At 45.6% G+C, this 72,089-nt stretch overlaps 2 protein-coding genes across 2 annotated transcripts in view; one reads left to right on the top strand and one right to left on the bottom strand.

The window, feature by feature from the left end:
* The first annotated feature begins 5,325 nt into the window (after nucleotides 1-5,325).
* On the top strand, nucleotides 5,326-40,911 carry camsap1b (calmodulin regulated spectrin-associated protein 1b). The gene is made up of 18 exons (XM_083645109.1): nucleotides 5,326-5,466; nucleotides 7,347-7,513; nucleotides 12,685-12,947; nucleotides 20,749-20,910; nucleotides 21,990-22,070; nucleotides 28,354-28,495; nucleotides 29,262-29,401; nucleotides 30,100-30,196; nucleotides 31,222-31,378; nucleotides 32,070-32,155; nucleotides 32,503-32,584; nucleotides 32,931-35,265; nucleotides 35,471-35,607; nucleotides 35,699-35,925; nucleotides 36,983-37,085; nucleotides 37,552-37,664; nucleotides 38,131-38,249; nucleotides 38,670-40,911. The coding sequence occupies exons 2-18, from the start codon at nucleotides 7,348-7,350 to the stop codon at nucleotides 38,967-38,969; spliced, it is 4,710 nt and encodes a 1,569-aa protein (XP_083501235.1). The 5' UTR covers nucleotides 5,326-5,466; nucleotide 7,347; the 3' UTR covers nucleotides 38,970-40,911.
* A 10,370-nt stretch (nucleotides 40,912-51,281) lies between these two features.
* Nucleotides 51,282-72,089, bottom strand: part of kcnt1b (potassium sodium-activated channel subfamily T member 1b) — a 101,523-nt gene continuing 80,715 nt past the window's right edge. Inside the window, exons 17-28 of the mRNA XM_083644173.1 lie at nucleotides 72,058-72,089; nucleotides 68,631-68,736; nucleotides 66,589-66,761; nucleotides 64,757-64,828; nucleotides 64,323-64,457; nucleotides 63,238-63,349; nucleotides 61,061-61,162; nucleotides 60,778-60,861; nucleotides 60,541-60,669; nucleotides 58,662-58,953; nucleotides 52,313-52,397; nucleotides 51,282-51,705 (exon numbers count right to left, since the gene is read on the bottom strand). The exon at nucleotides 72,058-72,089 is cut by the window's right edge and continues 182 nt beyond it. Coding sequence (XP_083500299.1) covers nucleotides 51,582-51,705; nucleotides 52,313-52,397; nucleotides 58,662-58,953; nucleotides 60,541-60,669; nucleotides 60,778-60,861; nucleotides 61,061-61,162; nucleotides 63,238-63,349; nucleotides 64,323-64,457; nucleotides 64,757-64,828; nucleotides 66,589-66,761; nucleotides 68,631-68,736; nucleotides 72,058-72,089 — 1,446 coding nt within the window. The 3' untranslated portion in view covers nucleotides 51,282-51,581. The remainder of the gene's footprint in view (nucleotides 51,706-52,312; nucleotides 52,398-58,661; nucleotides 58,954-60,540; nucleotides 60,670-60,777; nucleotides 60,862-61,060; nucleotides 61,163-63,237; nucleotides 63,350-64,322; nucleotides 64,458-64,756; nucleotides 64,829-66,588; nucleotides 66,762-68,630; nucleotides 68,737-72,057) is intronic.

Below are 72,089 nucleotides of genomic sequence, written 5' to 3' on the forward strand. Positions count from 1 at the left end.
GTGACATCACTAGGTGACAGCCAGGTGACTGTCACCTAACGGTGACGTTGGGGTTCATCTTAGACTTTAAAATGAACCCAGGGATACAAACGTCACCATTGGGGGGATCTTTGATGAGGGTCAATGTTTACAGTAACTGTAATGCAGCTTTATATACAGTAAGGACACTTGGGGCTGAGCTTTCATCAATAAAGTATGTTTTCTTTAAGAATAAATAAATCTGTAAATTTAATTTGTAAATCTGAACCCATGATACCAAATTAAGTGCTGTATATTTGTTATTTAATAAATGAAATATAATTAATGTTTACAAACATGTTTTAGCCTACATGTTTCTGCTCTGATTCTTTCATAGATTGGATAAATAATAAGTAAATAGTTAGAATAGTATCCATATTACATTTCTTCATTGCTCAACTGGGAGAAACAGCTAAACTAAACTAACTAAAACAGCTTAGTTAAGGGTTCCTTTTGTTTAAAAGGATGCTTTCTTTGGTGTGTTTTATTTTAAGATGGAAAATAAACATTTTCTTTTTAAGTGTGTGTGTGTGTGTGTGTGTGTGTGTGTGTGTGTGTGTGTGTGTGTGTGTGTGTGTGTGTGTGTGTGTGTGTGTGTGTGCGTGTGCGTGTGCGTGTGCGTGCGAGTGCGTGTGCGTGTGCGTGTGCGTGTGCGTGTGCGTGTGTGTGTGTGTGTTTTGGTGCAGTGGGTGGGGGAGCTAACCTGACGCTGCCAGATGGATGTAGGTTGGGTATTTTTACTGTCTCTGTCTCTGTTGACCTCTGAGAGGAAGAAGAATCTCAAAACATTGGGCATTATAAAATAACTCGGATGCTTCAAGATTCACACTTGTTCTACCACACTTTTACCGCTAGAGGGCATTATTGGTCAATGGCACTGGAAGAAGAAAAAACGACCTGTTTGCATTATAACACTGAAAAGGCTAGTCTAGTCCAATTTCAGAATGGACAAGTCTGTATTAAACATGCACATTTAATCCAGGCCAGCCTCCCAAAGTAATGTTTACAAGCATACAAGCATCTTGTATGTGTTCAAGAGTAAAATGAAAGTAAGGAGTGGGCTATACAGAGGTCAAAAACACTTGTTTGGTCATTTTTATTAGGTCTCAGTTTTTTTGTATTCCATAAATTTGACCTATCTCAACATGAAATGACAAACTTTTCAGCCTGGGGTCCAAGAAAAAAGTGTGCAGGGCACAAATCCAAGATGACCGCCGTTTTCCCTGAAAAATATTTTTTTTAGCCATAACTTTGTCATTTCTGTGTCTTTTTACTTGGTTGTGGTGTCTAACCCTATGTTTTGGGGGTCGAGCAATCTATCTATGCATCTAGAAATAGTTACAAACCATCAGATGTTGAGTTAATACCTTTTTTGACATTTTTTAACCTTAATTAGCATATTTCACTAAACATATGTTCAATTTCAGGGGCATTGCTTAAAACATAACAGTTTTCTCCTAGAGAAGTCCCAGGCTCCTCAAACTGCCACAGCCCAATCTGCTGCCTGATAGTATCCTGGATGTCATCAGTGCCAGGAGGTCGCTGCCAGATTTAATCTCCAGTGCCAACGCGCATCAGGTGATCATTACCCCGTTATCATCAAGGTAAAACCCAATATACCATCTTTTGATGCCTCCCTCATCCCAGATGACAGCAAGTGATTGGTTGGGCTGGAACATAAGTTCTTCCTGAGAGATCCCCTCTGCCTTTTTGGCTCCTGTCAGTGTTTCCAATCCAATATCTCCTCCTCATAAGGAAATACCACCGCTTCCTCAGCTTGGTTATCATCCCCGAGGAGCACAATTAGGTTCTCGATCATCTGTTTCTGGGATAACTTGTTGATCTTGTAAAGGTCCCTGCGGACATCAGAAAGTCCCGCTCACTCAGAGACAGATTGGTTCATAGTGCCATGAATCTCCCTCAGAAAACCACCTGGTTACCCCCGCCCCCTTCTGGTTTCTACAGATGTGGGCATTGTGCCCACTGTTCAAACGCATCAAATTCCATTGTTCATCCCCGCACAGGTAAGAAATATAACATTAAATCATTCATCGACTGCAGTTCAACCCATGTTGTCTACATCCTAAAATGTCCATGTGGTTTGGTCTATGTCGGTCAGACCAAACGCCCTCTCAAGATCAGGATTGCTGAGCACAAGGCCTGCACAGGCACAGCATGGGTCTGCAGCTACACTCAAGTTTTGGGGAATAGACCCTTCTCACGGGGGCCATTTTGTGTCGAAGAGGCAGGATAAACACAGGTGCAAGCACAACACTAATGAGGGTTTCCTTCTTCCATGATTGGAAGTTGGAAACCCTCATTAGTGTTTTGCTTGCACCTGTGTTTATCCTGCCTCTTCGACACAAAATGGCCCCCGTGAGAAGGGTCTATTGAGAAAATCTCCCCCTCACAGAGAGGGGGAGACATCATCAACAAACTGCTCAGAAGAGAGGCCTTCTGGATCTTCACCCTCTGTTGAACCACAGGGACTAAATGAAGAATTGAGCCTCTCTTGTTTTTTGTAATGCTATGTTTTCTGTAATGATATTGAATTGTTGGTGTTTGATTACATTATTTCTCAATATTGTTGCTTTTTCTATATTATTGTGGACGGAGTGCTGCTTTAATACAGCATCACCACTTCTATGTGTTATAGGTGCTGTCATCATCATGTGATTGGCTTATTGATGCATCACCTCCCACTCCCTTGTAACCAATGAGAAATCATCCTCTGGAGTGGAGGCTTTTTTAACTGTTGTAATTCTGTCTTCACGGTTTGACTCTGAAGAAGACGCTGCTCGCGTCGAAACGTCAGTTTTTGTACGTTATTACATTTGTTTGCCAGTGATTTCGTGTGCTCCAGTCATCTCTACCTTATCTGTATCACTATCATGACTCTCTGGTATTGGATATCTTGCCTCAAGTAAGTCTTCAGCTCAGGTGACTTCTTACGGACAAGTGCCTTCAGCTCAGTGACAGATGTAACAGGCCCTCCATGTTCTTTGCACTTCACAGGAAGTTGGTCAACAAAATCATTGGCCCTCACTTTCTTTTGCAGGTTCTCTCTCAACCTCTGTTTCATCGTCTCTTTCTCTTTGTCTAGCATCTAGGTGTTTGAGGACAGCAGTGGTTGACCGCTCAACTTTACTGCCATATCTGTTAGCATAAGGTCATCTTTGATCCTCTTTGCCCTGAACATCCTATTTGAGTGTTGGGCTGACTGGGAAGCAAGATATCCACACTTGGCCAAGTACCTCTCAGCATTCAGGTTGTGGGCAGGTTTTTCCGTTGGTCTGCAGTCAGTGTATAGAGAGGAGTTGCTCAGCATCAGGATCAACGTCCCAATACTCATGTTTGCACTGCAATTCTACTCTTTTCGTGACCTGGACTGCACACATCTCTCTCCAAGAAGAAGGTGATCGAGATCACTTTGTGGAGCATTGTCCTCCATTTTTACATGTGTCCACTCTACATGATAGTCATCATTAAGGCTCTGTCTTTTTGTCAGCAAGGTCACTGCAGAGCTTGGGAAGGATGTCAACCAGCAAATCCTGGCTTGCTCTCTCGACGCAGTTGAGGAAGGGCATTGTCACCATGTACATAAAATTAGCAAGTGCTTTGAATCCTGCTATTATGAAGCCATTCTCAAGGTAAATATTGCATGCTCGAACAAAAAGATTATTTAGCAGTGTCTCAGCAAGTACTGTAGCTGTTTGATGTAGGGAATGCAATCATAGACTGCACCTGCCTGGTATCCTAGCAAAACGTCTCTCTTTGTAGAGGCTAAATGATTTGTGTATCCCAGCTTCCTCTAGAATCAAGTCAAACCGTTGTGCTAGGGATGTTGTCTTCCCATCTCCCTCATGTGATTACAGTAATGTTGACTTGTGACAGCGGATGGCCTATTTCACAATAAAATCCATACATTCATACAGTATTTTGTGGTGAAATAACACAGTTAAATGTTGTGAAATGCTGGTAATAATTAACAGTGTAGGGTTGCTATTAATATTATTATGGTATGTCAAATTTAACCTGTTGTCTCGCTGTTTTTTCTATAATTTACCAATAAATATTAGGTCTATGGGCATGGTTCAAAACTGAGGTAAAGAAGGGTAAATTTGGTCAAAAGTATGTATTAACTCAACATAATGATGGTTTGTGACTATTTCTAGATGCATACATAGATTGCCTGACCCCCAAAACATAGGGTTAGACACCACAACCAAGTAAAAAGACCCCAAAATGACAAAGTTATGGCTAAAAATTAGATTGTTCAGGGAAAACGGCTGTCATCTTGAATTTGTGGCCTGCACACTTTTTTCTTGGACCTGAAGCCGAACATTTTGTCATTTCATGTTGAGATAGGGCAAATGGAATACAAAAAAACTGAGACCTAAGCAAAACAGAAAATTACCCATTTATAGCCCACTCCTAAGAAGATGATTTGGAAGACAGAACAGAAGCAGTCGGAGACCATGTTCTGGCACCTAAAATAGGCTAACACAGGAGTTTTCAAAGTCTGAGACTGTGGACCTTCCCCCAGACAAAGCTTGGGGAAAAGGCGCCCCCTTGCTCAATTCCTGGATGCCTATGGGTAGGTTCCTGGTCTTCTTATTTGTATTTTGTACTTCTATTTGATACTGGCACTTTTGTCACTTCTATGTCCATAGGTAGGCTATTTTAATTTTTAAATTAATTCAGCATTTTATTGTATTTCCTGCGCTATTGTTCCTGTTGTTTACTGCTGTTTTGTCTGTAACTTTTTTATGCGGCTGTCTTGGCTATGGTATCCCTTGTAAAAGAGATCCTTGATCTCAGTGGGACTACCCTGGTTAAAAAGGGGTTAAATAAAAATAAAATGAAACAAATAAAAATAAAATAGGTTAAATAAAAATAAAATAAAACAAATAAAAATAAAATAGGTGCTAAAAAAAAGTCACTTGTAGGCATCACTCTCAGACATTCACTGTTGGTGACAGATGTGTCTGTCTGGAAGGTAATCACGCATGCGCAGTCGTTGCCTACGAATAATTAGATTTCTATGGGCAGAGCGCGAGCGCGAACGAACACACTGGTTGTCGCTGCTTGCAAGCCTCAATGCGAACATATGTGATCTAACATGAGGCGCCGTGTAGACAGATAGAATTTGAACAGAAGAACCTCTTGACGTTGCTTTGCTTTATGTCGAGAGCCTGCCATTTTCTGCTTGGCGTTTGTATTAGCAAGACGTCTGCCGTGGAGCTGTTGTCACACAGGCCGCTTTCCTGGGAGGAGACCGCTGAGACTCGCCTCTTTACTAGCATTAGCTGGCTATGATGCGTTGCTGCTGCTGCTGCTGTATTTTTTACACAGCAGGCTATTGTATAATAGCGAGGCGAGTCTTTGGTTAATTGTTTACCACGAGGGAACAGAAGGATAACTTGGAAATACACCACCCCTTTCAAGGTAACGCTAAATGGCTAGCCAACTAGCTAGCTAACAGCTAACGTCAAGGTAACTTGGATGTGCTGATTGTTCAGGGGCCGATGAATGCATTGCTGGCCCTATAACGTTACTGTTATATTACACACTAGCCAGCTAATGGCTAGCGGCTATTAGCAGGTTAACGTTTGCTATTGCATACATGACTGCGAACGGTTAGCGTATTTAGTAGCTGTCTACATTTAGCTAAAGCTAGCTCGCTCGTTAGTTAGCTAAAACACTACTTTATTGACGTTTCTGTTGAAAGTTAAGTTAGCTCGCGCCAGGTTATCCAGCAAGACGGCTGGATAGAGCATTCCTCTCTATGCAATGGTAACGGTATTGAATGGCGGCGTGCTAACGTTACAGGTAATCTGGCGTAACAATAACTAACTTTAATTTAACTGTAATTGCCCCAATTATTGTATTATTATTATTATATGTCTAACGTCTTGGCAGCAGGTGCATGCATAACAATGTAGGGTTATCTCCTCACTCAGCATCATTTCACGGGTCGTGTGTGTATGATGCTACCCGCTATTTGGGCTCTAGGTCTTGAGAAGGCTTCAGTGACTGTCTCACAGAAAACAATTATAGGTTATTATGGAAAAATGAATCAGCTCGGAAGGGCAATTGTCAGTAAAAAAATCTCTCCGAATTTGATGTAACTTGAGCACAGTTTGGAGATGAAAGTGAAGAAGATAAACACATCTGATTGACTTGACTGCAGATACAGGGCGTGAGAAGCCTGCTTCATCCCCAACAATCCATTCACATCACGAGATATGGTCAATTTACAGTGCTCAACCCCCTTCTGAAAATAAATGTTTTTCAAGTAAATTGTTCAATGAACTGATGCAGTAATCTCTTAACTTGTGAACTAACAAGCTAGTATGGTACAGGTGTTGGATTCTACAATGTACATAGACACCCGAGTACTTGTTTCCCATATTTCGTTGTGTGGTTTGTTTTAGGTTCGCTCATGGTATGAGAGATTAATACCATTTAGCCTAATGCAAAGTTGTGAAGTGATCACGTTCATTGTTTCCTAAAGTCATGATAGAGGTGATGATCATTCCTTCCAGACAGCTGCTTTTCATACTGACCCACCAGATGTCAGCCTAAATGACCATTTAAGGAAGGGTTAAGAGCGCCACACGAGACAGTATCTTCCATCGACAAAGCACCAAATTATGGAATTTATGGTAGAAGACTCACTCCCATAGAGCATCCAGCCACCCACTTGGCAGGAAGTGCCAAGGAGAATCGCAGGTCTTATGGGCGGGCAGCTTGTAGATGTGTAATGCCTTATTAAACTATTTGGCTGCTTCCTTTACCAAACAACACATAAGATGAGATAGTCTGATAGTCTGATACTCCCCACACTGAAATATTATGTTGAATTGCTGTGCTCCACATACTCGCATTAAATTAGTCTGTGCCACTCCACTTTGAGGCTGGCCGGGTCTAGGGGTCAACATTTAATGACTGAGACAGGTCTTGGCACCAATGAGAGAGTAGTTTGTTTAAAAAAAAAAAGTCAACAGTCAGTTTGGGTGGACGCGCTTGATGGCTAAAGTTATTACTGAGTGATTGGCGCCCCCAGGATTTCGGGGGAACCAATCACACTGGCCAGGGTTCCCACAGCAGTTTGGCGCTAGAAGTGTGCGAGACCCAGAGGGAGATCTGCAGCATTCCGTAACATATTGTATCAGCGTAAGAACTCTCATGGGTCTAGGTAGCTGAGGATAGAGTACAAATGCTTTTCTCTTGCTACGACTTGTCAAATGGGAGTTGGCATGTTTAGACAGCTGGCGTGGCCATGATAATTGTCTGTTACACCGTGCTTTTCTTTCTGTTTGAAGGATGGACGTTGATTTGTGTGCTGGCGGGGACAGTGCCAGGAGAAAAGTGGACCTGGCCGGGGTTGCAGAAGGCACAATGGAAATTGTACCGTTGGAGATGTACGATTCTGCCAGAGCAAAAATAGATGCCAATCTACGGTGGCTGTTTGCCAAAGCTTATGGCATTGGTAAGTTATTTCACACAAACACGGACATGCCTCCATGCTAAGCTCATGCTACTTCTTTTAGGGACTTAAGTAATATTTATACCTCTAGCATTACAGACTTAGGAGGTGTGCCTTCGTAAGCACCAGCACTTTCACTGACCATGTGCTTTACTTGAGGATCCGTAGCGCGCGTGTGTGTGTGTGTGTGTGTGTGTGTGTGTGTGTGTGTGTGCGTGTGTGCGTGTGCGCACTGATGACATGACTTGGCAACTGAAGTCTTCCCCGCTGACTCACCAGATCCATCCATTCTTTGAAGTGGCCAGTGCGATTGAACCCAAAGCAGGCTGGTTGACTGACTGTAGTTGAGGATGAGGCTATATTTGTTACTGTACTCGGGGCATGGAACATACTGCTCTGCAGTGCTATCCATTCACACTCCCTCTCAACATGGTGTCAGCATTAGTCATTGGCCCTGTAGGCTAGACGTTCCTGTCTTGTCCAGGGGTTGAAACTGTGTTATGAATTTTGATGAGAAAGTGTGACACAATATTGTGGTTAGCTCAGCTGTAATCTTTTGGTGGCCACCAACTGAACATAGTCCACCTCCGCCAATTATTTGGTATAGATGGGCCTAATGGTCTGTTGTTCTGCTGAAAGGGTTTTGAGAATCACATCACAGTATACAGTGCTGCAGCTGTTAGTGTCATTGATTTGCAGCTGGGTGTCTCTTATCATAGCAGCTGAGTGTAAGCCTGGGCTAGCTGATGCAGAAGGCTCGCTCACCGTTGACTATTTTGCATGCCTATGCATCAGTGTAGTGCTCTGATCATATCATCCATATAAACAGAGGCTCGGCTCACATTTCCTTTGTACGCTGCACTCATCATTACACAGATTTCCCATTATTCCACTGAAACATACACGGTGAACAAAAGAAAAGACAGTAAGTTCAGTGTTCTAATGGTTATCTAGGTTAAGGATGCCCATGTTTTTTATACCCAGCATTTTGCCCTGAAAGCGGCCTGCTCTCCTGTGCATTACTTCGGCTCATATGGTTCCAGAGCTCATGCTAAAAAGCTGGCCAAGTCTAATTGGTAGCATTATGCAGTGAATGACTGATAGAAGAAAGCTTGTCTGTTGTTCTCATCTCACTCTGAGGCATGTCCTCCTCGCTGTCTGTCTGTCTTTGCAGGCCCTGGCTAACAAAGCAGACAGAAAGATGGAGCAGAGGAGTATCTGGGTACAGACAGAAATACCGTAAATTCCGGACTATAAGACGCACCGGTCTATAAGCCGCGGGACCAAAATTGACTATTTTTTTCTTCTATAAGCCGCACCGGTCTATAAGCCGCGGGTGTTTTGATGTTTAATTACCATATGAAAGGGTTCGTGCACAGAGAGGAATGTCGGGAAAGCGATGGCTGTTTGGGGAAGCTCCCATTTATTAACATTTCAACAAAACAAAACAAAAGTCAGGTCACTAATCCCCAGACAAAATCACACAACAATAGGCTATATGTGCAGCAAACCTGTAACCAGAGAAGTCAAGTCACTAATCCTCGTCTTCCTCTTCTTCCTGCGTACTGAAACCACCAAAGTCCTCATCTTCAGTGTCGGAAACGAACAGGTTCAGGGTGGCTTCGTCAACCACTCTCCTCTCTCCTTCATTGTCACTCAAAACCAACGAACTCCTCTTCATCACTGTCGGCATCGAACAGCCTCTGAAGCCTCTGACGGCCCTCAGCGGCGTCATCCTCTTCATCCCGCAGCAGTCCAGCGTTTTGGAACCCGTTGGTGATTGTGGATGTTTTCACACTCCTATAATATTCCGTGCTGAGACAGTTCCTCCTGCTGCACCGTCCAACGCCTCACCATTGACTCATCGATGCCCAGGTTACGCGCGGCTGCTCTGTTTCCCTCTTTTAATGCGAGATTGACTGCTTTCAACTTGAAAGCTGCGTCGTGTGAATTTCTGCGTACCTTCCCCATGGTAAGTGAGAGTGTTGCTTCTACTGCTCGTTCTCATGCTGTCGAGAACGAGCAAAGCTTTTTTTTGGTGAAAGAATCCTCCAGGGCGCTTCTTGTTAACAGTCCGAGTGAGTGGCAGGTCGAACGTCAAAGGCACTTCATCCATATTTATGATCTGCTCCGGTTCGATGGAATATTCCTTGATCTTCCTTTGTGTGAATTCGCCGAAGTTTGTGATTTTCTCCTGGTAGTCGGGGGAGGGAGTTGATGGCCGAGTGGCCGTTTGCTTACCGTAATTACCATATGTAAGTGGTCACGCACAGAGGGGATTGTCGGGAAAGAGATGGCTGTTTGAGGAAGCTCCCATTTACCGTATTACCGTAACATTTCAACAAAACAACATAACACAACACCACCGTTGTTTATTTTTACAGTGCACACAGTGTCCGCGGTGTGGTGAAAAGAGGGCAAGAGAGGAAATTAAAACAGAAGTGGATTTATAGTTAGAAAGAGTGCTAAAAAAGAGAGATTTTATTTGTATTTTTTTTTTCTTTTCTGAAAAAATCCATAGATAAGACGCACCGTTATATAAGCCGCAGGGGCCAAAAAACGGGAAAAAAGCCGCGGCTTATAGTCCGGAATTTACGGTAATGCACCGCAGATGAACCGGGGCGGAGATGCTGTTCAGTTAAATGAGGAGGCTACTGTAGCCCCAAAGCTTTGGCATGGAGAGGGGTGGGGGGGGGTACTCCCAGGTGCAGCAGCAATCATCTTCCCCTCATGGGAACTGAATATATTAGCTTTGCTTTTCACCACATCGCTCATATGGTGTCTAGTACAGTGTTAATGCCACGCAGTTGTTTGCTCGACTCCTGCAGTGAGTGACAGACACCAGCAGTGTCGTGTAAACAGCCCCACTGACTCGACTACGTGAGACATAAATGCGACCGTCATGTGATGCAGGGGGATTCAGGTGCGTCTGGTGTGTGTTCATCAGTGTGGCTTCTGTGTCGAGTGTTTAATCGCGCGTGTGTCTGTGTGTGTATGCAGACATGCACTCCTGTCCCACTGCCCGCTGCATGTGGCGCAGCTGCTCCCAACCTGAGCGACAGAGCCAGCCAGTTACGGAGTCGGCGAGAGTGAGCGGGCACCCGTCATGTTTGCAGGCAGATTACAGGCTCTCTGCCCTGCTTGTGCCGAGCCTGGTGTGTGGATGCTGCTAACCGAACGGATGACTGAATCCGCTCCCGTCTGGCAAAAAATATAACTGTTCTCGCTGCAAGGCCTCTTATCCACATGCTCCACCCCTTTCCCAGTTACTAAATCTTTCAGTCTGGCTCCTGGTGGTTGGGAGCGAGAAGGGGGTGAGGGGGGGGCAGCCAGCCGACCTGCCACACGGCATCAGTGTCTCCGCAGGGAAGTCAGACGTGAAGAAGACCCGCCCGGGCCGGGCCAGACGCTTTTGTTTTCTTCACCCACAATCAGTCCCAGTCCCTCCCTGATACGTTCATATGCTCCCACACACAGAGCTCTCCAGGAATGACCCGCGCTGCTGCCTGTTGTTGTTATGCATCCTAGACTAATGCTGCTGCTGTTGTTGTTGTGGTGTGAAGTGGTGTGTTGTGGTGCAGCAGTCTGTTAGGGTTGTGTTGTTGTGATGCATAATACAGCAGCATACAGGATTGATGCAGCATAATAGGCGGCAGTAGACAGGTTTGAAGCGTTCTTCTAAACATCAGCAGCACCTACTGACATTGCTCTAAAGTCTAAATTGATCTCTCTCTCTCTGCCATGATGTTATGTTTTCACAAAGGCCTGGTTTGTTGCCACCTCATGTTGCAGTAGAACCTTTGTGCTGCTTGGTGGATTGGATTCTCCATATTAGAGTTGACAGTCAGGCACCGGTTGAAGAAGAGCCCTGCCCACTTTCCTGCCTGCCTGCCTGTCTTCCTGTTGGCGCGGATGGGGGATTGCTGACGAGTGGTTCCCTTTATCCCATCAGGCAGAGCAGACACTAAGAATACAACACACAGACACACGGCGGTGGCTTATATACTGTGGTGCTACAGCTCGGGCCTAGTTCAAAAAACACATCAGTCATGGAACTAGGTTATTTCTATCGCCACACCTTTAGTTTGTGAGTGTGATTTATTTATGTATTTATTTTATTTTTAATGGCGCGGTATGAATTTGGCTTTGTGCGTGCCTGACGTTAAGTGCTTTGTCCCGTGCCCTTATATGGCTGTGGTTTCTGGTTTTGCGAGTGACTTCATCACATCCAAAGCAACAGAATCCACTGTATGGGTCATTGTTTTCTTTTCCTTGTGGCTCCAGTATTGTTGCGTTAGTGCTGGCAGGCCCACTGTCACTGTGTCACCTGAGAAGCTTGCTCTCACTGAGGAGGAATGGGCTTAGGCCACTCACTGTCTCTGTTTCCCAGTGTCCTCTTCTTGAGCCTAGGAGCTGTGGCTTCTAATCATAAATGGGCGTATTTACCCAAGTAAACTGAGGCCTGCGTAGAACAAATATTAATACATGGCGAGCACAGTGCTTTGTTGCATTCCTTTTAGCTTGACACTGGAGAAGGCGGGTATCGTGGCCTTTTTAAGAACCTGTTCAGAGACGTCGGGGGCAGATTTAGCTGGTAACCACCCTTCAACATGTCTGGATTTGGGGTTCAAATGTTCAGATTGGCGGTAGGGCGGCTGGGTTAACAAAAGAGAAAAATCCGATACAAATCTATATTCATTTGAAGGAACTGATATCGATTCATAAATCCCAATATCGATTTTTTTTTAAATATAATGCCATTTCCTGTGGATGCTTGAAGCTTTAACCCCGTAAGACTCGTGGTTTGGTTCTTAGTACAATGATATCTCGTAAACATCAATAAACATTAATAATTTGTAATGGACCAGCAAAATTGGTATTTTAACTGAAATATCGATATTAAATCATGTCAAATCAGAAATCGAATCAAATCAGGACCTTGTGTATCGGAATCGTATCCAATCGGAAAATCATTGACGATATAAAGCCCTAATTGCTGGTATTTTACATGGATCTAGGTTTATCAAGGTGCTTGTTGTTGATGACCAGGCAGCCATGTTTCCCCCTTTGCGCAGACTCGCAGTCTGAAAGCTTAACTCACACACATCCTTCTTCACAGCACATGGCAATGCCTCCCCCCCAGTTCACCCAAACTTTCACTCTCTCCCTTCCAGACCACATCCCGGAGGACCTGCGAGACCCGTTCTACACAGACCAGTACGAGCAGGAGCACATCAAGCCACCCGTCATCCGGCTGCTGCTGTCCTGCGAGCTCTACTGCCGCGTCTGCGCCCTCATCCTCAAGACGGAGCAGGCAGCGTCGCTTCAGTCCCACCTGTCTGTGGTCCAGGCTCTGTCTAGGAAGGGCATCTATGTGGTGGAGAGTGACGACACGCCCGTCACAGAGGGGGACCTGGCCTGTGTGCCCATCAAAATGGTCAGTGAATTGATCAGGGCTATGGATATAAAAGGCTGGATATAAAAGCGGTAGCCACGCCTTCTTGTATTTGCAGGATTGGATAGTGCAGGACCATGGCTGTGGTGGTAGAGCTGGGTAATGATGGCTAAATGATCACCCTGATTGTGTTTTAATAATAAAAACTAGTGGACACACCCTGGGAGTTAGACCTCCCTGGCCTGGAGCACAGTGGTCTCCAAAGCCTCCGGGACACACTCATATTCATCATAAACCACTGATGATTTCACTTATGTATAGATGATTAGGTAATTACAATTAGGATAATTAATCGGCCCTACTTACCTAGACTCAGCCCTCAGTCTTAATCCGTTTCACTCCTGTAAGACTGAGAATATTACTATTTAAATCTTTGCATAACGTTAGGTGGCGCTGTTGGAAGCCTTGCATCGGAGAACCAATCATGAGTGTTGTGGGCGGGCCTGCTTTCTGGGGGCAGTTCTCATGCAAATAATGATTGGATTTATATAGCGCTTTTCTAGACACCCAAAGCGCTTCACAGGAATCATTATTCATTCACACCATTCGTACCAGTGCAGAACCGGTGTCTCGCAAAACATCGTCGCATTTGCGGAGAAACATATTAATCACTTAGAAACAAACATAACCTGTTAATAGGACGTGTTTCATCCGGCCCCGGCGGCTAGAGGTCTTTTCCCCAGCGATAAACCTGACTCCCGAGGCTAACGTTACAGAGCCTGCTGATGACTTCACAGTAGCAAGCGAACCACTTCCGGGTAGGAAAAATTATTGTAAAATAAACCACAGCTATAAATTTTGCAGCATATCAGCTTCATGCTCTGTGTTAGGACTATGATAAATGGCATTGACGCTACCAAATAAAATTTTAATAATAAATGTAGGCGTGTCTGCTGCCGGCCGTTCTCGCCGGGCTCGAAGACACAGTTTCTGACAGTGAAATTCCCAGACGTTTGGTGGCGCAGCTCACCAAACGTCTGGGAGCCGAGACTACTACTTACCTAATTAAAAAATCAGTCTCCGTTAGGTCACCCGCACGGGTGCTCTTTACACTTCCTGAAAGATTCAGCCCGATCGCACGTAAAATGGCATAGCTGTGGGTGGCCAAACACAATTCTGCTCACACACACTCACACACAGACACTTCACATTCTTATTATATATAGGACTAGTATCGATTTCTAGGGTGGAGAGACTCTGGAGGCAAAGTTCAGTCGGAAACTGAACTTTGGTTCATGTGTAACAAAATGATTTCTTGTCTTGCATCTGATTTGTAAATAGTCTGTTGTTAAATGTGGAAAATAAATTGGTGAAATGACATCATGCAAAATGATTGTAGCCCCAGGTGGTGGTAGACTGGGCCAGGCAGCCCATGACATAACCATAGAGTCAGCCATAGAGGCTTTACAAAATGTAATAATATAGCCTATTTCTATAGAGAACACAGCACATTGTCCTTTAGAAACCTGAATAGACTGCATGTTTTGGCTCATGGCCATTGTTGGCCACACTCTATTTCTGGAGTGTGGACAAATACAAACATGTGAGATTAAAACATTAACAGGTTCATCAGTCTCTCAAGGACAGACTGAGTTGATAGTATAATACTCTTAACATTTGCTAAGAAGAAGGAAAAGGGAACGTCAATAGATAGATAGCCTGTCAGAGGGGGAGAAGGAAACCAGGGCAGAAACTACAACACACTGGCACATAACCTGCTCAATCCTGATCTCTTCCTGCTCCTGATACATTATCTCAGCACAGTGAAATCAGTGAAAGTGGCCATTGTTCGTTGTTATCTAGCCTTGGCATCTGGGCTGTGGCATTCTGGAACACTGGGATGGCTTTGATCTAATGGACCTGTCTAGTGTAACATCATGCACAGTAGAACCTTGGGAGTTAACTTGAGCTTCGCATCATACACTGACTGCATGCCAGGGACATTTAAACATGTTGTTGCAGCTCAGCTTAATGAAACGGCTTCCTGATCATCTGCTTGCACTCTTTATCTTTCTTTTCCATAGTAGGAGGAGGTGTAATTTGACTGTTACTCATGCAGGACATTTGGTGCCAAACCAGAGAGGGTTACAGTCTGAATGGGACTGCTGATGTCTTTGTTATTGTGCTATTAGCAATGGTGTTCTTAGTCTGCCTGCTGACCTTTTTGTCCAGGCTTATTTTCCACTCGACAAAGAGCACCTTTGATGTGTTTCCAGGTGCCTACTCTTTCACCTGTCCTTGGCCAAGCCCTAAAACCCCTTCTCATTTTGAACTGGCAGATTTTCAGTTGACACTAAAGCTGGTGTTATAGTGCCCTCTACTTTGTGATGTTGCCCAACAACAGCCGCTGTAACTAAACTCAAATAAGTTGGAGTTGCACAGGCACTGACGTTATTCCAGTCATTCATCTTGGTGGGGCACACTGATTGACATCAAGCACATTTGAAAATGGCACTTTCATATCAAAAAGGTTGCCGACCCCAAAGTTTACACACTTCAGAGTGTGTTTGCAAAAAGAACAGTCTGGCACTTGCACTTGCCCCGTTTGATGTCATCATCATTATGCTCAATTTGACTGTCTCTAATCGAGCCCCAGTAGCTGTGATCTGATGTAGGCAAATGGAGGGGATGTTCTGATAGAAAGGTCATGTCTCTGTTTGGCCAGGAAGGTGCAGGCTCGCTGCTCGCTTCTTTTGACTCTTCTAGAACTGTCATATGAGTGTAATCAATGCGTGTCATGTTTTCACAGGTGAGCTTTCAAACAGGCCGAAACGTCCTCAGTACGTACGCAACCACACAGCCTGCAGGTTGTGACCTGAGTCAACACAGTCACGTGACGTCACAGCCATTGAAGAAAGTAGTCTGTGTTTGAAAGTGCAGAGCAGCCCCCCCCCCTCCCACCCCCTCCTACTTTGCAATGAGATCCAATGTCTCACAATTACAGAGAGCACTTTACACAGGGCAGAGTGAACACAGGGCAGAGTGAACGCCCGCTCGCTCGCCTTCAGCCATCTTCCTACCGTTATGTTACCATGGCAACCAGCGACGATGGTGTGGAGGCAGCCTCCCCTGCAGGCAGCCTGCCTAGTAGTCAGGGATGTGCCGGTCTGCTTCCTGACAGCAGCCGCCTGACAAAATAATCCACATGGCAGGACCAGACACAAAGCCTGGAGACGGGCTGCACATCCTTTGCTGGAGCGTGCTTAGCTTATCTCTGATAGACTATTGGAGTTGAGCCTTGCTTGCTGACTTTGGCGAGGTGTTTCCATGGCAACAACCTCCATGTTCCTACCGTGTGTGTGTGAAAGGGAGACAGCTACAGTAGGCTACCTGCAGACAGTTCTGCACCTCCTGTCTGACTCTGACTGGGGCAGCAGCTGGGGCTTGTAACACCCCAACATGCTAGCCACCCTCTTGGGTCCACTTATTAGATTCAGATTGTGTGTGTATGTGTGTGTGTGTGTGTGGGGGGGGGTGGTTGTCTGTTGTGCACAGACAGCTCAGGGCAACAGCAGCCCCCCTGCTCCCTGTGGGGTTCCACACCGGCCTTGATGAAGGGCAGTGTGAGTGTGTTAGATGGGGAATGGAGGATTGGACAGCAGCACGCCATGCTGTTGCCTTTGCTATTTTGTTAATTGATTCTCCTAACTCACTCACACCTAATGTGCTAAATATGCTTCTGTCTCATTAAGTTTGCTTATTTCAGAGGCATCTGACTGTTGGTACTGCTGCTGCATCATTCTGTGGCAGATGTATTGTATTGCCGCTCAAGAGTTGCATGCATGACTGAACTTGATCAGTTTCATCTCAGTATATTTGAGCCACATGATTCTTGTGTTGAACTCTGCGGATAGTTTTAAGCAACATAAATGCATTACAGATTAAGCGTGGTGGCCTGGAAAGGAACCAGTGAATCAAACGCGCAGGCCCTGTTGTGTCTTTGACCTACTGACTGTCTGTTCACACTCGTCATCATGGGTCCTGTCCACACAGCGCTCCCGGCAAACTGGTTCCACTTGTCTTGTGGCACTGTGTGAAAACCACCAAATGATCTGCTGCTTGCAACAGATAATGTACAAAATGTTGGTTTGCATTATGGCAGGCTTGAAAAATGCATTTCACACAAGTAAATAATTGATTTGAGCTCGGTAGAATCTGTATTTGTGTGTGGGGAGGCAAAGTAAGCATTGGCATTGGGCCAACTGAGTAATAGCTTTGGGATCAATGCACTGTCCTGTCTGACAACACTGACCTCTGAAATAGGCTGTGATACTCCGTCCATACTGCATTACTTTGTGTATTATAAATCAGCAGGTCAATATACACATAGAAATACTCTTAACACAATTCTAACTCATTGATGTACTGTAATGGCAACCGCAAGGCCTAATTATTTACATGAAGGCAAACAATAAGCATAATAAATTAGTTTTACCATCAGTTGTGGATATATGCTTTCCATGCTCTCTGGCCTTAATGTCACATCTCGGCAACTCTGTCATATTAGCCTTTTTTTTTTTTGCATGATTTGTGCTCAAACACATAATGAAGATATTTCTAATATTTAAAATATTTCTGTCTACTTTGCATAATGGCTTTTGAAAGCAGCATAAAACATTACTTTGTGGTCTGGTATTACTGGATCAAAGAGTTTCAAATAGCGCCCAAATGGTTGCACTCTGGAACCCTGCAAAAATACTGACTACTGAGTGAGTGGATCACTCTAGTTTCCTGTGTGCACACAGTATTCATCCTTTCCTCCCTTTTCATGTTGAAGTCTTGATGTGTTTCCCCCCCCCCGTGTCATTTACCTGAGTCCATGTTGTAGGTCTTTGCTGTGGGGAAACCTCTGAATAGCTCTCATTAGCTATGTTAACGAGCCTCAACTCTGTGCACTTCCCATCTCCAATTGGATTTAGCTAGCTAGCGTGTCACATAAAGCATGGACTGAAACAGCACCATCTACTTACATTTGTTGATGTAAATAGAACTTGAGTGTAAAAATAGAGTAAACTAAACTGTCATCTCTTCTTGCACTCGTTACAGCCAATTTGGTTTCAGATGCACGTTTTTATCACGCAGACTTTGGGAATCACGATACGATACAGATTCTTTGGAGAACGATACGATATTTGCCGATATCACAATGGCTGCCATGATACGGGTTTGATTTAATTCATGGGACGTGATCGATATGAGACGATATCTACCGTAATTTCCGCACTATAAGGCGCACCTGAGTATAAGCCGCAGCAGCAAAATTGCCTGTTTGTTACATATATAAGCCGCACCGGACTATAAGCCGCGGGTGTTTTGATGTTTAATTACCATATGTAAGGGTTCGTGCACAGAGGGGATTGTCGGGAAAGAGATGGCTGTTTGGGGAAGCTCCCATTTATTAACATTTCAACAAAACAAGTTGCATATTTGCATAACGTATTCAAGTGTTACCATTTAGTGCAATAGTAGCTACAGAACATGTACTGTGCTGTGTAAATTTAGGGGTCCTTGGCATGAAAAAGGTTGAAAACCACTGATCTACATTATAGCCTACAGTAGTACCATAACAAAAAACAAAGCTTACAGCGCTTGACGAGGCAATATCAATGGCTAAATTAAATGTGTTTTTTTTTAAGTGCAAAATAAAGTGCCTGTAACACGACAGTAAGCGCGTAAGCCTAAAGTTGCAGTAACACGGCTGCTTAAAATATACGGTAATCAGCCTACCAGAAAAGTAATTAATCCTCGTCTTCATCTTTTAGGCTAAGGTGCAGTACACGGCTGTAACCAGAAAAGTCAAGTCATTAATCCTCATCTTCGTCTTCTTCCTGCGTACTAAAACCACCAAAGTCCTCATCTTCAGTGTCGGAAACGAACAGGCTCAGGGTGGCTTCGTCAGCCACTCTCCTCTCTCCTTCGTTGTCGCTCTCAAAACCAACGAACTCCTCTTCGTCACTGTCGGAATCGAACAGCCTCTGAAGGCCCTCAGCTCTGGCGGCGGCCTCCTCTTCATCACGCAGCAGTCCAGCCTTTCGGAACCCGTTGGTGATCGTGGATGTTTTGACACTCCTCCACGCTGTCAGGATCCACTGGCAAACTTGAGCCTTCAGTCGGATCTGAACGGTGGACACACCTCTGCCGTCTGCTCTCTGTGTCAACACCCTGATGCCAAGGTTACGTGCTGCTGCTCGATTTCCTTCTTTCCTTCTTCTTCTCGCCGCCATCGTCGTAACACAGCCAGTTCTCCATCTTTTGAAGCATGATGTTAGATTACAACGAGCTAGTTGTGTGGCTTAGCCTTCCAAAATGTTGCCGTTAGTTTTTTAGAATGTAATACATAGAATTGGGAATGTTACATTCAATTTCATTCAGACTGTCTTTCAGGCTCAATCACTGCCATTTTCCCCCCGGAGCGAGGGAGGAGGGAGGGTGTTTTACTGTAGTGGCTGAGAGAGCGTAGTGGCACAGTGCTCCAATCAGGTCGCGAGGCACATTTTTTGCAACATCATCCAATCAGGGTCTCGCTCTCGTAATGTCTGTCTTGCTCTCGTTCTGCCTCATACCAACATCCATAGATTTTGGAGGTCCCCGAGCGGCCGTTAGCTGATAAAATCCATAGATAAGCCGCACCGTTATATAAGCCGCAGGGCCAAAAAACGGGGAAAAAGCAGCGGCTTATAGTCCGAAATTTACGGTAATCATATGCCCATTTAACAGAATCAGTTATATCAACTCACAAAAAAACAACTAAAATATGATTTGACAAAATGTTCTGGGCTGCAGACATTTAAATAGAAAACAATTGGTTCTTTTTCATAAATAGACCCGTTGTTCAATATATAGTACCACATTTCTCGTGTTAAAATGCAAATGTGTTTTTTATCAGTTAACTTAAAGAGCCCTTGATGACCTTTAAATTATGAACATAAGCTATGCACATCTATCCATGCTTCATCACAGTGGATTTACAAGGCGAATCTTAAAGATGAGCATATATATATATTGATATTTTCACTTTCACTGTGCGCTCCAAGTTCAAACTGTTTCAACCTTGACCTACTTAGCGCTGACCTTTCTCCGCTCGACCTCGTGGTGAGGGAAGAGAACATCGCTTACCATGTGTGAACGCAGCTTTAGTGTATGTTCAGTGTCATGCTAGTGTACTCATCAATTCAACTGCATAGAATAGGACTTCCAAAGGATTGGATAGATAGCATACAGTATTTGGCTGGTGTTGATTTCCACCATGGGTATCGAGGAGCAATATTTAGCCTGCTAGGTATCAGGTGTGAGGCCACTTGTGGGATCTCCTGCTGCGCCTCTTGATGGTATTAGCATGTGGAGAGTGGGCCTAAAGCTAGCGTGAGATCAGACTCTCCAATGTGCTGGATGAGGAGTTTAGCTTTACATAAAGCCATGGGAGGTTATTTAAAGAAGCACAATTGTTTTGTACCCTCAGGATTGTTCCATTGTAAGTAACCCCTCTGGGATTGTTGTGTAAGTTGTTGGAAGCGAACTAGCTGCTTTGTTCACCGGTCACAAAATACATTGTAAATCCCAAAAAGTTGGGACTGTTTTGCTCGGCATAGGCTGGGACCATTTGGATTGCTTGCTGGGATAATGGAAAGATTAACCTTGCTCGACCATTCATCTTGTAGTCGTCTCTGTGTATTAGATTGCAATCTGAGTTGACTTGCCTCCAGCTTTTGTCTTCATTGGATTGGAAGCTGGAAAACTGAACTGTCCTCTCTCTCTCTCTGTTTCCCCTCTCTCCTCCATCCAGAGTGCTCACATGCCCATGATCGATGCCCTGATGATGGCCTACACCGTTGAGATGATCAGCATTGAGAAGGTGGTGGCCTCTGTCAAGCGCTTCTCCACCTTCAGTGCCTCCAAGGAGCTGCCCTTTGACCTGGAGGACGCCATGGTCTTCTGGATCAACAAGGTCTAAAACACACACACCTGGACATGTGCAGCCAGCATAGATACAAGGAGAAACACAGCAGCACATACAAATAATATGAATAAACTGTAAGAAAGTTTCACTCACACATCAAGTATGCTTGTAGCCATTTGGCCCTCTGTGTACACGGGCTGCCACTACTCATCTCCTCACTCAGCATCATGTCAGGTCAATCATGTGCTGCACTGTAATTAACAGGGCAGGCTACAGTGCAGCCTCTATGCTCAGAGACAGGCCAGCAGATAGGGAGTGCTCATCTGACACACACACACACACACACATATATCCACGTACACACACTCACACTGTACACACACACACACACACATATACACGTACACACACAAGTCGGTAACATGCAGCCTCATATTACGCTTGTCTTTCAATGGGCTGCAAGCCTGAGGCGCTGAAAGCCCTGACGCAGTGTGTCCTTTAATCATTATGATGTCCCACACCCTCGCTGTCTGAGACGAGGGACAAAGTGTGTCCTGCTCCTATGTCTTTTATTCATGTACTCATTGACAAGGAGGGATTTGTCTTTTGGGGCCCACGGAGCAGGTACATTGCGAGAGGTATGGCCACACTGGGGATTGAACCAGGGCCCCTCTGGTTGAACAGATGCTCATTGCTCCATACTTCCTCTGGACTGACATCTATAGCTGAGCATAAGGGACAGCAAAACACTAGACTGGATGATTGACTTTCCCCTCAGGGTGTTTCTTCTCCAATCTCCACATTGAACTTTGTACAGGAAATGACCCTGGAACAAGGGCTGAAAGATATTGACAAAATATCTCATTACGATTATTTGACAGAATATTGCAATTATCTTTTTCCTGTCATGATTGTTTTGGAACGAAATTTGTTTAAAGAAAAGTGATTTTATAAAAAGAAAAATCAGTGAGCATTTACTGAGTTTGAGCATGATGAACAGTTTTCATCAATACTGTACACGATTCATTTTATTTTATTTTATAGTTCGTTGTTCAGCTCTACCTTGAACCATTTATGTTGAAGAGTGCCGAGTGTGAACTGTGAATATGTGCTAACTTCTTCTGCAGGTGAACATGAAGATGAGGGAGCTGACAGAACGGGAGCACAAAGTGAAGCAGCACCCCCTGGAGTCTCCCAGCCACCAGAAGGTAAGACTGGAGGCCCCACAGCATCTTCACTCCAACAAACTACAAGGCCAAACCTTTCCACCTGCAGCTCAACATGTCTTAGCTTCCTGGACCATTTTAGAAGGAATGTTTCTCCCCAACATGGCATTTTGGAGTTGTTCTGACCCTGCTCTCTTTTTCTCTCTAACCCGGAAGCATACCCTATCCTCTGTCTGTGACCTCTTGACCTATTGACCTTTATGCTCCTGTTCCTTATCTGTCCCCCCCCCCTCCCCCCTCTCTTATCCCTGCAAACTGGATAGTCTCCCTCCAAATGGTATTGGAAACTAGTCCCTGTAAGTTGGATGGTAGTCCCCCCCTGTACCCCGTTCTCTCCCCCCTTGCACGCATAGTTGTGTGTCGATGTGCGCGCACACTCTCCACCATGGCTCATTCAAGCTCATTCTCTGCTGCTTGTAGCCAGTTGTGTCAGCAAGCAGGACAAAGCTGCCTTTTGCTTTTGCTGTGCTTAACTGTAGCTTTTTTTCTTCTTGTGGCAAAAATGTCACCCTGTGGTGTAAAAACGTCTTCTGACTTTTGTGTATTTTTGGTCAAAGATATTCCTTTTTTGTACGCCATGTTTTCTCTCATTTCAAGCTCAAGTAGGCCATGTGGATTGGAGTCGCTGTGTGTGAATGCCAGGCCCTTGTTTGTCAGTGAGAATGTGAGAAAATCCATGCCTCCTCCACTCCACACCTTGTTTTGATTTTGCAATCCCATCCTTGGCCACCTCCTCGTCTCTCACTGATCTGCTGTGTCATCCCTCCTCTGCTCTCCCTCCTCCTCTCACTCTGCCTCCTCCTCTCACACTCCTCCTCTCACTCTCCCTCCTCTCACTCTGCCTCCTCCTCTCACTCTCTCTCCTCCTCTCACTCTCTCTCCTCCTCTCACTCTGCCTCCTCCTCTCACTCTGCCTCCTCCTCTCACTCTGCCTCCTCCTCTCACTCTCTCTCCTCCTCTCACACACTCCTCCTCTCAATCTCTCTCCTCCTCTCACTCTCTCTCCACCTCTCACTCTCTCCTCCTCCTCCTCTCACTCTGCCTCCTCCTCTCACTCTCTCTCCTCCTCTCACTCTGCCTCCTCCTCTCACTCTCCCTCCTCCTCTCACTCTCCCTCCTCCTCTCACACTCTCTCCTCCTCTCACTCCCTCCTCCTCTCACTCTCTCTCCTCCTCTCACTCTGCCTCCTCTCACTCTCCCTCCTCCTCTCACTCTCCCTCCTCCTCTCACTCTCTCTCCTCCTCTCACTCTATCCTCTCACTCTCTCCTCCTCTCACTCTCTCTCCTCCTCTCTCACTCTCCCTCCTCCTCTCACTCTCCCTCCTCTCTCACTCTCCCTCCTCCTCTCACTCTCCCTCCTCCTCTCACTCTCTCTCCTCCTCTCACTCTGCCTCCTCTCACTCTCCCTCCTCCTCTCACTCTCCCTCCTCCTCTCACTCTCCTCCTCTCACTCTCTCCTCCTCTCACTCTCTCCTCTCACTCTCTCCTCCTCTCACTCTCTCTCACTCTCCCTCCTCTCACTCTCCCTCCTCCTCTCACTCTCCCTCCTCTCACTCTGCCTCCTCCTCTCACTCTGCCTCCTCCTCTCACTCTCTCTCCTCCTCTCTCACTCTCCCTCCTCCTCTCACTCTCCCTCCTCCTCTCACTCTCCCTCCTCTCACTCTCCCTCCTCCTCTCACTCTCCCTCCTCTCACTCTGCCTCCTCCTCTCACTCTCCCTCCTCCTCTCACTCTCTCTCCTCCTCTCACTCTCCCTCCTCCTCTCACTCTCTCTCCTCCTCTCTCTCTCTCCCTCCTCCTCTCACTCTGCCTCCTCTCACTCTCTCCTCCTCTCACTCTGCCTCCTCTCACTCTCCCTCCTCCTCTCACTCTCTCTCCTCCTCTCACTCTCCCTCCTCCTCTCACTCTCCCTCCTCCTCACACTCTCCCTCCTCTCACTCTGCCTCCTCCTCTCACTCTCCCTCCTCCTCTCACTCTCTCTCCTCCTCCTCCTCTCACTCTCTCTCCTCCTCTCACTCTCTCCTCCTCTCACTCTCCCTCCTCCTCTCACTCTCTCTCCTCCTCTCACTCTCCCTCCTCCTCTCACTCTCCTCCTCTCACTCTCTCTCCTCCTCTCACTCTCCCTCCTCCTCTCACTCTCTCTCCTCCTCTCACTCTCCCTCCTCCTCTCACTCTCTCTCCTCCTCTCTCACTCTCCTCTGTGTCAACACCGTCTCTTCTTGACAGTATCTGCTCTCTGTGTGTGTGTGTGTCTGTCAGCCTGACGTCATGCACGAGCTGGCCCACTGCATGCTGGAGCCGGAGGAGCTCTCTGAAGCGGTACGCTGCTCCTCCTCCAAAGCCACCTTTTTATAGAGAGAAGATCTCCGCTCCTTATGTAGAACTAGAGCTTTGCAGTAGAGCTGCTTAAAGTTTGCCTGTTAGTGTCACCTACAGTACAACCCCCTGTTGGGAGTTACCTCTGTAGAATTGGACTACTTTTGTGGAATGGCCTGAAATACATGCTGTATGCTTCTCAGTGATTTAGGCCACTATCTTCTAGCTGTGTAGCTGTGTTGTGCTGCTGTTTGTAGGCCATTTCAATCTCATGCTTAGTCTTAACATACAGCCGTTGCACCAGACCTGCTTAAAGCTAGGCTGATAGCTGCGCTAAGGAGGGGCATCATTCATCAGTCGTTTGAGTAACGTTACTCTAAACAAGTTTAAATTCAAGCTTTGATCTCCTTATTTTGAATAGGTTATTGGGCTGTTAATAAAGTTTTCTTAATCCCTTACTTTTTTATTCCAAGTCTTTTGATCCATATGATCTTGCAAATGACTCACGTTTATGATCACATGGTTCATAACACGCCAATTCATTCTTCCACCTTTCTCCAAATTGGTTCAAGCTTACTCAGTTTGTATTTCCCAATCGTCCACTTAATTCCGACAATTTCTCTCTCTTATTGCCACAGGTTATACTTATTCAGTTACTTTACTTCATCAGATAATACTTATTCAGTTACTTTACTTCATCAGATAATACTTACCGTGAATTCCGGACTATAAGGCGCACCGGTGTATAAGCCGCACCTGCAGAGTTGACTGTTTTTTACATATATAAGCCGCACCGGTCTATAAGCCGCGGGTGTTTTGATGTTTAATTACCATATGTAAGGGTTCGTGCACAGAGGGGATTGTCGGAAAAGAGATGGCTGTTTGGGGAAGCTCCCATTTATTAACATTTCAACAAAACAAGTTGCATATTTGCATAACGTATTCAAGTGTTACCATTTAGTGCAATAGTAGCTACAGAACATGTAGCCTAGGTAAACCCAGCCACCACGTGACCTGCTCTCTCAGTTCCCAGTCACTATCATATATACATATATACTATATATATATATACTATATATATATATATATATATACTATATACATAGTGACTGAGAACAGGTCTGAGAGCAGGTCACGTGGGGGATGGGTTTACCCAGGCTACAGAACATGTACTGTGCTGTGTAAATTTAGGGGTCCTTGGCATGAAAAAGGTTGAAAACCACTGATCTACATTATAGCCTACAGTAGTACCATAACAAAAAACAAAGCTTACAGCGCTTGACGAGGCAATATCAATGGCTAAATTAAATGTGTTTTTTTTAAAGTGCAAAATAAAGTGCCTGTAACACGACAGTAAGCGCGTAAGCCTAAAGTTGCAGTAACACGGCTGCTTAAAATATACGGTAATCAGCCTACCAGAAAAGTCATTAATCCTCGTCTTCATCTTTTAGGCTAAGGTGCAGTACACGGCTGTAACCAGAAAAGTCAAGTCATTAATCCTCATCTTCGTCTTCTTCCTGCGTACTAAAACCACCAAAGTCCTCATCTTCAGTGTCGGAAACGAACAGGCTCAGGGTGGCTTCGTCAGCCACTCTCCTCTCTCCTTCGTTGTCGCTCTCAAAACCAACGAACTCCTCTTCGTCACTGTCGGAATCGAACAGCCTCTGAAGGCCCTCAGCTGGCGGCGTCCTCCTCTTCATCACGCAGCAGTCCAGCCTTTCGGAACCCGTTGGTGATCGTGGATGTTTTGACACTCCTCCACGCTGTCAGGATCCACTGGCAAACTTGAGCCTTCAGTCGGATCTGAACGGCACCTCGGCCGTCTGCTCTCTGTGTCAACACCCTGATGCCAAGGTTACGTGCTGCTGCTCGATTTCCTTCTTTCCTTCTTCTTCTCGCCGCCATCGTCGTAACACAGCCAGTTCTCCATCTTTTGAAGCATGATGTTAGATTACAACGAGCTAGTTGTGTGGCTTAGCCTTCCAAAATGTTGCTGTTAGTTTTTTTAGAATGTAATACATAGAATTGGGAATGTTACATTCAATTTCATTCAGACTGTCTTTCAGGCTCAATCGCTGCCTTTTTCCCCCCGGAGCGAGGGAGGAGGGAGGGTGTTTTACCGTAGTGGCTGAGAGAGCGTAGTGGCACAGTGCTCCAATCAGGTCGCGAGGCACATTTTTTGCAACATCATCCAATCAGGGTCTCGCTCTCGTAATGTCTGTCTTGCTCTCGTTCTGCCTCATACCAACATCCATAGATTTTGGAGGTTCCCGAGTGGCCGTTTGCTGAAAAAATCCATAGATAAGCCGCACCGTTATATAAGCCGCAGGGGCCAAAAAAGGCCAAAAAACGGGAAAAAAGCAGCGGCTTATAGTCCGGAATTTACGGTATTCAGTTACTTTACTTTATCAGATAATACTTATTCAGTTACTTTACTTTATCGCCACATCAACTAGACAGTTGCTAGGAAGTTGTTGCAGTGCGCTCATAAAAACATCCATCCGACCATAATACAAGAAAACACCTGGAAACAGACTAAACAAGCCAACAAACAAACAATAACTAACATCAACAAAACAAGACACGCTAAAGGTTCATGGATAATAAGTTTAGAGAGCGAAAATCAGAAATGTCCAAATGCTTAGCCGTTAACATGGTGAGCAGTGATCCCGGGAAAAGCTATTTGGCTAAAAGTGATGCAGAAGCAGTTGAGGTTTGCAGATAGCAGAAGCCTGTTAGCTTTCACATAGTGACACAGTTATCTAAGCAGGGCCTAATTCAGCCTCCTGTTCACTTCACACAAATGTTGCTCCAGATTGTTGGCCTGTATGTGCTCTGCTTTTTTAGCTGCAGTGCAGGCAGATGAGTGAACACCAAACAGCCTATATACAGTAACAGTGTCAATTCATCCATTTGATCAAATGAGTCAGTGAAATGATGCCCAGCCGTGTAGAGTATGTATCAATCAGTAATCTAACTGGGGTCATGGAGTGTGTATCAATCAATAATATAACTGGGCTCGTATAGAGTATGTATCAGTCAGTAATCTAACTGGGGTCGGTGGGTTTCTGTACCGACCACACACACACCGGCTTCCCAGAAGTGGTCCAGTGGTTCCCCAGTGTCTCTCCCAGTCAGCGTGTCCTGGTTGCCTGGTCTGACTGGGCTGTTCACGGGCCGGTGGTGGTGGTGACACAGCGTTCCCACTGAGGCCTGAGTATGGCTGACGGGTCCATTGTGTGTTCTTCATCATGTCACTGCTCCGATAGTCCCACTTCCATCTCCACTCCAGTTAACCAGGTCTTCAGGGTTCTCCTCTTCCTGAACTGTCATGCCACACCACCTTGTTGTTCAGCGGTACGGTACCATCTCATGAAATTGATCAGTTCAAGAGGAGCATTACCTGACTTCAATAGGGCACCGTTTTGTCTCAAACTCCTGGAGAGAATCGTGGGTTTAAAGTCACAGTGAAATGGCATTTTGACAGCAACTTGCTTCCTTCATTTCATATTTGTCCTGTTGAAACAGGATACTGTCTGTCTGGAGCGGGACAGAACAGAGTGATCATTCAAAAGGGTAAACCAATGGGATATCAATTAGGGGGAGAAAGGCTGCTTTATTTAGCGGGAATGTAAACAAAAAAGGCACATTTTCTCCTGAAAATAAATGGAATTTAGATATAAAACTACAAGGAAATATTGAATATTATATCATTTTTCATTTCATTGTGACTGTAAATAAGGAGAGTAGAAGCGGAAACATCCATGGATAAGTGACTAGGTCAGACATAAATCTCAGGACAAAAGAGATCTATATCTGTGTGATACCAGTCATTGCATCTCGGCTGTTTTCTAATGCAACACTTCTTGTAGTATAGTCTCTTGGTGGTGGTGCTTTTTGCTGTGGCTCATCTGCTCATTAGAGCCTCCCCCTCTCCCCCTGGTGGTTAGGTGCGGTATCGCCGGGAGCACGCCTCAGGCCGGCAACTGCCCTTCTTCCCGCTGCTGGAGGACCTGATGAGGGACGTGTGTGACGGCGCCGCGCTGCTCACCGTGGTCCACTACTACTGCCCAGACCTCATGAAGCTAGAGGGTATGCTGTGCTTACACATACACACGCACACAGACATGCACGCACACACACACACACACACGCACGCACACACACACACACACACACACACACACACACACACACACAGTCACAAATGGCTTAATTTCAGATATTATCAGTTCAATTATCAAATCCCAAATTTTATCTGCTTTTCTCCCCTCCCGTTTTCTCCCCAATTGTACTTGGCCAACTCCCCCTGCTGCCCCGACTCCCGGTGATGCTCCACCCCCTCTGCCCATCTGGGGAGAGTTCTAGACTAGCACATGCTTCCTCCGATACATGCGCAGTCGCCAGCCTCTTCTTTTCACCTGACAGCGAGGAGTTTCACCGGCAGGACGTAGCGCGCGGGGGCATCATGCTATTCCCCCAGTTCCCCCTACCCCCCCCCCCCCCCCCCGAACAGACACGCCGGCCGACCAGAGGAGGCACTAGTGCAGCGACCAGGACTCATACTCCACCTGCAGACATGGCCAATTGTGCCTGCAGGAACGTCCGACCAAGCCGGAAGTACCACTAACGGGGAATTGAACTCGGGACGGTGGAGGGGGAGGGATGGGGGGGGTGCTTTTACCTCTACACTACCCAGACAACCCCTAACGTGTTGAATGTGATATCCATGCGCGATGCTATTCTGGTCGGTTGTACATGGCTGACGCTGACGCTGTCCCAGTCCACTGTGATATTTATAGCCAGCAGCTCATAAAGTAGTGTCCTGAGCTGACCCTCCCTGTGCCTCTCTGAGCAGATATCTGCCTGAAGGAGGTGACCTCCATCGCCGACAGCCTGTACAACATCCAGCTGCTCAAAGAGTTCGCCAACGAGTATCTGAGTAAGAGCTTCTACCTGACCACAGAGGACATGCTGTACTCGCCACTTGTGCTCAAGGTAGAAGTGATGCCATTTTGATAAGCAGTTGCAAACATAACCTATGTGTGGTCTGCAAAAAACCTTCACATGGTGGGAATTTGACATTATCTTTTCTTTTTTACATTTCCATAAATTAGAAACTCCTCTGTATATAACTTTTTGAATGACTGAGATAGCTCTCTCAGATCAAAAGTTATGAGTATTTTAATGTTATGTGTCTAAAAGTAAAATGTGAGAAAAATGGCTTTAAACATTCCTCAACGTATTTTCTACAGTGGCATTCCACCAAAACCATAAGAATAAATACTTTCCCTTTTGTTTTATGAAAATAATTATTCACCATGATGTACTACTATGGAGATGAAGGCAACCAAATCACTCAAAATCTCAAAATAGCGGCAAAACTCATTTTCAACCCTCTTTGGCTCATTACCAACAATGTGCAGCAGCAACATGTGAAGGGTTTCTGCAGGCCACCACACACATAGTGCAAGAAGCCAACTTTTTCATCCTCAAGAAACCGTGTTTGCTAAATATTCACTATTTTATCTGCTAAACCGATTTTTTGAGTTGGACTTACATTTGGTTGGAGTTAATTCCTCGTATTACGGCACAGTTCAACAGAGAATGGTCATCTTTGGTGGCATTTTCTTTTTGTGATGATCAAGAAACTGAAGTGTTTTTGCGACATGTTTGCTTGTTTGTTCCCTTTGCAGCACAATGTGATGGTGTTCATCGCTGAGCTCTTCTGGTGGTTTGAGACGGTCAAGCCAGAGTTTGTCCAGCCCAGAGATCTCCAAGAGTTTAAAGATGGTAGGCATCACTGAGTGAATGTTACGCACTTCATACTGTCTCACACTGCTAAACCATTGATGTCGAAGCATTTTGTTTTGCAATACATTATGAAACGGCATCCTTGGTTTTACGTTCATGAAATTTAAATTCCAGCAAAACATGAAAAATCCCCAAATTTGAATTGTAAACAGCTAAGAACCTTGGGGTGATCCTTGACAACCAGCTGTCTTGCTCAGCCAACATAGCTGCGACAGCACGCTCCTGTAGGTTCTCCCTCTACAACATCCCCAAAATCCGTCCCTTTCTCACAAGAGAAGCGACTCAACTCCTGGTCCAGTCACTTATCATCTCTCGCCTGGACTACTGCAACGTGCTCCTGGCCGGCCTACCTGCCACCGACATCTGACCGCTTCAGCTCATTCAGAACGCTGCAGCCCGTCTGGTATTCAACCAACCCAAATTCTCTCATGTCACTCCCCTCTTCTAGGACCTCCACTGGCTTCCCATCTCAGCACGCATCAAATTCAAGACACTGGTACTGGCCTACAGGGCAGTACACCAGTCAGCTCCCCTGTACCTGCAATCTATGGTCAGGTTCCAAACCTCTCAGCGCTCCCTTCGCTCTTCCACCAGTGCAGGACGCCTCGCCCCTCCTTCGCTAAGGGGGCTCAAAAGTTGCTCATCCCGATCTCGACTCTTTTCGTCCCTGGCACCTCAATGGTGGAACGAGCTTCCACCTTCGGTCAGGACGGCTGAATCACTGCCGATCTTTCGGAAAAGACTAAAGACACACCTTTTCAGGCTCCATCTGGGCCCTTCTTGATCTAACTTCTTTCTCTCTCTTTCTAAAAAAATAAATAAACTAAACTTGTACCACTGTTCCTTGAGAAGTTGTAGTAGTCATAGACTGTGCTGCATAGTTGATTGCTCTATTGCTGACAAATGTGTTATTGTAAGTCGCTTTGGATAAAAGCGTCTGCCAAATGACGTAATGTAATGTATAATTGATCCACACCCACACCTGTTCCTCTTCCTGCTCCCAGCTCGAGTCATGGCTCAGCCCAAGAGCGCCCGGCCATCAGTGCCCATCTCCAACGCCACCAAGCGTAGCTTCCTGCTCAGCCCTGGTGCTGCTGAGAGCCAGAGCAGCCCTGAAGTCTGTAACAGGTACTTCCTGCATCCTGAAGACTCTGACCCCCTGTAAGTCTCCTCTCACGCGCCTTCTCATTCCATCACACACCATGCTTCTCTTTCTCTACCACTTAGCCATCTTCTCAGGATGGGTGCTGCAGTGTTTGCCTTCACAAATGTGCTCTGAATTTGCATTGAATTGTTGAAAAATCAGGCTAGCTAGCTGAAGAGATTACATGAGACCTCTTGCTGTGAGAAGTAGTCTGCTGGTAGGCGAGAGTCTGTTTGATATTCTAGACGGTTTTCATGGAATTGTGTTGCTATGAATCTCATTTCCTGTCAGCTATTGTATTGGCATCATAGACTGTATATGCTGCAAAAGGAAGTTAGCTAGGGGCAATTCAGAATGTTTGTTGTCAAGTTGAAACCATCTATAATGTTGCTTGCCTGTCTGTTGAATTATGTACTGTAGCTTTTACTGTGTCTGTGTTGAAAGATAATGTTACAACTTGAGCTGGTGTGTGGAGCAAAAACTATTTTAAAAACTGGCTGTCTATTGGTATTAATTAATCCGTGAATTCAACAGTTCCAGTCACAAATGTCGGGCAATGTATTGTCCTTGTAGTGTCGTGTGGATGGCAATCCTAATTGCACCTGCTAGAAGACTAATTGGGAAATCTTGTTAGGACAGCACACAATGTAGTGTCTTATCACAATAAACTATAAACACCAACTGATTTCACTTCTTTGTGGTTTACAGTAAAGGGGGTCCAGCATTCAGCCCTTCCCACCCCCTCCTGCCCCTGAGACAGAGGCAACAAAAGCAGCAAGGAGAGGAAGCTGCAGGTAAGCACAAACAGTTCAGCTACTTTCTAAAACAAGCTTCACACAGTGCATCTACATGCATGTTGCATGAAGTGAAGAGTTAAAGGTCCTATCCGTAAGTGCTAACTATTACTGACACCGGTGGCCGTTAGAGTAACTGCAGACAGTGTGTGAACGAGCACCATACTCGCACGCACACAAGCAGCTGCCTGGCAACAGCAGACTGTGTTGGTTCACGTTCATTTGTTAGTGTAGTCGTGGCCAGCTGTTTAATAATAATACGCTGTTTTTATTTACTTGCTTATTGATGTACTTGTTTATTTTTATTTATTTATGTTTCCTTATTGATTGATTGTGTTTCTGGTTAGGTCTACGAAATCGTTCCAACTCCCTGACTCAGGAGGGACAACCCCGAGGCTCTGTTGTCGCTTGGCCCGACAAGAGGCAGAGGTACCTAGATATTATACATTAACTAAGTACTTTTTCAAAAAGAAATGTGTGTGCTACTGCTAACCTGTCGTAGGACTCTTTCTAGTAGCAGTCCATCCATAGTTCTGTGAAGTTGAGAAGAACAGCGGGCTTTGCTTTAAGTAATAAAAAATAAGCTTTAAAAAATATCTGTTTATGGGAATGGACAAACTAATGTTGACCTGCCACTCTCAGCAAACATCCATTCTGGAAATGAAGGAGTGAAGAACTGAACTTTTGAAATGGAAAATGTGTTGGAACTCTCGTCTATATTGTTCTGACATTGTCATAACTAATGAGGATTCCTCCATGCTCTCTCTCTCTGCAGACCCATGTCTACACTGAACCCCTACATGTCCCACACAGCCGCAGACAGCGACGCCGACATAGCTTCTGGTGACAGTGTGAGTTTGGCCCGTTCCATAAGCAAGGACAGCCTGGCCTCCAACGTGGTTCATGTCACACCCAAGCACCAGATCCCCGGCCTCCAACCTCCACAGGCCGCCGCACGCAGAGTCAACGGCCACAGTCTTCTGAGCAACGTCAACATGGAGGATGAGGAAGAAGCTCTAGTGGCACCAGTCACCAGGACTGATGCTTCTGCCATCCCCAAACCGGTTGACGGGACGCAGACAGCTGCAGAGGTCGGACCCAAACCTTCCACTGAGTCCCAACCTGCCCTGGATACCTTTTACCTAGAACCACTGATGCCTGCCATGCTCAAACCGGCCAAAGAGAAGTCTGTATGTCTAAATAAGGAGGAAGAATGTGGAGAGGTGGCCCGGTCCTCAGGGAGGGGCTCTCTACGCCGAGGAGATGCTCCTGTGGCAGCTGTTCGTAGGAAAGCCCCCCCCAGCCTGTACCGGACCTTCCCTTCATCCAGCGGCAGCGATACCTCTCCTTTTAGCTCTCCAATCTGCGGGGATTTGGACTTGTTGACTGAGTCTTCCCAGGGCCAGGAGACATCCAGGCCCGTCGTCGCCAGCAGTGTGGACCCCTCGTCCACAGGTTTCTACCTGCACTCAGACTCTGAGGAACCAAAGCCTGGCCAGGGCCTGGAGCCTGAGCTGGAGGAGGTGGATGAGGAGGAAGAGGATTTGGATGAAGCCCTCACCACCACTAAGGACTACTCCCCCAGGAAAACCTTTGACGAGGAGGACGATGAGGAAGAAGAATCGGCCAAACTCCAAGAGGACATGAATGTGAAAGAGCACGAGGACAAAGACAAAGACATGAATGGTGGCAGTGGGCACTCCAGCCCCTGCCTCAGCCCCCACTCGCAGGCCAGCAGCATGGCCAGCGGCAGCATACGCATGACCTCCTTCGCCGAGCGCAAAGCTCACCAGCAGCGCTTTGGCAGCAACCATGACCTCCGCTCCAGTGCCTCCAGCTCCCAGAGGACCACCCCGGACGGCTCGGAGTGCAGCGCGCCCCTAGCCTCTTCCTGGAGGCTCAAGCGGGACCAGAGCCCCTCCTCACCCTTGGGAGGGGGCAGTCGTACAGGCGACGGTAGTGGTGGTGCTACTGTGCTAGCTTCAGAGCTTGTCCAGCTCCACATGCAGCTGGAGGAGAAGCGACGGGCCATCGAGCACCAGAGGAAGAAGATAGAAGTGCTGTCGGCCCGTCAGAGACAGAAGCTGGGCAAGGCTGCCTTCCTGAACATTGTCAAGAAGGGTGGCGGCAAGAGTGACACACTGCCCAACCCGCTGAAGGCCGACTACTCCAAAGACAAGGTCAACGGTGAGAAAGGAACAGCATCTAAAGATGACTTGTGTGTTGACGCCCTGAGAGGGGACAAAGAGGTGGAGGCGGCCGCCCCGCCAGGTGCCTTAGAGATGGACAAGAAGGGCAGCAGTGGAAGCTTCTATCTAGATGAAGAGGTGGACCTCAACGAGTGCAACCGCTCCATCGAGCTGTTGACCGATGCCATCGGCAGCATCCAGGAACAGATGATGCAGTTGTCGCTCCAGCAGGAAATGTTAATGAAACAGAATGTACAGCCACCCCCTGCTGCAACCCCACCTCCTCCCCCCACCAGCGACAAGACCAATGACTCTAAGGTTCGTGCAGCCGTTCAGTTTGTGGAGCCCCTTTCCACCACAGCCACTGCCCCAACCAGGAAACCCCCCAAGCTGACCTCAGCCCGAGGCTCCAGATCCAAACCTTCAGAGCTAAAGATAGCCAAGGAGCAGAGTCGGCAGGGCCCCAGGACCCTCACCCCCACCCAGAGCGGGACGGAGACGCTACCCCACCCGAGGCAGTTAGCTGGGGGCAGGTCCCCCAGGGCCGAGCGGCCCGACACCCCCAGAAACCCCATAGCAGGAGAGACAATCGACAAGCCAGGCTCCGGCCACATTCGGAGCGCAACGTTCCGGCTTCACGACGAGGCTAACCTGCGCCTACCGACCCGAGTGGACCCGGCGGCCGTGGCTGTCCCAGAAGTGTCCTTTGATGAGTGCCTGTCCAGTACCACGAGGGAGTCTGAGCTCAATTCCTCCGACGGTTCAGGGAAAGAGAATGTGCCATCGGATGAGGTGCAGCGGAACAAATCCCAGCTGATCGAGGTGGATCTGTCAGACCCGAAGAGAGAGGAGAGTGTTGAGGACAGCATCACAGAAGGGGGCGATGGAGAGCAGAAGTCTGTCCTGGGCTTCTTCTTCAAGGTAACGCCTCGGATGAAAATGAAGATTGAATTACTTTAGTATTGATCAGTTTTGGTAGGTTGTGTCGTGTGGAATGTGATTGGTAGTTTGAAATACATGATTTTATAATCTGCAGCGGTCCCGCGTTGAGTAATTCTCTTATACTATAATAGTAGTAAAATATTGAAAATAATAATTGTGTACCTGTGTTTTTCTCATGTTCTAGGATGAAGAGAAGGCAGAGGATGAGCTGGCTAAGAAGAGAGCGGCATTCCTGCTGAAGCAACAGAAGAAAGCTGAGGAGGCTCGACTCCGCAAGCAGCAGCTAGAAGCAGATTCAGAGCTGAAACGAGATGAAGCCAGGTCACTCATTTCCTCCACGCTTCACACAGTTCTACACCTGACGACACCACAGCTGTTGACAGCAAACTGTTTGTTTGTTTTTCGTTGGCAGACGTAAAGCCGAGGAAGACCGCATGCGCAAAGAGGAGGAGAAGACACGGCGGGAGTTGATCAAGCAGGAGTACCTGCGGAGGAAGCAGCAGGAGATGATGGAGGAGCAGGGCCAGGTGAAGCCCAAGGTCCCCAAGCCCCCCAAGCCCAAGCAGAAACAGAGACCCAAGACTGTCTTCAGAGAGGAGTCCTCCAGTGACAATTTCTCCAAGTGCTCTTCCTCCACACGTAAGATTAGGCATCAGAGTCATTCAGTTAATCATCTGTTTGACAGTGAGCTGAAGCTCCATTCTTCTTGACCTGCCTGAACACGGTGTACTCCATTGAGTTGCTGTTGACTGTCGTTTCACTGGGGGGCATAATGAATACCAATCATGGGAATTTACTTTTTTATTTCATTTAGATTGTAATTAATTTAAAAGATGGCCCTTTTGTTGCATCATGTGATTGAATCATGTGACTTTACACTTGTCCCACATAGGGCTGTCACTTTTTCCCAAAATAAAGTTTGAACGAACTTTAATTGCCCGCAAAATTTTTTGGGTTAATTAAAAAAAAAAAAAAAAAAATTTGCAGGCCAGGCCACCGGGCATCGGCCCGACGCGTTAGCTTGGGCGCTCACAGTCACAACACTGCCTCACAAACTTGGCTGCATCCAACTCGAGACAACTTTTCAGACCCATGGAGACAATCTTTCTCAGAAGAGACTAACGCGACAAATCTGGAGACTTTTTCTGACATGGGATTAACATTACCAGCAAGCAGCAGTTGGTTAATTTTGGTTAATTAAAAAAAAAAAAAAAAATTTTTTAAATGATGATAAAAAAAAAAATCGAACCGGTCAATTATACATTCGAACATGCCCTCCTCCCCCACATTCGAAGTTAATTTCGAATGAAAAGTGACAGCCCTAGTCCCACATGATTGCAGCATGTGATTGTATCATGTGACTTTCATGTGTGCATTTAAGATGGCGTCTTGCAGTCTAACTCCAGTCTGATGAAGAGCTTGACGCTCGAAATGTCATTCTGTTGGTGGTAGAAATAAATCACTGAAAACGGAGCCCTTGCAGTGTGCGAGCTGTTTTTAGATGTTTAGATATTTACACATTTTTTGCCAACAGTGGGCCTATTTTTTTTTATCAGTGCAGCACAGAAAATGTACCTGGGTCCGGGTGGCTGTCCTGAAATTCTCTCTGCAGGGAAAACCCTGGAGCCAATCTGAAGTGAGGAGGATCATTACAGTTTTATAAAAGATATTCATTGATCTTCTCTGCTTCACATAGCTGACAACCTGAGCACTGCCCAGTCAGGCTCCAGTCTGTCCCTGGCCTCCGCTGCCACCAACGAGGCTGACAGCGTCAACTCTGGAGGAGCTGGCTCCCAACGGTAAGTCACTCTGTGTGTGTCTTTCAAGATTGTGGGCGTGCATTTGATTATGTTTTAGAGCACACATGGGCAAAATACGGCTGTGGAGGTAGGGCGGGTCGTCCACTAATCGCTTTGGATAAAAAAGGTCGGTGGTTCGATCCCCGGATAGTGAATTTCTGCAAGTCTGTATGATCGAGCCGGCTAGCATACTCTGCCTTGACAAGTCCGTGTGTCGTCAGTCACTCGGAATTCATGAAGAAATGTCTTGCTGAATTGTCAAAAAGGGCAGCTGACTCAAGTCAACATATTTTTCCATCGAATCATGTTTCAATTCAATTGTCCAACGTGTGGCCCTTCTCTTACTTGATCTAAGTCATATGGCCCTCTGGAGGGAAAAAGGTGCCCACTCTTGTTTTGTCAGTATTTCTATTGTCCTTTGTGTGTCTCTATTTGCTGAGCCAAGACCTTGTGTCCTGTTTTCCAGCTGTGACTCTGTGGAGTCGTTTCCAGGAAGTCGTAACAACAGTCGAACCGCAGAGAGAGACTGGGACAACGGCTCCACCGCCTCTTCCATCGCTTCCATGGCTGAATACACTGGTCAGTGCACAGATGTTATTATACCTTATTTTCAGCTACACGACAATATGTAACCATGGTAACAAATGTTATATTATTTTTTCAGCTACACTAGAATATGTAACCATGGTAACTGGGACCTGTGGTTGTGTTTTTCCTTAGTGACAAAAACACAGCAAGATGCAGACCTTATTAAGCCTGTTTTCATCATTGCCCTAGATTGCATTGCATGCAGGCCAAATAACATAGCCAGTTACAAACAGTTACTTTCACTGTTTCACTGTTTGCCAGTCAAATATAATCTTCAGAACCCAAAATAACTTTCAAACAATGGCTAGTTTTTTTTGCGGGGCTGTTAAAGTAGAAAAACTTATGAGCTGTAGCCAAACTTACCAGCGTTTAGCTGTTGGCCGGTGTGAATTTCACTCCCTGATTGTATGTTACATAATACTTCATTAGTATGGCTGAATTGGCTTTTCTCCTTTAGGTCCTAAGCTGTTCAAGGAACCCAGCGCCAAGTCCAACAAGCCAATCATCCACAATGCCATCGCCCACTGCTGCCTGGCTGGCAAGGTCAACGAGCCTCAGAAGAACCAGATCCTAGAGGTCAGTCCTCTGCCTTAGATGGTCCTTTGCAAATTCTTAAAACTTCTTGTTCTTGTTCTTGTCGTCTTGTTAATCTCTTAACTGAATGAGGTTAACTGACCGTGCGCACTTTTTTCAGCATCCTTGCTACACACACGCACGCGCGCATGCACACACACACACACACACACACACACACACACACACACACACACACACACACACACACACACACACACACACAGAAAACTATTTTAATCAAGGGTCTTTTTTTAATCTTCATAGTATTTGTTGACAGAAGGGAGTATTTCTTATTCACTTTGCCGTCAGCCTTTCAGTCACAAACCTGCTTCTCTAAACTCTAGGCCACTCTGACCAAAATATGACCTGGATGCTATATTAACGTCAATCTTCCTCATATCTCTGTTCCCCCCCCATTAGGAGTTGGAGAAGTGTGAATCCAACCACCTGATGATCCTGTTTCGTGACGGCGGCTGCCAGTTCCGAGCGCTCTACTCCTACTTCCCCGACACAGAGGAGATCCAGAAGCTGACGGGCACCGGGCCCAAGAGCATCAGCAAGAAGATGATCGACAAGCTGTACAAGTACAGCTCGGACCGCAAGCAGTTCACCGTCATCCCCGCCAAGACGGTGTCGGTCAGCGTGGATGCCATAACCATCCACAACTACCTGTGGCAGGTCAAGAGAAGTACTGTGCCAAAGAAGAGCGCAAAAAATTAGCAGGATTGTTTTTTTTCTTTTTTTATGCTTCGTCACCCAAATCATCTTACCCCCATCTTGCTCGTTTCCCGGATAGACTGCATTCATGCCCACAGCCAAGCTAGAAACCTACTCAGGAGGAGAGGCCGTGCCTAACGGACATGTGGTCGCCGCCTGTAGGTGGAACCAAGGCTGGGGTAAGAGCAACGGTATGCGCGTGTTACCGCTGGTCTTAGGGGACTGGTGCTTGCAAAAGGGAATGCCAGCTGAATTTACTACAATATCCTCTCCCTGTGATCTCAGTGTGATCTGTTCAGGGTCTGTCAGTCCGGCTCTGATTTTTCTACGACGACCACGACTCAAAGCATGTGGCATTTTTCTCCATTTCTCTCATATGTGGTGTTTTTTTTTCTTCCTCCATTTTTACGTGAAGTATTTATTGTGTTGGCACCGTCATGGTTCGACAGCTCAGCTGCAGCACTAAAATGCTTCCCCTCCTTGAATGAAGGTCCTTGAATGCCTCTCTTTTGGACAAAAGGGGGTGGGTCCATTCCACTACAAAAGGAGGGGAAATTGTCCCTTTCAGAAATCCGAAGCGACGGACCTGCTGTGTACAACCCTTTAGGACTATTGGACTGTTCTGCTGTCCCAAACAACAATCTCTCCAGTGTGGACTGTCTCATCTTGTTCAATCAGGCTGGCATTGCCAATTTTGCCTCACCAGGGATTTTCCAAATCTGCTGCTCTGAACTGTCTTCTTTTGTCCCTGGGAGCTCCTCCCCTCTCCCTCCGGCATCCGTTGGTTGGCCTTTTCACGCATCGTGGTACTATCGTCTATTTATTCAACTGCTTTTTACGCTGATCGTGTAGCACTGGATATGTGTATAGCAAAAAAATACATAAAAAAAACTAATGATGGTTCATTTTTTTTTTCCAGCTTTTTTCTGTTGTAAACATCCTTTTAGCGAGGGTGTGGGGGAAAATGGGAATGATGGGCTTTGGTACAGAAATGATGCTTTTTCCTCCCTCGTCTTTTTTTAATTGTTATTAAAGCAACGTGGTAAAGAGTTTGAGCTGACGTTATGTGTTTTCATCATAACAGCAATTCTCTGATGTTTAGAGCTTAGTTGTGTTTTCTCTCTCTCCACTAGGCACTCTTGAATTGCCCTGTACAAAGGTGCACTCATCATGCAATGTACTCCCAAATCCCCCCCCGTCTCTCTCCCTGCCATCTTTACGCCCCTCCTCCAAGCCACACATGACTCTTGTTGTGAAGAGTGTGTGTGTGTGTGTGTGTGTGTGTGTGTGTGTGCGTGCGCCGCTGCGCTGTAACCAGTTTGAATGACGGTATTTGATATATTCACGCTGGGTTACTGTGTGTCAGGGGGTCAGTTATGTACCGACGACATTAAATAACATTCCTCCACGGTGTTACAACAAACACTGCCACATTGTCTCTCTCCCTCTCTCTTTCTTTCTGTTTGTTCAAAATCCAAGTGCTTTTTAGAAACCATGTGTTGGCCTCAAGAACAACCAGAAGTGTTGCACGTGCACTTTACTTGCTGTTTGGGAGGGAGGGGGGAAAGTGGAATTCACCTTTTTGATTGGGTAGACTAAGCTAGGTGTGAACGAATGAACATGCTATTGTTTTGAAAACTGCTGTTGTGCTGTGCACTCCTAAAAAGCCACCTGTGCGGAAGTAAAGCAAACACTAGGATTTAATACTGACCAGTCAAACTAAAAGGCCTCCATTGATACTACTGCTGTCTCCAAACACAACATAGAATACTTTATTTTATGATTTGCTGCATTAAACATTTTTTGGGGGGCAGGGGATAGATATTTTATTGTATGTGAGCGTGTTTTATGTTTACTAAAAGATTGTATTGGCATTGGTCACCATTTTCTTACACTAAGTTGTACTTTTCATCTTTGTTGATCCCATACCATCTATTTATTTGAAAGCGGAAGCACTGAAACATAATAAATTTTCCAAGTAAATAAAAACACATTTTCACGTTTATTCTTTTCTCATGGCTTCATTTGTCTGTTTTGTGGGAGTCTGTCACTGTTTTTTGTTTTGTTTGTTTCTGTCGCTGCTTTGCCACCACACTGGTTTTAATCTTTGCACAGCAGCTCACCAAAATAGCATGTTTTCACAGGAACTACTGCTCCATCCCTTCACTTATTTATTTATTAAAATGTATTTATTTATTATTTATTGGTTAAAACTCATGTCAGGGTTGCATGCATCTCTTCTGAAACGAGAGCTTATACATTTTAATTTGACATGATGCACACATGTATCACTGCAAAATCATCATCTTTATGTAACCTGAGTTTACAGACAGGACATTTTCAGGCCTCCCTCGATGCTAACTGCCTCCTGCTCTACCAACCAACTGGAACAGCAGGGTTTAACGCCTTAATGCTACGGTCATAACTCATGCTCATAACCATGGCAAACTGCTGCAGACAGAAACTTGCACCTGCCATGGCAACAGTGTTTTTTTCCCCCCACAGCTGGTGGTTCAGGTGATCACAAGACCATAAGTAGGTTACTTGATATTTGATTATAGATCTGTGTGTATTTTGAGCCACATCTGGGATTGTTCGCCATGAAAGGTAAGTGCATGTTTTAGTGATCCCATGCCATGGTCATATTTGTATGAGTTGATGAGATCAAAGCACATCTGATTCTAAAGTATCTCTTACAGCTCTTGTTCCCGGTCTTGTGTTGCTGGTGTGTGTATCTCCGGGCCTAGGCCATGCCTGCACAGCAGATGGACAAACTTTGATCTGCCTGGAGATCCCATCGAGTGAGTGTGTGCTTTGGTTAATATATTTGATGTATATTAATATGAGGTTATATTGTAGACTTTAAAATATATTAATGTAGGTCAGGGTATACATATATTGGCATTTTATTAAATACCAGACTCTCATATGATGGAGGTTCCTCCATGACCACACCTAAATATGAACTGTTTGTAAAACCTGCAATGAAAATGTTTTTATTCCTTTCATTGTTCAAGATGACAACTATTATTATTATTATTATTATTATTTAATGAATTCTTCATTTAAATGCAGTAGTGCAGGGTTTCCCAAGCTTTTTTGGCTCGTGACCTTTTTTGACGTCGCAAAAATCTAGGGACCCGCGACATTCAAATGATGTGACATTAGTAATGTCACAAATGCAACATTGTTTGGATGTCACCTGCAATTACCACTCAACACCATAGGTGTCACCCAAGAGAACAAAGCTGAAATATATATATTTTTATAGACATTTCAGGCGACCCTATTTGAATTCCAGGCGACCCCACTTAGGGTCGCGACCCTAAGGTTGGGAACCACTGCAGTAATGTATCCCAGAGTTTCACTACCATTGAGAAGGTGTCGTGAGTCACCCTGCCTCAACCCACCTAAACTAATATTGGCTATTGGCAGCTCCAATAAGAATATCTGCTTTCAAAAGCTATATCGGTCAAATCCTAATATAGGTAATTGAAAATACAGAAGTGGCCATTGTAGAAGTCCCCTTTCAGGTATTTATCCCATACCCGTTACTATTATATACTGCAGACAATCACGGTACTACTTGAAAGTTATAAAGTAGAACCAAGTTCGTCTATTTTAAAACTAAATTTGAGTGCCTCATCTACAGTAGTTACCAGACCATTCCTACTTTTCAAGTGGGGGGGGGGCAGTAAAACTTGTTTTGAAACCATTTCTGGGAATGGAGCCAACATGCAGCAGTAGCACTACAAAGTGTGAATTCTACATCATCTGTTCACTTTCTCGTAACAAATCTAAATGTTTGTCGGTAGCTTCTGTGATCTCAGCTTGTCTCTATGCAATAACATGATAGTGTATCTCTGTGCTCTTAGCTTTCAGCCCTGGTTATTTGTCCCTGGTGATGTTGCTGAAGGATGTTGGAGAGATCAACTCCTCTGTGTTGCACAGCGACAGCCTCGTCTCCATCGCCAGACTCACCATCAACGGCGCCAATGTCACAGGCATCGCCCCGGGTGCCTTCGCCTCCCTCCGGAAGCTCCAGAACCTCAGCTTAAACCAGAACGCCCTGACCCAGATGGACCCCAACTGGTTTGGCCAGCCAGCCGTCCTCAGAGACCTCAGCCTCACGGAAAACCACATCGAAGTCCTGGAGGAGTCCATGCTTCGTGGGCTCACTGGCCTCGCTAGGCTGAACCTGGCTAAGAACCGGATCAGAGCCATTGATCCAGGTAGTTTCCAGTTCCAGACCGGCCTGGTGGAGTTGGACTTGTCTGGGAACAGGATGACTCGGGTTGTGCCTCAGGTCTTCAGGTCTCTCAGCTCTACCAGGATAAGACTAGATGGGAACCCGTGGGACTGCTCATGCGGGGTGGAGGACTTTGTTGACTTCCTCAAAGGTCTGTGTGCTGGAGAAGGGTGATGTGCGATGGCAGGGGAGCGAATGAATAGTTATTTACAGAAGAAAGCAAGTCGGGTGTTTGAACCTTATGTCTCTTATGTCCTCAGATCTTCAGAACAGATCCCTGTTGGAGAGGGACATGGATGTGACCTGCGAGACGCCCGTGTCCCTGAGCGGTGAACCTGTGTGGAATGTGTCGGTTTGTGTGACCACACCTCCGTCACCACCATCACCAGAGACCACCCCTCCCTCACGACCATCACCAGAGACCACACCTCCATCACGACCACCCCCACCAGAGATGGAAACCTCCATCCACCCCGAGCCCACGGATACGGCCGTCACAGTGCCCACGCTGATCGGAGTGATTGGTACATTTGATTGATTGATTGATCTTGAGTCTCAGTTTGGTCTTTACAATTCTTAAAGATCCAGTGCAATGATTTCAACTAAGAAATCAACACCAAACTTTTCCTTCCTAACGTAATGAGCATTTATTCCAGTCTTTGATGGTTAGATGGTACAAAGCTTGTAGGACTGAGTGAGATCCAAAGCATCCACTAGAGGGCAATATTTCTATCTGGTGGAACTTCAGCACCAAAGAACACTGGAGGCACAGAGATTATGGCTGCTTTGATAAGTAGCTGGCTGGCTATTGTCTGACCGACTATGTGGCACCTCATTAACTATGCACCAATCAGAGCATTGAATAAAACCTTGGTGTACGTGACATCATTTACACCAGGAATTAGATTGTAATTGACTCTGTTGACAACCAGAGGGAAAGTTTCTCAAAGGCTGCTGTTAGTTTCCACAACAGTTATAATAATTTGGGTAACTTTACATTAACTGGAATACTGTAAGTATAACATGGAGTTGAGAAATGCAATTCGTATTGCACTGGACCTTTAACAACCAATGGAATCAGAATTAGAATATTGCCAGGTGCATAACAATGACAGTGTGTTCTCTCTGACACCTTGTCCTGTTGCAGTGGCCCTGTGTGTGCTGCTGTGTGCGGTGTGTTTACTGGCAGTGCTGCGCAGGAGGAAACGAGAGAGGAAAGCCGTGATGCCCGGACCTCCGAGTGAAGAGAGCGAGAAGTCAGATGAAGACAGTGGAGCACCGCATCCGACATCTCCGGAACGCGCTGAGAAGAGAGACCTGGCTGAGACCTTTCACTGGCACCCAGAGGTAGCTTGGAGGAGTCCTGTTGCTGGAGTCAGAGCAAAGTCAGCTAATGCTGTGCTGTCTACATATCCTTTTTGTGTGGCTGTGAAAGAGCAACTCGGTTTACAGATTGAGATGGAAGGTCCACCAGAAGACACAAAGAGCTCGACTGAAGGAAAGCAGAACGCGGAAAAAGAGACTGAAGGTGTTGGAAGAAGCCGGGCAGGAACATCTAACCTCACAAATGAAATAATTGAGGAAGAAGATAAACATGGTTTTGGAAGACAGCAGAATGCAGACAAAAATACTGTCAATGCAGAGACCGTACTTTACTTTAGCATCGGCACTGACCCGTACCAACTAAACCCTGAACTCAACAAAGGCCAGTACCCTGATGGTCCAGGTCAAAGGTCACAGATGGGTAAAGTTATGGGGAGGATCTCCACCTGGCCTCCAACTTCGGTTCAATGGCAGATGAGATGCAGCATTAAGGCCCGAGAGGAGGAGGAGAGACCTGCTCTCTTCCATCTTCCATCCATCATGATCGTGCCAAATGTTCCATTAGAGTTCAAAACTGAACCCGAGGAGTGGCGAGGTGAAATGGCGGCGGTGGTAAGCAAAATGGAGACGCTTTCTGGTGATGACGCTTTGGAGGGAGGCGGTCAAACTGCTGTTCTAGGAGACACTGAGGAGACTTACATGCCGGACTTATTAACTGTTTCTCCCACCCAAGACCCAGATCCACTACAAATGAAGGAACTTCTGATAGAGTCCTCACAGTCCCGGTCACGCCTGGTCACCGGCACCGCTGACACAGAGAGTTTCACAGCAACAGAAGTTGTTTGTTCAAAACCAAATGCTGAGACCGCAGAGGCCAGCTCACATCACGCGATCACAAGCTGTTCCCCCTTCTGTCACAGCCAGACCGACCTGAGTCCAGATGAGGAGCTGGACCATGATCCAGAGGAGATCACGATCCAAGGCCCAGACTCTGTGGGACAAATCAGTGAGGTGCAAACTGAGCTCAAAAATCGGATTCAGACCGACCTCGGTCAAAAGCAAGACCCCGAACCTGAAGGAACCAGACAGATCAGAGACAGTCCTGCAAACCAGAACGCCGCAACAAAGACCAACGACAAGGACAGAAATGAAGCAAAGCCAGCGCAGACAGGAGAGAGCCACAGCAGCAGCAGACAGAGTGGAGAGCAGAGAAGTCCTGGCGGCTCAATGGCTCCCTCTGCTGGAGTCTCCCCATGCAGCAGCGGGTACGCCTACATGGACCTGCTGCACGAGGTGGTCCAGAACCACGGCCGCTGGACCAGAGAGAGATGGAAGCAGCGCTGCAAGCCACACCAACACCAGCATTAGGTCACAGCTGCTTATTGCCTTTTCTTTGTCTTTGGAGAAATATAGCATGTTTCAATATTGTATTAATTTAGGATGACTGACAGCTGAACTCTCTCCCCTGGGAGTTCTATAATAATCATCATCATCATCATCGTCATCGTCATCATAATGCAAGTAACATTACAGTTAACTTGAAGGAAATGTAAGAAGGTTTATTTTAAATGCTTTTGGTATAGAAACCAAGAGGAGCTGCAGTATTTGTAATATGCAATAATCTTTGTGAAAAAATTGCCTGTGAGGTTGAATGATACCACCCTGACTGAATGATTACTCACTGGCAGTGTTTAAATAAATTAGTTGAATCAAACATTTACCTGCTTTAATAAAGAATGAAAAATTAAGAATAGAAAATATAGCTACAAGTGACCACAAGGCAATGACAAAAACTTTCACATGCAAAGGGTTAGACATGAGGAGTGATTGGTTAGGTTTAGGCATGCAGACCTAAACCTAAATGGAAATAAGCATTTTGAAAGTGTAAACACTTATTTCCAACATGGTCCCTGATGTTTTTTATTGTGTTCTCTTGTGTTGATTTTTTTTTAATGTATGTATTCCTGCTGGGCAGTTGTGTACGTATCTTTTTTTTTTTTTTTTATCAATTATCAAATAAATTCAATCAATCAAGAATGGCTGGTTATTAACTTTACACATTTGTTTATTTAAAAATAAAAATGATACTAAAATGCTTGAGGGGGCTTAACTGGGGCTTGGCAGATTTGTGAGGGGGCTATAGCCCCCCCTTGCCCCGGTGTAGCACCGTCACTGCATGGCTTTCCTGTGGGTGAGAGACATAGACAGAGAGTTGGCCCAAGATCACACTAAAAAATTTGACCTGTCCGGTTTAACTTTTTACAGTGGGCTCTTCACCAAACCCTTTGTTTTCACTCTCTCTATCACAGATGTTCTCAAATGTTTTTCAGCCAAGGACCCCTTACAAGATAGAAAATATACCGGGGACCCCCTCATTCTGATTTGTGATTTTGGGCTAAGCTTAATTGTTTCCACGGTAATGTGCTTGACTTTTAATTTGATAGGTTTGTTATTAGAATGTAATCCACAAACCATTTTAGATTTAAAGCATAAACTATTTTCGTTGAACTATGAAGATTTTTTTTTATTACATTACATTTACATTACGTCATTTAGCAGACGCTTTTGTTTTGTCCAAAGCGATTTACAATATCACAATTTGTCAACAGTACAGAAAACCACTATGCAACACAATCATATGACAGCCAAGATATTTTGATAGACTAGCACCATGTAGGAAGTAGTTTGAGAAGGAAAAGGTAACATGTAGCATTTTCTTTTTTAATATATATATTTTTTTTACCTGAAAACTTTTCGCGGACCCCCTGGCAAAGTGCCACGGACCCCTGGGGGTCCGCGGACCCCCATTTGAGAACCACTGCTCTATCACACTCTGTCTCTCACCCACAGGAAAGCCAGGCTAAAAAATGTTACATCCAACTGTAAATCAACATTAATCTGGTGTTTGTGAGTGAGTCAGTGAGTGAGTGAGTCAGTCAGTGTTTATCTCTATCACATCTATATTCCATAGAGATAAACAGTGTATATCTCTATCAAATCTATATCCCATATAGATAAAAACAGTGTCACTCTATCACATCTATATCCCATAGAGATAAACACACGGTCTATCTCTATCACATCTACGTATATCCCATAGAGATAAACACACGGTCTATCTCTATCACATCTATATCCCATAGAGATAAACACACTGTCTATCTCTATCACATCTATATCACATAGAGATAAACGCTGTTTATGTCTGGTCTGGCCCGCTGACATAAAGATGGATGCAGTCTGATTATTTAAACAATCTTTGAGCAACAGTTGTACCAAAGGTTTGTGGCTTTGTGTTATTGTTGTGGAGGAATCTTACAAATTGGACCATGATGGTATGCAAACACAGGGAAAAATGGCCATGGATTCTGTTACCATTAGCCTACATAAAACAATGTAAGATAAATCAAGGTCCAAATGATTGCAGTAGCTTTGAATGTAGAAACTGAGATAGATCCAGTCTTATTGCGTGGCCTTGCCTCCTCTTGGCATGCGCAGTGCTCAATTGCTCAACTTCACATTACTGATGACATCACAATTGCCTGAGTGACATCACTGATGATGTCATGGACAGTGTGACATCATCAGTGACATCACAATTGCCCGAGTGACCATCACTGATGCCATCATTGAGTGCTCGAGTGGAGGGAGAGAGGGGGATCTAGGGAAACAGTGGATGGATAAATCCAGAAGTAGGCAAACACCACAGAAGAAGAGTGACAACACTGATGATGTCATAGATATTGTGACATCATCAGTGACAGTGCAAAATGTAGTTAAACTCCATGTAAGTTAACTACTCTCCAACACTGTTCAGCAAGTTGTCATTCAAGATTTGAGATGAAATAAAGAGTTTTCATTCAATATATCTGGCTGCATGCAGCATTTATTTGTTCATATTTTACATGTAGAGACTTCTTATAAGAAATAGTACAAAATGGATCAACCCCTTCGGACAATGACTTATAAACATGTTGGGGTCAAAGTAAACAGGCTTTTTGATACACCTAGACTAGAGGACATGCATGGTCCATTCATGGAAAGACACAGTATCAAATGATATGCTTCCAAATTACAAGCAGTTGACATGATTGACAATGATTTTTTCCCCTAACCGTTGGATGTCTCACTGTCCAGCTAAATGTACAAAAACATGTCTTTCTTAGCAAGCTGTATATCAAAACATGCTTTTTGTGTTTACATGCCCCTTGTCGTATTACAGTACAGACAGTATACAGAAAGTGATTAGTAAGATTATTTCCCAAAAGGAGGATGATGGCCTTTTGGGGGTTGAAGGTTGGTCAGAGAGACGTGATGACCCTAGGAAGACGTTGAATGCATGGGATTGTACACTTGCTTATCTCCTCCATAGTGGTCACACACGGTTCCCTCTGTCCTGTAAACTGGCCGTCTGACGGGCGCCGGCTTGCATGGAGCAAAAAAGCATCAACAATACATTTCAATGGGACACTTTACAAAGACACACACTGTAAAACAGCTGAGAAATGCTGATGTGGATTTCCTCCAAGAAACACAAAACACCATCCTATCATTTCTCCAGTCCAACATTGGCAGATCTCATTCAAGAGACAACACACACACACACACACACACACACACACACACACACACACACAAATGTGCACGTGCGCACACACACACACACCAAAATAATGCTGGCTAACAATGGCAAGCTAATGAAAACGACAAATGCACTACTTGGTACCAAACATTTGACTATCTTGGTTTGGTTCATAGGAATGGTTGAATACTGCCCGCCGGCTTGTATAGATTCAGGTTAAAGGGTCATGCGCTCTAGACTTCCCAACAGAGCTTAGTGCAAAAATAGTTCAAGTCCTCTTTCCCTTTTTATCGTACAGCATAGACCAAAAGGAACTGAATACCAAACGACAAATATATAAAGTGACTTATTTACAGTGATGAAACCAGACATACGGCTCAACGATGATAAATGATCACCAAAAATATCTCAAAAGAAGATTAAATACTGCACACTAACACTGCCTTATGCCACAAGGTGAGGCCTGTACAAGTTGGAGAATACTTAAAATCTCAGGTACCGTCGACAGAACTGACTGAACGATCTGTGCAAAACATTTAGGCTACCAGTCATTCTGCAACTTACATTCACAACCGTTTTATGAAACTGGATTATCATGATATTCACGAATCAATGCTTCTTCTAGACAATCCACGATGAATTTAAGGACTAGAGCAAAATAGAAGTAATAAGATAACATAATAACATGGATATGAAGAAAATACATACTGCATAAAGTTTGATAAGAACATATTTACAAAGGAGCAGAGTGGACAAACACATGGGACATATAGGGGATATGGTTTGTGACACTTATAATAATGGAAATAAATTACTAATACACTCTTCCACTATAGCTAAAATCAGTGTCCAACACAACACAAACACAACAGTGAAAAAAGGCTCAAAAATCAAATATGGCAGATAAGTGTCCCTAGACGTTCATAGATGACATAATTTAGTTGTAAAAACAAACTCAAAAGTTTGTGCTCATAGAAGGATTGGAGAATTAGATACTGAATGGACATTTGTATTAAATAAGAAGAAATGCACATATATTCATGGCATACATCCCATCTCTTTAGAAAACATGATTGTTTTGATCTAGTGGATTATGTGGAGAAGGGAGTTAGTTACCCCTAGATTCTGACCTGCTGTCAGTTTTGCAATTTCCCCCCAAAATAGTGAAGGTAAGGGAAAAGGGGGCGCGGGGAAGCTGAGCCTTAGTCGGGACACGAGGGCAACTTCCCCCCCCTGAGCACAACATGTTGAGTGAAATGACCTCACATCCTGTCCCAACACAAACTTCCTCAGACCACCGGTCACGTGACCTCTCAGAATCTCTGTAGTCCTTTGGTTGGTTCACCTGCTTGAAGGGGGAGTGGGCTGAGAGTCTGTTTCCACTGACTGGTCTGCATGTTGTTGTTGTTGTTGTTTTGCGAGGGCAATGTCTGTTGTTGTTGGGTTGGTGACGAGGCACTCTTCATGCATCCTTCTGTAGCAGAAGCGGGACGTCCTCACATCTCTGACCTCTGACCTCGGGCTGAAATTCTTAACTAACTTGAATTGGCTTTTCTCCTTTAGGTCCTAAGCTGTTCAGGGAACCCAGCGCCAAGTCCAACAAGCCAATCATCCACAATGCCATCGCCCACTGCTGCCTGGCTGGCAAGGTCAACGAGCCTCAGAAAAACCAGATCCTAGAGGTCAGTCCTTTTCCTCAGATGGACCAGGTTACTATTTGGTTTATAGTATTTTTCAAGAGATAGTCACTCCATTGATTTTTTTATTTTATTCTTCAAACGTAACCATCTTGTTAATCTCTTAACGGAATAAGGTTAACTGAGCATGCACACTTTTCTCAGCATCCTTCCTTCACATGTAATCACGCACACACGTCTGCGCGCGCGCGCGCGCACACACACACACACACACACACACACACACACACACACACACACACACACACACACACACACACACACACACACACACACACACACACACACACACACACACACAGCAGCTGCATTGGGGGAACTAGAGGTTAGACTACATATTTTGCTTAAGGGCCTTTTTTATCTTCATAGTATTTGTTGGTTCACCTGACTGGTCTGCATTTTTTTTTTTTTTGGCGAGGGTGATTTTTTGTCTGTTAGTAGGTAGGTGTGTGAAAGGTGGGGGGTGGTAAGGGGTTGGTGAAGAGGCACTCTTCATGCATCCTTCTGTAGCAGCTTGGTGGGAAGTGGGAGGTCCTCTCAGCGGTCGTCTTCCCGATAACACAGATCTCGTCTCGGGCCGAAAGACATGTTAACGCACGTTCTCGATCGACTGTTGTTCCTCGGCCCGAGACTGGACTTCATCTGCGTGAGAGAAACGAGCCCCTATACGTCTGGGCAGAGCTCTGGGTCTCTCTCTCTCTCCACAGTTTCTGCGTGGTGATGGGGAGGGCAGGAGGGGGGGGGAGGTGGGGGCGTTAGGAGGACTAGAGGTGGGTCTCGTCCCTCGTCTCTGTGCCAAAGTCCTGCTGGTTCCTGGTGCCGGGACGGGACGGGCCCACAGGAGTGTCATCTGGCATGTGTGCCAACGGGTCCGACCGGATAATATACCTACAGAGGAACAAGCAAGATCATCTGTCAGCATGGAGCAACAGCAAGGATAGGGATAGGACCGTAATATAGCAGAATTCAATATATTGCAAAATACAAATATGTGGCAATAGTTATTGTGAGGCAGAGAAATAAATTGCAACATTAGCTACATTTGATTCTGCTGTAGTTGTCACAAATGAGATGGCTTGCCCATCACAGTTTCACAAGTTCATCCAAATTATATATTACTTGCACTTTGTAATGATGATAATGATGTAATGATGTCATACAGTTCTAGACGGCTCGGCCTGGTGGAAGGGCAAACTTTAATATATCGGGGAAGGGGTGTTTGTGCTTTGTGACCAATCACAAAATGTGCTTTGGTAAAACCCAACTGTGCGTCCAAAAACACAGAGCAACTAAAAATACAGTATGTGCATTTGAGGCAGAACTAATTTTAGAGAACAATTCATCCTTGTTGAGGGGAGATGTCGCCCTGTCTGCCTGCAAAGCCGCACCTATGGGACCACGTTTCCTATAGTGCAGGTACAATACTACACAGGCAACATAAACCTTTATGACTAAAGTCTAGCAGGCTAAATAAGAAGAAGACGCTTTTTCTTACACGATGTCGTTGAGCTCCAGCATGGTGTCAGGCGGAGGGTTGATGAGGACGTAGGAGAGCGTGTTCTGGTGGTCGTTCATCTCGTCTGCAACAGAGAGACAGCAGAGACCTTCACAGCTGCTCCGCCCCTCCCTGCTGCCTCCTCCATTACACACTACATTAGCCAGCAAATCATCCCTCTAACCCCCAGAGAGAAAAGACACTGGCAGTCAGGGGAGAGGAACATCACCCAGGTACAAGTCCAGATGGTGAGAACATCTGAGACAAAATCGTTAGAGAAATGATTTGTTTCTAGTCTAGTTCCAAATGGCCATGATGCTTGTTACAACTGTTAATGTGATAACTTCCCATTGACAGAATAAACAACTACAGTGAGAGGATAAAAAAAACTCCAGTGTAATCATCCTGTTAATGTAATAAATTCCCATTAATATAATAAAAAATAACTTCTCCCTCAATGGAATTATGACATTGTTGGGTTTTATGACGGGAATGTTGACATTTTCAGTGTTAAAAAATGTGACAACTGAACTGATGTTATAACAGTCATCCAGATTTGGCATTTAACTAATATGCTGTGTTTAAAATGGAATGAATATGTAACCACTTTGATGATTACATTATCAGTTCAATTAAAAAAAATTAAACAGAACATTTCAACCTTCCAGTTGATGCAATTAACTCAATAATCGAACAATTATTATGTCAACAGGAAAAGTGATAACATCAATAGTAAGAAAAAAGTTGTAATATTAATGTCATCATTAATGGGAAATATACTATATATTTACAGGCTTATTACACTATTATTACTACTACAAATTGTTATTGTGTTAATGGTTTAATAGGTTTATGGGAGGTTATTACATCAGCAGCTGTAACAATTACATTTTGGAAGTATTTCCATGCTTTGCCAATCTAGGCAAGATTAATAGACTACTTGCACAACTCCACTACTTCCTGAAATGAGTAGGGTATCTTGGTTTCCTGTCCTACACTATTGGATGAACTGATTAATGTCAGGTGTGCCTGATCACTGTTGTTGTGACTGCAGCAGTCAGGCACACCTGACATTAATCAGTTCATCCAATAGTGTAGGACAGGAAACCAAGATGCCCTACTCATTTCAGGAAGTAGTGTTGTGTGCAAGTAGTCTATTAAGCAAACGATAGAAACTTTTGGATCATATCAATTACTATTATTGCATTGACCCTGGTGCTGATGAGGTCTTACTGCACATTTACATTTTGTTTACTTTTTGCAGCACTAGGCAACTGACCATTCTAACATTCATTCCCTAAATAAGTCTCACATTGTGTGTGTGTGTGTGTGTGTGTGTGTGTGTGTGTGTGTGTGTGTGTGTGTGTGTGTGTGTGTGTGTGTGTGTGTGTGTGTGTTTTATAAGTCACTTTGGACAAAAGCATCTGCTAAATGACACAATGTAATGTACGAGTGTGTATGTATGAATGTATGTGTGCTTGTGTTGATGTACACATACAGTATGTGTGCATGTGTGTTAATGTACATGTATGTGTGTGTTGATGTGTATGTGTCCTAATGCTGCGTTCCAGTTGCACTGGGAACTAGGAATCTCGTAGTACAAAGGTCGGAAACACCCCTGTGACATCACCTGAACTGGGATTTCCTACTTCGAAACTTGGGGAAACCTCACCAACCATGACCTCAAAATCCAAGATGGCAGGTCCCACTTTAAAAGTAGTGAAAGCTGTACACCGTTTATTAGCACTTCTGTCTTATTTGTGTCTCATTGAATCAGTTGTACACATACTGTAGCACTGTCTAACTTCTATCTTTGCTACGTGGTGCTACGTGTTTTTATGCGCAAAATACCACATAATGCATTGTTCTCAACTTTTAAGCTAACAATGGCTAGCCTGGCTATGGCTAACCCTGGCTGGTTTTCCGACTGTTTTACTGTACCATGTCAACTCGGGGGTGACGTCACTCAACTGGGATATTCCTAGTTCCCAGTGCAACTGGAACGAGGCGTTAGTGCAGTCAGTGTCTGGGGTGGCTCCTACTTGATTGGCTGGGGGATGGAGGGAGGTGGGGTAAAGGTCTCCATAACAACCCACCTGTCTGTGGCCCTTTATAAAGCCAGGCGGGGTGGAAGAGAGAGAAGGGCTAACCGTTACTGACAGACAGGGTGTCTGGGTCGGGTCGGGTCGGGAGGCCCATGCTGCCTGCTGCAAGCGCACGCCATGACTCCATGCGCGGCTTCAGAAAATGGACCGAACATGCAGACAGCGTCCTGCCGCGACTCCGCAACATATCGCATCTTTATCGCATTCATTTTGTTCTGCGCATTCCAGACTAGGACCCTAGGATGGACTGGTACCATGCCAACGCCCCCACAACCCGCCCACAGTGAACGTGGGACGGACGGACACACCCACAGACATATAAAGGACAGACATGCTCCGACATCCGTCAGACTGGCCCAAATCAAACCAATCAGAGTGAAGCAAAACACATTGGGCGTGTGGGGGGAGGGGTCAATCTACTGTGGGGTTGTCCTGTAGTGTACTGTATGTGCAAAACAAAGGCTGAAAATCATCACATTTTGTCTGGGCGGGCTGGGGAAAAATGTGTGGGATTTATCTGAGTGAAGCTCTATGGATGTCTAAGTATTTTATTCCCTGTTAATTTTTCCATAGACGTTTTGAAAACTCCTTATAAAAAGAGTTTTATATTCAGAATCAGGAGAGACCATAGAACATTTCAACTGAGAGAGAAAAAAAAAATTGTGTTTTGGTCCAAGTGAAATCTGGCCTCTGATTCTGAATATAGCTGAATCGCTTGGTTTGATCAAGTAAAAGTCTTTTCATAAGGATTTTTCAAAACATCTATGGAAAAATGAATGAGGAATTAAATCCTTTAGGTCCCATGTCAAACCCGGAAGAGGGCGCGACCTATGCACTCTATACTCGGCACATGAAACACACATTTCCCCCCCCTGAAATCTACACTTCCTTACTCTGGAAATCCCAGCATATTCTGAATAAGTTCTTGTGTAAATTGACCTTCCATACACAGACATAATGCTTTCTGCTCCACTCTTAAGCCAAACTCTAATGTCCTGCAGCAGTAACCACAGTACTCTGATGTCCTGCAGTAACCACAGTACTCTAGCCATGTGAGCAGTCACCTCAAGTCAACACAATGCAGAAAAAGACTGAAGACAGAGATAGTAGAAGGAGGGAGAGCGAGACAGACTGCTGATCTGCCACTCATTCTGGGCAGGACACACACACACACACACACACACACACACACACACACACACACACACACACACACACACACACACACACACACACACACACACACACACACACACACACACACACACACACACACACACACACACTCATGCAATATTGTGTCAGTACTGTGATGAACCTAACCTGACGGCCTGGTCTCCTCTGTATACGGATGCTCTGAAATGTCCTGCAACTCTAAGCAACGGGAGCACTGTTAACTTCAACGGGGCACTTTATTTATATAATAAACTAAAAAGCAATATGTGTTCCTCTCCAAAACACATACGCCAAACTGTGTGAAAACAATCCTTCACAAATGAGTCAAATGCGACATCTAGTGCTTACGGATCAAACTCGGTGCGTTATTATTTTACAAGGCATGCCGGTGAAAGGACACACTTCCTTTCTCCACAGAGGGATGGTGACCACTCACATGTTGTATTATACGACACACAAATTACCTTGCAAATATCCTAGATTTACTCGATTCATCACATCGCTCGCAGTGAGATTAGAAACATCCTCTACAAGCCAACGAGGGAAGGTGAGAAGAGTCGGGGAGAGAGAGAGAAGAGAGAGACACACACACAGAGAGAGAGAAGAGAGAGACACACACACACACAGAGAGAGAGAGAAGAGAGAGACACACACAGAGAGAGAGAAGCAGAAGAAGAGAAAAGGATCAGGCAGGCAGCAAATGCATTGGCAGTTCTCAAAAAGAAGTCTTAAAAAGTGAGGATGCGAGAAAGCCGTGCAGTCAGTGAAGTGCGCTGAAGAAGAAAAAAAAAGAGTGAGCCTTCACAGAATCACCTCCACGTTATTCCACCGTCACATTTATTAATTTTTCTCCCCAATTGGAATTGGCCAATTGCCCCTTCTGCTGTCCTGGTCGTTGCTCCACCCCCTCTGTCAATCTGACATAATATGCATGTGCAAGTGTGATACATGTGCAGTCACCGGCCGCTTCTTTTCACCTGACAGCGAGGAATTTCTCCTGCAGGACATAGCACATGTGAAGGTCATGCCATTCCCCCCCAGGTCCCCGCCCGCCCCCCGAACAGGCACCCCGACCGACGAGAGGAGGCGCTAGTGCAAGCGACCAGGATGCGTACATACCCTTAATCCGGCTTCCCACCCGCAGACACGGCCAATTGTGCCTGTATGGATGCCCGACCAAGCCGGGGGTGAGGTGACACACGGGGGCTCGAACCTGTGACCCTCATTTTTGGTAGGCAGGGAATCTACCGGTGCACTGCCTGGATGCTGTCACATTTATGATCCTTTCAAAGTAATCATCTTATCTGTGACATCCATGGCTCCAATTAAAGTTTTGGATTTTCGACTCAAAAGACATTTCATTGACGTCTAGAGTACAAGGGAACAATGCTGGAACATGATTCTGCTTTCTGTTTTATTTTTGTTTTTTTAAAGAGCGTGAAGCTGTTGGGAGAGAGAAGAAGCTGAGATTAAAAAATAAAGAAATACGGTAGATACAAAAAGGTGAGAAAGAGGTAAGAAATAAGAATGCAGGCGATTGAGATCAAATGCTTCAAGGTTTAGAGCTCCTGCATCCTCATGCATGAAGGGTGATGCACATCCACATGGTGATGATCATGATGGTGATGATCATGATGGTGATGATCATGGTGATGATCATGGCTTGGACCTGGCATGTGTCTGTGTTATGGAACATGGAGGAACCGTGAGGAGAGTGTAATGCTAGTGGGAGAATGAGGTGGAAGTTGATGGAGTATGATGACGGTAATGAGGCCTCTTGAACTTCTCAAGAGCCGTAGCACCCCATCAACACAGGCAATTAGATGAGACTGAGTGATTGGAATGCAGATTGGAGTTTTCAACATTTTTCTCAGGCGCAGAGCTGCTCTCGAGGCAGGAACAATCTCATTGGTTGAGATAAAGAACCCCCGAAAGTCCATTTGTTTCCTACGGAGCTCTAAGCAACTAGAGAAACTGGGCAGATGTGTGAGCTTGTCAAACAAAACAAAACAAAAAAACTGGCATGGCTAACCTTTTCATGGTCATTGGCTGTCAACAGCCAATCAGATTTCTGCTTCCTTAACTCACTACCAATGTGATTTAATTTAATGAATGACATTAAGAATGTACAGGTATGCCTCGTTGGGGTCAATCGTAAGCTCTGAGGTAAAGTTTTGCTTGCTTTTTTATTTATTTATGAGAAATTCTACCTAATTAGCCATGGCTGGCTATCAAAACAATGTTGAAAGGCAACACTAAAGCAGTGAGAATTACATAATTTGCTGAAAATATGCAATGTAGTCATACAAAGTAATCTAGGGTAGCTAGTTAGCTAGCTGAACTTCCAAGTTCGTGGATGCCATGGTCATAAAAAACAAATCGCTGCCATTTATATTTTTAAAGCAGCAACTTTAATTTTGAGTTGATTGTAGTGGCACCTGTGGCCAAAAGCGGTACTGTTTGCCCGGAACAAATGTAGACTGTTACATAACCAGTTAAAAGTTCTTTGTAGCTGCTTTAACTTCCTTCTTTTTCATTCAAGTTTGCAAGTAAACCAATGTTCCCTCTGAAAAATTGATTGATTGATTGATTTTATTTATGGATATAGAAGACAACAAAATCCAAGGGATGACACGTAAAAGTGTGAACACTTATTTCCAACATGGTCCCTAAAAACTGTGGTTCTCTGGCTCCACCCACTGGGCTTTAACTCAACCAATGAGAGCATTTCTACCTCCAAGAAATGTTTTATTTCCCATATCCAATCTGTGATGGGCATAGTAGAATTGCATTATCATAACAATCATTTTCAAAAACAACATGACTATTTGCAATGAAACAATTTGCAATTAAAATAATTTACATCAACTGACTTGACTAGCTATGGCTAGTATTGAGAAATTAGTGATACATACAGTATAGTCATTAAGCTGTCTTGCCATTCAAGATATTCATATATTAAAACCATTCAAATGAATTGTGTGTTTTGTCTCATTTCCATAAACATAAACATAAACACACCTCCCTGACTCTGACCTCAGCCTGCAGCCACTGGCTGCAATACTCACCGTAGCCCACGGTGGGCAGACCCAGGTGCTTCATGCGGTTCTTGACCAGCTCAGACAGCTCCTGTCTCTCGGAGCGGCGGTAGAGGTTCAGGCGCTGCTGGGAGATGCGCTCGGCGCGGCTGGCCGGCTTCTTCCTGCTCAGGCGCCGTGCCCACTGCATGCTCTTCTTCCTCAGCAGCGGGTGCTCTGATTGGTCGCTGGCGGAGGAGTTCCGGTGCGCCGTCTTCTCCTTCCAGGAGCCGGCGCGCTCTCGGTGCTCCTCGCCCTCCTCCGCGTTGATGGAGACCTGAGACTGGGATGGAGGAAGGGTGCTGGTGTTAATGCCTGGATCATGTGTGTGCATGTGTGTGCATGTGCGTGAGCGTGAGTGTGCATGTGCGTGCGTGTGTGTGTGTGTGTGTGTGTGTGTGTGTGTGTGTGTGTGTGTGTGAAATGGGGTGTGAGTGTGACTATGTAATTAAAAATGAAACAGATTAAATAGCTGTCTGCATCACATTAAAAAATACATTTCTGGCTTTGACACATTTATAAGAACTACTGTATTTCAGAGAGCTAGTCCTCCTGATATGTTCATGGTTTCTTTTAGAGCGTGTTCAAATCCAGTGCTACTGCATTAGAAAGAGGTAATGGTTCTGCAGTAAATGGTAAATGGTAAATGGCCTGCATTTATATAGCGCTTTTATCCAAAGCGCTTTACAATCAGTAGATAGTCTACATTCACCCATTCATACACCAATGGCGGCAGGCTACCACGCAGGGTGCCTACACACCATCGGGAGCAAGGCGGGTTAAGTGTCTTGCCCAAGGACACAACGACAGCAGCTGGGCGGGAGCGGGGATCGAACCGCCAACCCTTGCGTCATTGGCCGACCCGCTCTACCTCCTGAGCTAAAGCCGCCCCTGCAGTGAGAGACTTTTGTCTTTGGAGCATCGCATGCTTTCAGCAGGGAGCGACTGAAACATCAAAATCAAAAGCAAGGACGTTTGGATCTTACCTGTGCGTAACCGTCTTTGCACTGCGAACAGACAAACCAAACAAATAAACACATGAAATGAAAGATGGGCGCATCCAAAGCATAATCTGATGCTGCCAGATGGATGTGTTTGCTTCACATTTGTTATACCGCCCCATCTGGTGAAGTCAGGTTATCCAAAGCGAGCAAAACCATTAAAAATCAGAGAAGCCAGCCCACAGAAAAGTAAATATGTTTTATTTACTTGGAAAAAGGCAGCAAAGGGAAATTTCTGACCGGTGGCTGTTGAGTTTTAGAGGTTCATTCAAGAAATAAATTGGCTGGTAAAATAACAAACGTAGCTGGAATTTTTTTAAATCCATCACAAACTGTGTCAGGGAGACCGGAAAGTTTCTTGCCCAGCTCAGCAAAACATGTAAATAATAACAACACATAAGCTGATGATGCAACTGATGCATTATTAACATGAGCAGCGACTGATGACCAAAGCAAGAAGGGGGAAAAAAGCCCGCACACGGCAGCAGATAAGCATGAAAGAAGAGGAAGAGAGAGATGCAATAAGGAAGAAGGGGTGATAGAATGCAGGAAGGAGGAAAAACAGCGGGAGAGAAGCAGTGAAGAAGACATGATGAGCATAGGATGGAAGGAGAGGATGGAGAGAGACACGAAACTTAGAGAGGAAGTAAGGTAGAGGTAAAAAAAAAGTAAGGATGAGGAGAAAGGATTGAAGGAATGATGAAGAGAAGAAAGTAATGAAGGAAATAAGAGGGTAAGAAAGAAAGAAAGAAAGAAAGAAAGAAAGAAAGAAAGAAAGAAAGAAAGAAAGAAAGAAAGAAAGAAAGAAGGAAAGAAGGAAGGAAGGAAGGAAGATCAACCCCGGAGCCGAAGCTTGCAGGCAGTCTCACCTCGGAGGCTGAGAACATGTGCGACTCGGTGCGGTAGATCCCGATGGGAATCTCAGCGCTGGAGGAACACAGCTTCTGGAACAGTCTGCCGTAAGTCCTGATCCACAGATCCTCCTCCGTTACCTTCATCTGAGCGGGCAGAACCGAGAGAGAACCAGGGTCACATCAGAGCACATCACACAGCCCGGGCTCATTCACAAGTCACTGGCCCAGAGAGAGAGAAGCGTCGGTACTCACGGCACACAGATACCCAGAGCCTGGCGTTGTGTCCAGGCCAAGGAGCAGCCTCGCGATGGGGATCATGTAGTCCTTGACGAACGACTGTCGAAGGGGAGAGAATAGCCGCCATGAAGAAATCAGCAATAACGATATCTGTGCAGCTTCTTGACTTGTTGAAAGTAAACAGCTGGAATCAAGTTACAACTAGTTTGTTTTTCCCTTTCCAGTCACGAGTCCTGAAAAGGAGTCCGGGGCTCGTACCCGAGTCCGACTCGACTACAACGCTGGTCTGTGGACCCACCTGGTACAGCAGCGTGTCCAGCATGCTGATGCTGAAAACCCTGCCTGCTGCAAACGGCAGGCGGAACATGAAGGCCAGGTTGGAGCCCTTATCACGCTCGATCTGTAGAGGGCGACACAAAGAGGTCTGAGATACAGAGCAGACAGATGGGGAGGGGGGGTCTGGGGTTAGTCTCAGGTTTTGGTTACAAGGACTGCACTGGTAAGTAAGTAGTTGGTTGAGAGACACTATGTTAATTTCTTAGTATATAAAGTTCAAAAATAGATCCTCCTCCCCCGGGTTTTTCCTCCCCATTGTCTCCCCAATTGTACTTGGCCAGTTCCCCCTGCCGTCCCGGTCATTGCTCCACCCCCTCTGCCAATCAAGGACAGTTGTAGACTAGCACATGCTTCCTCCGCTTCTTTTCACCTGACAGCGGGGGGGGTTTCACCGGCAGGACATAGCGCCTGGGAGGATCACGCTATTCCCCCCCAGTTCCCCTCCCCCTGAAAAGGTACCTCGACCGACCAGAGGAGGCACTAGGGCTGCGAGCAGGGCACATATCCTTAATCCGGCTTCCCACCCGCAGACCCGGCCAATTGTGCCTGTATGGACGCCCGGCCGAGGGTAACACAGGGGCTCAAACCTGCGACTCATGTTGGTAGGTAGGGAATCTACTGCTGCACTACCCGGACGTCTCAAAATAGACTTGTCTGCTCAAATGCTCTCTGCTATAATTGTACTAATAACTTAGCATAGCTGCAGCATAATGCAGGAAGGAGGGCTTTCTACAATGGGTACAAGGAGACAGAGAGACAGAGAAAGGAGAAGACAAGAGTATGGAACACAAACAGATATGAGCCGTCCTGAGATCACAGGCCTCCAGGGCTATTTGTCACATTCAGGAAAGAAAGTAAGGTGAGCTGGGAGTCTCCCACCTTCTCCAGCGTGGACAGAGCCAGTGAGTCTCTCACCTTCTGCAGCGTGGACAGAGCCAGTGAGTCTCTCACCTTCTGCAGCGTGGACAGAGCCAGTGAGTCTCTCACCTTCTGCAGCGTGGACAGAGCCAGTGAGTCTCCCACCTTCTGCAGCGTGGACAGAGCCAGTGAGTCTCTCACCTTCTGCAGCGTGGACAGAGCCAGTGAGTCTCTCACCTTCTCCAGCTTGGACAGAGCCAGTGAGTCTCTCACCTTCTGCAGCTTGGACAGAGCCAGTGAGTCTCTCACCTTCTGCAGCGTGGACAGAGCCAGTGAGTCTCTCACCTTCTGCAGCGTGGACAGAGCCAGTGAGTCTCCCACCTTCTGCAGCGTGGACAGAGCCAGTGAGTCTCTCACCTTCTGCAGCGTGGACAGAGCCAGTGAGTCTCTCACCTTCTCCAGCTTGGACAGAGCCAGTGAGTCTCTCACCTTCTGCAGCGTGGACAGAGCCAGTGAGTCTCTCGCCTTCTCCAGCGTGGACAGAGCCAGTGAGTCTCTCACCTTCTGCAGCGTGGACCGAGCCAGTGAATCTCTCACCTTCTCCAGCGTGGACAGAGCCAGTGAGTCTCTCACCTTCTCCAGCGTGGACAGAGCCAGTGAGTCTCTCACCTTCTCCAGCGTGGACAGAGCCAGTGAGTCTCTCACCTTCTCCAGCGTGGACAGAGCCAGTGAGTCTCTCACCTTCTCCAGCTTGGACAGAGCCAGTGAGTCTCCCACCTTCTCCAGCGTGGACAGAGCCAGTGAGTCTCTCACCTTCTCCAGCGTGGACAGAGCCAGTGAGTCTCTCACCTTCTCCAGCTTGGACAGAGCCAGTGAGTCTCTCACCTTCTCCAGCTTGGACAGAGCCAGTGAGTCTCTCACCTTCTCCAGCTTGGACAGAGCCAGTGAGTCTCTCACCTTCTCCAGCTTGGACAGAGCCAGTGAGTCTCTCACCTTCTCCAGCTTGGACAGAGCCAGTGAATCTCTCACCTTCTCCAGCGTGGACAGAGCCAGTGAGTCTCTCACCTTCTGCAGCGTGGACAGAGCCAGTGAGTCTCTCACCTTCTCCAGCGTGGACAGAGCCAGTGAATCTCTCACCTTCTCCATCGTGGACAGAGCCAGTGAGTCTCTCACCTTCTCCAGCGTGGACAGAGCCAGTGAGTCTCTCACCTTCTCCAGCGTGGACAGAGCCAGTGAGTCTCTCACCTTCTCCAGCTTGGACAGAGCCAGTGAGTCTCTCACCTTCTCCAGCTTGGACAGAGCCAGTGAGTAGCAGTCCTTGGCTCTGAACTGCATGAACCTCATGTTGGACGGGTGTGTGAGCTCAGTGATGATACTGAGACTGGGAAATAGCCTGAGAGAGAGAGAGAGAGAGGGAGGGAGGGAGGGAGGGAGGGAGGGAGGGAGGGAGGGAGGGAGAGAGGCTTTGATAAATATGCATTATATTGGGTTGTTAAAGAAAAGAAAAGTTGAAAAAAGTTTGAAAATATAAGAGTAACCAATTCTCCATTGTGACAAACAATAAAAACTTGGCGTTGCTTTGAAGCGTGTTCCCAAAAGCGGACACAGCGGTTCATTAACTGGAGCCGCCGTGCAATCAAAGTGAGCAATGTCCCTGTCAGTGCAAATACATCAACGCGTCTGAAGTCACCTTGAAAGCCCTCGTTAAAGCTGCAGTAAGCAGTTTTAAACAACAACATCACTGGAATGTTAACCATCGCAACATAGCAGAGAGTAGAAGACGAATGGCCCGTGTTTGTGTTCTGTGATTGGCTAGTTATGTTCTAACTAACCCGGATTGGTTGTTTTTTTGTCAGACCTACTGCCACAATTATAATGAAACCAGAAGTGCACTTGGAGAGCGCCAAGGCCACTCCCCCTACCCACCCAAGGAACCCCGACTCCACTCCCTTTCCCTAGTCCCGCCCCCTTTCATTACCACACCCCCTCACACCATCCAGATACACCTAGACACTCCACCCTACTAACCCCTCGAATCCAGACTCTCTATGACCTTCCTATCCCTAGCTGTTCTCTAGCCCCGCCTCCTCCCATTGACCTGAAAGTCGGCCCAGTAGTTTTTCCGTAACCCTGCTAACAGACGGACACGGCACGGAAAACATTACCTCCTTGGTGGAGGAATAAGATTGCCTACTGCAGCTTTAAGTTTCACTGTATGTTGCTGCACATCTCTCTCTCTCTCTCTCTGTTACCTGAACATGGTCTCTCTCTCTCTCTCTGTGTTACCTGAACATGCTCTCTCTCTCTCTCTCTCTCTCTCTCTCTCTCACTCACTCTTGCTCTCTCTCACTCTCTCTCTCTGTTACCTGAACATGGTCTGGACGTTGACGATGGTCTTGGCATCAGCCATGTAATCTTCCTCAGCGCTCATGGTGCTCTCCTTGTCCACCACCACCAAGTTGTCGGCGTAGATGATGCCGCACTGGAGCAGGTTGTCCAAGCTGGCCCATTCAAAAAACAACAGTGTTATAATCATACTTTATACTTTAATACTAATACTATACTACTACTACTACTAATAATAATAATCATAATAATAGTAATATTCTGTAATGACATTTAAATGGAAAAACACACCCTTGGATATTCTTACACTGGTTACAACATCAATGCATTCCATTATGCATATTATTCATAACATATGACCGTAAAGAAAATGGAAACAAATGTCACTGAGGTGTACATATTCATTGATGATACAATAGTTAATTAATAATAATAATAATAAAATCAAACCTACTTATCAATGGTGCCAGTCATAAAGTAAACCATTGGGAAGCAGCAAATGGCCTCTAGGAAGTGGTTGTCCGGCCTGCAGGAAACATGGAGGGTTAGCATCCCACACTAATTAGCTTCATAAAACATTCCTACTGAGGTCACTCCCTGAAATGTGTGCAATGTGTTAATTGATGGCGGGACAGTATGAACTCTATTAGTTAACATACTTAAGGCAAGATGTAGGAAATATGATTTTATTTCCTCATGCAAACGGAGGATTTTGAACAGTTTCTATGGAAACCTTTCTTGGCTCCCCGGCTGTGACATGTATCTGTGCCAGCGCCCCTGGAGATCGCGGCCAAGTTATTGAAAGCCACACTAAGTTAGAGCAGAGAGGTATAGACTCTGGCTCTCTCGCTTTCTCCTACAACACACACACAGACACACAGACACACACACACACACACACACACACACACACACACACAGACACACACACACACACACACACACACACACACACACACACACACACACACACACACACACACACACACACACACACACACACACACACACACACACCACCCATTGCTTTACTTTTCACTGCATTCCATTTCATTATTCTGCAGAGATGCACTTGTTATGAATAATGCAAAACCGGTTTTCTTTCGCTGCACGTTGAGTCAATGTGAATCCATACAGCAGTTCCAATTACAATTCTCTACCAAAGGCAATTCTGGCACTTCTAAATTGCATACATATTAAAGTACAAATTATTTTTCATCTAGGACAAACACACACACACACGCACGCACACACACACACACACACACGCACACATACACACACGCACGCACGCACACATACACGCATACATACATTTGCACACACACCATCCATCCATTGATATTCACTGCATTGCATTTACCTGTAACTCTTCTGCAGAGATAACTGCCATTTATGAATAATGCAAAGCTATTCTTCCCCTATATCTTGAGTCAAAATAGTTTGAGGTATAAGCACAAGCTCCAATTACTAAGTACCAATTCATTCAAACTGTCAAACTGCCCCACAACAAAATAATGAACTAGCCATGCGACTTTCAGCATTTTGTGAATTTAACGACACCAGCCTGAATCTAAGCAAATATAGCAAATATAAATCCCTAACCATAACCATATGGTAAATGGAGGAGCATGTAGAAGTCGTGCTTTACTGGTTGCTATGCCAACCTGTGTGGTAACAAGGGATCCTAAAGTCCTAAAACACAGATAAGCATCGCCTGGTCTGGAAGTCAATAGGTTTTTTTTAAACCGGTTTTTGGTTTGACGCCTGGAATAAGCTCTGTGGCTAACAAAAGTTTATGAAACTGAGACCTTCGTGTTCAGCAAAATAATCTTCACAAATGAACACAATTTTTATTATGATTTCTGAAGCCTTTTCTGGCAATCGAGATTTTTGGCGGTGGCCTTATTTCAGGCATCTATGCAGAAACCCGTTGTAAGCTATATTTCATCAGCAAACAGAAATTAGATAAAAATTCACAGCCTTTATGCTACAAAAAGTACAGCGATACTCCAAGTGACATCATCCAACAACAACAACATGGGTGTTGAGCCGGAATTGGGCAAATCTACCAATTCACATTGAGTCATGTAAGTGCCTCAATGTCACAGCAAAAAAAAAAGAATCTGCCATATTGCACCAAACTCTACACATTATTTTTCTAGATTTCACCTTTGCAAATTTGTTAACGGCTGTCTTGAAAAAGGTTTTAAGAGTCAATTAGTGACGGAAAACAGCCAATTACTGATCCTAATATTGACTGAACTCTGTGTGCAGCAGCCTTACTGATAGTCTAGCAGCAGCACAATGGGGTTGAGCTCCTTGCGGGGCCGGTAGTAGGCTCTCAGAGGGACGATGAAGTTGTAGAGGCCGTTCCCCGCCGTCTCGGCAGACACTATAATCAGCTTGTTCTTGAAGCCGTACGCCTTGGCGTCCTCGAAGCTGGTATGCATACAGCCCTGGGTGGAGACAGACAATAGTCAATGAAACGAGTGGATAGGAGTGCTGCGTGGGTCCTTACCTGAATCAGTGTTTGACAGCAAACAGGTGCTCGTGGGAGTGGGCTGGATCAATTAAGACAGAGGATCTATAAGTTCGTCTCCTTTTGTAAAATGATAAAGTACCGTAGTATCAAAAATGGCGAACTTTCAAAAAGATAGCCCAGGCTGTAAGCGTTCAAGGTGAAAAAGTTAAAAAGCCTTTATTATATTATTTATGATTTATATTATTTATTTATTAAAAACAGAGCAGCAGATCAATGCGTTTCAGCTCAAGGAGCCTTCATCAGGGTGTAAGCGTCATGACATAGGTCAATATATGGATGTCTGCAGCTTTTGATACAGTGAATCACCAGATTCTTCTCTCTACTCTCTCTGATCTAGGCATCTCAGGATCTGCACTCTCCTGGTTTGCCTCCTATCTCTCTAACCGCTCATACCAGGTTCTATGGTGAGGATCCTTATCCAGATCCTGTACTCTTAGCACAGGTGTGCCCCAGGGCTCAGTCCTGGGCCCCTTGCTATTCCTTCTCTATATCAGATCTCTTGACCATGTGATCTCATCTCATGGCTTCTCTTATCACTGCTATGCCGACGACACTCAGCTCTACCTCTCTTTCCCCCCCTCAGACACCCAAATCGAGGCTTGTATCGCTGCTTGCCTCAAAGACATTGGTGCTTGGATGTCTGCCCACCATCTCAAGCTGAATCTTGGGAAGACAGAGCTACTCTTCCTCCCCGGGAAAGACTGTCCCCTCACCGACCTTTCCATCCCCATTGACAACACTACCGTGTTTCCCTCTCAAACAGCTAAGAACCTTGGAGTGATCCTTGACAATCAGCTGTCCAATTCAGCCTACATCGCAGCAACTGCCCGCTCCTGTAGGTTCTACCTGTACAACATCCGCAAAATCCGCCCGTTTCTCACAAGGGAAGTGACTCAACTCCTGGTCCAGGCACTTGTCATCTCTCGCCTGGACTACTGCAACGTGCTCCTGGCTGGGCTACCTGCTGCAGCCATCCGACCGCTTCAGCTCATTCAGAACGCTGCAGCCCGTCTGGTATTCAACCAACCCAAATTCTCTCATGTTACTCCCCTCCTCCGGGACCTTCACTGGCTTCCCATCTCGGCACGCATTAAATTCAAAACACTGGTTCTGGCCTACAGGGCAGTACACCAGACAGCCCCTCTGTACTTACAATCTATGGTCAGGCTCCAAATCTCTCACCGTTCCCTCCGCTCCTCCAGCGCAGGACGCCTCGCCCCTCCTTCACTACGGGGGCTCAAAAGTCGCTCATCCCGTTCGAGACTCTTCTCGTCCCTGGCACCTCAATGGTGGAATGAGCTTCAACCTTCGGTCATGACGGCCGAATCACTGCCTATCTTTCGGAAAAGACTAAAGACTCACCTGTTGTCAAGACCCTTTGCACTTGATTGTTGTCGCTATATATTGACGTATGTTTGTTGTCATGACGCTTTACACCCTGACGAAGACTCCTTGAGCTGAAACGCATTGGTCTACTGCTCTGCTTTCACTTTTGTATAGCCATGGACTAAAATAAAGGCTTTTGAACTTTCACCTTGAAAGTGTGTCTGGGATATATGACGGTACTTCTCTTTATTCCATTTACAAAAGGAGGCAAACTTAGAGCTCCTCCGTGTCAACAGCTAGTCGATTGGGTTTTAGTCGGGCTGTGCTCTGAGGAGCCTACAGCGACTTTCTGTAGTGTGTGTGGACATTTATCATTATTAACTCCCCGTCCCCTCTATTTCTAATAACACATAATTCAATATGTTTTTTTGCGTGTGAGTCACTGGTGTGAATTCACCTTGTCCAGGCGGAGGCAGCAGAACGGAGCTTTCTGTGGTAGGAGGTGGCACAGAGTGGGAGAGCTGCCGATGTAGGGCGAGTTGGGAGGGTAGCCCTTCACAAAACTGACAGGAAATAAAGAAGACAGACAGACATTCAGTGGGAAGCTTCTGACTTTACCAACAGTGCCATCTACAGCACCACTGTAGTGGTGTCAAAGCATGTGAATTAGTACATTCTGCACCTGTACGGAAACACTGATCTTGGCACGACAGCACACAGTAGCAATTGAGATTGTTTGTAGAAGTGTTGAAATGCCGAATCAGCTATTTGTGCTGTGCAGTTGTGCGGCCTGTTATTTACTATTTAGGATATTTACGGCGGTGACCCACGCTACTCTGCCTCTGATTGGTTAGCCCCCTTGTGTTGTGTTCCATACATTCCAAAACATCAGAGAGCAGATGAAAATGTCGGTGCGAAACACAGACAACGTCAGGTCCTCCAGCTAAAAAACCCCGGGCACACTGAGTGACAAGCAGATTCAAAAATGGCACTTCAGACTTCATATCAAAAAAGTTGCCGACCCGCGCGGTAGCGTTAAGATTTCCCTTCGCTGGAGCCGAGAACACACCGTGAAAAATCACACCAGACCATCATTTTTCCTCCATCAAACCTTGCAGTTGGTCCGGTGCATTCGGGTAGGTAGTGTTCTCCTGGCATCTGCCAAACCCAGAATCGTCCGTTGGACTGCCAGACTGTGAAGCGTGATTCATCACTCCAGAGAAAGTGTTAGTACTGCTCCAGAGCCCACTGTTGATGAGCTTTACACCACACCTGCCTACGCTCTGCACTGCGCATGCTGCACTCAGGCTTGTGAAATAGTGATTTGATGAAGCTCCTGAAGGACAGTCATTGTGCTGACGATGCTTCCAGAGGCAGTCTGGAACTCGACAGTGAGTGTGCAAACGCAGGACAGATGATCTGTATGTGCTACGTGCTTCAGCGCCCGGCGGTTCTGTTCTGTCAACTTGTGTGGCCTGATTCGTGGCTGAGCTGGTTTTGCTCAAAGACGTTTCGCCATAATAATAAATTCCACCTCATGTTCTGAGATTCCACTCTGTTTAATGAATTTCTATGAGGAGAACCCCCCCAGGTGAAATTCAAATTTCCCTAACCAATCACCAGAGACCTGAATATTACATTAGTTACTCCAGTCGTGAGAATGTGGAAAAAACATCTCCCCTTTGATTAGCAGTGTGCCGTTCGGATTTCAAAGTAATTGGTACTTTTAATCAATTTAAAACAGCCTCGATAGCAGCCAGGCGGTGGCCGCCGCCGTTGTTGTTATTATTAACGTTACTCCTCGGTGCACTTCCTATGGGCGCGCTTGACAACCGCTAAGTCCCGCCCATACACGCTGATTGGTGAATCGCTGGTAAAACCGGAGAAAGGGCTTTTACATTATGACGATGCCAGACCAGAAGCAGCCAAACTCAACTCTGTGGAGTGGGCGGATTCAAAGGTCTGGACCCAGCCAACCAGGGCGGCTCTAGCAGGACGGACATTTGACAGACTTATTTAAAATATGGCATCCTCTCATGGTGCCATGTTGAAAGTCACTGAGCTCTTCAGCATTCTCCTTCCAGTGTTTGTCTATGGAGATTGCTGATTGTGTGCTTGACTATAACCTATATAGTGGTATAGTAGTGTGCTATATAACCAACTCACTTCTTTGTGCCCCCGTTGTGCCAATAAAATTCATTCTGCCTCTAATTGCATCTAAACGCCAATACACCCTCATCACCACCAGTGTTGGGGGTAACTCATTACAAAAGTAACATATTACATGTAATATATTACTTTTTGCAGTAACTCAGTAATATAACTTATTACTTATAGGATTTCAGTAATATTATACCAGTTACTTTGTGAAGTAACTCAAGTTACAAATCGAGTTACATTTGATTAAATCAAAGCACATATTTAAAAAAGATACAATCATTTCCTAATCAAACTGTGTGTTTGTATGCAACTAACCACTACAGATGACAATAACAAAGGAAAAGAATAACATTTAGAATTTTGGGTTGTTTACACTGATTTCAAGGCGGTTTAAATAATTTTTCGGGATGGTTCCAGGGCGGCAATGTCATACTGCTGCTGCTGTTGTTTTGGTAAAAAGTAATGCAAAAGTAGTGTAATAAGTAACAAGTTAGTCTACACAGAAAGTAATATTGTAAAGTAACTTATTACTTTCAAATGAATGTAACTAGTAATATGTAGTATATTACATTTTGAAAGTAACTTGCCCAACACTGATCACCACATGGTGGCACTGCGAGACCGCGAGTAATACTCCATGCTTCCCCCTGCACACGACATACAGTAATTGCCTGTATCTCCCCGAGCACTGCGTCTGACTGCCATCCCTCAAAGCAGGGAAAGTGCTCAAGCATCAGGGGGCGCACAGGGCCGTCACAGAGGCCCAGAGGTTAGCGGGGTCGCATTGTGTCCCAGTTTATGAGAGGCGAGAAGAGACCGGGGACAGCGCCAGAGGCACGGTGACAGGCCCTTTGTCCTGAGCTTATCTCAATCTAATGAAAACACAAGAGACGGAGAGAGAGATGGACAGAGGAAAAGACATACAAATAAAAGAGTGGATGAGATAAACTGATGCCTGTCCTATTGAAGCGCTATCAAGGCAGCTACCTGGTGATAGATGAGGGTGATGATGAAGGGCGAGGGTGTCTCTAGAGGAAAGTGCTGACCCTGCTGTCGTCAAGCACATTCACGACAGCCACATCAGCACCTTAAAGCGTTGTGCCACACATATGACACCTCCATCCATCTCACCTCCCACAACCTCTGACACATGAAGAGGAGAGGCGTGACCAATAATAATAAATGAGAATCATTGATTGCATTTATATAGCGCCTTACTAGATACTCAAAGCACTTCATATATTAAGGTGTGTGTGTGTGTGTGGGGGAACTCAACTCCTCCATCACCGATGTGTAGCAGCACCCCCCTGGGTGATGCACGGCAGCCAGTTTGCGTCACCACACAGCAGCCATCACCGCGGAGAGTAGAGGACTGAATGAGCCAATTAAGTAACGAGGGATGATTAGGTGGCCATGATGGAAGGAAGGCCTGTGTGGGAGTTTAGCCAGGGCACCGGGGCTACACCCCTACTGTTGCTATAAGTGTCGATGGGATCTCTAATGACCACAGAGAGTCAGGGCCTCGGTTTAACGTCTCATCTAAAACAAGTATACAGCGCTGTATTTCCTCGCTCTACGAGGACAAGCATGTCAATTAAAATGTACTGCCATATATTACGACCTCTTACAGGCTCCCCCCATAACCTTACCAGAGACAGCGTTTATTGTACACGTCAACATCACCAAACTTCTACGCCTCTCCATCTCGCTCAGCTCTGACTTACTCCGACCCCACCGAGCCCTCCTCGTCCGACTG

The sequence above is a fragment of the Poromitra crassiceps genome (genome assembly GCF_964638095.1).
Source record: "Poromitra crassiceps genome assembly, chromosome: 10".
Taxonomy (NCBI): domain Eukaryota; kingdom Metazoa; phylum Chordata; class Actinopteri; order Beryciformes; family Melamphaidae; genus Poromitra; species Poromitra crassiceps.

Coding starts and splice junctions, on each gene's coding strand:
- camsap1b (XM_083645109.1), top strand. CDS start 7,348: ATGGACGTTGATTTGTGTGCTGGCGGGGACAGTGCCAGGAGAAAAGTG. Junction 37,086..37,551: donor GGAGGAGCTGGCTCCCAACG/GTAAGTCACTCT, acceptor CCTGTTTTCCAG/CTGTGACTCTGTGGAGTCGT. Junction 38,250..38,669: donor AGAAGAACCAGATCCTAGAG/GTCAGTCCTCTG, acceptor CCCCCCCATTAG/GAGTTGGAGAAGTGTGAATC.